Here is a 70,379-nt window from a genome sequence, read left to right on the forward strand (position 1 = left end):
GTGAAAATTAATGATACCCCAATGAGCCCTTGAGAACCCTGTGGGTGCCTGCAGGGCTGGAAGGGTTAATGCAGGGCAGGGGCCGGGCTGGTTTCTTTGTGGTCTTGCCGGTGAAGTGAAAAGGCTCAGGCAGAGACTGCAGGGGTGAAATCCCAGAAGGAGGAAAAACAAAAAAGTCAAAAGCAGGTTATATAGCACGTGGGCAAAATGGATATTTGCAATAAAATGGTGAGGGCTCAAGTGCTGCTGCAGGTGCCAGCAGAACGTTTGGCTGTGATGGATCTCGTGTCCTGCCCCTGCCACTGCTCCATCGTGGTATGAAAATCTCCTGAGATAAAGAAAAGGTGTAGGGAACAGGCTGCAATTTCTGCATGTCTGCATGCAATAAAAAAGTTTTTTATGGCTGGAGGTAATAAAAGAATATAACTGATAAGCTTGGGCAGCAGCAGGACAATGTGAGGGGAGGGAGCAAGGCTGGGAGTGCTCTATAGATCACACTCTTTGTGGGGAGATTTTCCTTCGCTGAAGACAAAGAGCTGAGGCTGCACTTTGACAGGGGCAGGTTGAGGAGTTGCTGGTGAGGGAGAAAATGTACCCCTTTGGCTGAGCCAAAGGGGTGATGGGGGATGTCCTGTGCCCCTGCTCACCTCTGAAGTCCTGTCAGGGGCACCAGCAGCCCCCTCACCTCCCTTGCTGCTCTGACTCCTGAATGAGGAGGTTCAATGCACCTTGGTAGAAATCTGCCCACTGTTTCTGCTGGACTAGGATTTTTTCATGGGACAGTGAGTGAAGTCAGCCCAGGGCAGGCTCCAACAGGCCCCAGGATGCAGGGAAAGAGGGAAGGCACCAGCTGCTGCCAGAGGGAAAACTGAGAGGCTGCCCAGAGCCAACGCTTCCCCCTGATTGCAACCCTGTGCTCAGCTTACGAAACCCATGCTTGTAGGGGTGCCTGGATCAACAAATGACTGTGGTTAGAGAGCTTTCCAATTTTGAAAGATACCTCTTGTGGGTTTCTACCCTGGTGGCAGGCTGTGCACTTTATCATAATGTGGATTTGGTATCAGGCACAATTCCTTCAGCCTTTGCTGCCACAGCTGCATTTCCAAGGTCGATGTGTGGCTACACACAACCCTTTCCCCTCTACCAACCTGTCATAACGCCAAGAAATTCCTGAGATCTCACTGAATTCCATGAGCCACTTCACTTATACACTTCAATTCAATGTTAAGTCCCTTGCAGGGTTTATTGATTTCGAACCCTGACCAAAGCTCACGAGGGCTGTGTGTGTGTGTGCTCAGTGTGTGAGAGCAGGATGACTCTGACCTTGCTCCTGGGCTGTGCTGGGGCACGCACCAGTCACCTGCCTGGGGTACAGACCTGTGATGGCTGTGGGAGCAGTGCCCTTTGGGGAAACGCTCTTGGGAAAGCAAAGGCACGAGCCAGGCAAGAGCACAAGCAAGGAAACTGCTTCCTCTTGCCACCTGTTTTCACTGTGCGAGGGAGAAAGAGTGGGAAAGAATTAACTGTAGAAAAAGGAAAAAAAAAAAGTGAGTAAGAGTTCCTGTGAGTGGGATGTGAACTCTTAGCAATGATTCTTTTTCTAAGACAAATCTCCCCTGGGTGGTGAGGGCAGAAGGGTGACTATCCAGACCAGAAGGAATTTCCTGGCTGGGATGATTCTCCTGTTTATCTCGTGGGTGATGTTCCGAGCTCCCCAGGGGCCTCCAACAGTGCAGTTCTGGGTTTATATCTCATCCTGAGAGCGGCCTGGCTTCAGCTCTGTTCCTCTCTGATAGCAGAGCAGTCCCCGCTTGGCCTTTTGTCACCAGGGGAGTTTTGTTCTGGACCCAGCCCCAGTTCCCTCTGAGCTGTGAGGGCTGATTCATGTATCTGGAGGGGGAGTTAGGAAAGATGTCAACTCCCTAATTCATGGGAGCATCTCCACGTCCTGCAGACAGTCCCCACCAGGGGCAATTTGCTGCCTCCCTGCCCCCTGTTCCTCTGACAGCTCCTTTGGACATGACCAGCCATCACACACAGCCTCACCTGCTCACAGACTTTCTCTCAAACTCTCCTTTCCTGCTCTCTCACCACTCTTGCCTCAGTACTTTGAGGAATGAATCAACAGAACCCTTCTTCTTGCTTTGCTGGGAGCAGAGTTAGGTGGGATTTGGGGTGCAGTGTAGTAAGCTTGGGGAGAAAACATGGGAATTGCTCTGGAAGTCGTGTTCCTCTCTCTGTCAGTCTGTCTAAATCCAGTAGGATGATATGGAATTATAAGAGTTGTTTACTAAATATGGCACAGCAATCCCTCACCCGCGTTTGCAAGCCTGACAAAAATTCATCACAAACAGAGAACCGAAAATCACAAAATCACAGAATGCAGTGAGTTGGAAGGGACTCACCGACCCTCAACGAGCATATGGGGAATGGGAATTTTAACAAATGGGGCGTTAGAGTTGATTGGGCTGATTCCAACGGGATGAGGTTCAACAAGGCCAAGTGCCGGGTCCTGCACTTTGGCCACAACAACCCCATGCAGAGGTTGGGGACCATACAGGCTGGGGACAGAGTGGCTGGAGAGCAGTCAGGCAGGATGGGAGCTGGGAGTGTGGGTTGACAGGAAGCTGAACATGAGCCAGAGTGTGCCCAGGTGGCCAAGAGGGCCAATGGATCCTGGCCTGGCTCAGGAACAGTGTGGCCAACAGGTCCAGGGAAGTGATTCTTGCCCTGGACTCAGCGCTGGTGAGGCCACCCCTGGAGTGCTGTGTCCAGTTCTGGGCCCTCAGCTCAGGAAGGACATTGAGGGGCTGGAGCAGGTCCAGAGGGGAGCAATGAGGCTGGGGAAGGGACTGGAGAACAGGTGCTGTGAGGAGAGGCTGAGGGAGCTGGGGCTGTTCAGCCTGGAGAAGAGGAGGCTCAGGGGAGACCTCCTCACTCTCTACAACTCCCTGACAGGAGGGGGGAGCCGGGCGGGGTTGGTCTCTTTTCCCAGGCAACCATCAGCAAGACAAGAGGGCTCGGTCTCAAGCTGTGCCAGGGGAGGTTTAGGTTGGATATTAGAAAGAATGCGGTGTCCCCGCCGGGCGGGGCGGCAGCGACGGGGAGCCGGGCACGGGCACGGCCGGGGACCCGGTCGTGCCCGTGCCCGGCTCCCCGTCGCTGCCGCCCCGCCCGGCTCTTGCCGCTCCGCCCCGCGGGTCCCGCCCGCCGTCACGCAGCAGCCGCGGCCGCCGCAGAGCCCGGGGAGGCGCCGGGCAGGGGCAGCGGGGCCGGAGGAGGCCGAGGCGGAGCGGGGAGCGCGGCGGGGCCGCGGCGGGGGCAGGTAGGGCCGGCCCGGGCTGAGGGGAGGGGGGGTGTCCCGGCCGCTCCCCGTGAGGGGGGTGTACGGGCGGAGAGAGGCGCCATGTCCCGGCTCGTGTGTGCGGGAGCCGGAGCGGGTCGAAGCTCCGGGTCGGTGAGGGTTGTCCCTTACATAAGGCCGGGCCTGGCGGTGCGGGGATGCCCCGCGGGGCCGGGCGGGACGGAGCGGGCGCGGGGCGCAGGGTGCGGGTCCTGCCCGGCGCTCCCTGAGGCGGGGATGGTTCTTCTCGTTCCCCGGCGAGCAAAGGTCGCCGGTGGCCGCATCTGACATCCCTCCCACCTCCTCCTGCGGGGTCCGCCGAGAGCATTCAGACTGATTTTTTTCTTTTTTTTTTTTTTTTTTTTTTTTTTTTTTTCCATCCGTTTTATTCCGCTCCTTCCCGGGCTGTAGCTCTTCAGCCTGAGGGGGGGGGGTGTATAACGCCAGTTTAAGGATCCCGAGGGTTCGGTTGTCCCCTCCCGCACGGAGGGGCCGCAGCAGCGGCTGCCTTCCATTCTGCCTCGTCACAGCCCTCGGCTGGGAACAACTCTTGCTGGAGGGGGGGGAAAAAAAAGGCTCGTTCAGGCTTCGGGTATTTGCAAAAAATTTAAAAAAAAAAAAAAAAGTAAAAAAATTTCCTGAAAATGAAGCGGGGCTGACTCATCTTGGTGGCCAAGGAGGCAGGGTTGTGTCTCTGGGGAATATTTATAGCGATTCCAGCAGAAACAGATCCCAGCTTGTTTGTCAGATGGTTTAGTGAGGATCAGAGGTGTGTTGCAGTTTGTTTTGTTGGATGCAGCGGATGGTTGAATAATCACCTGTCTCACGGCATTTCACCTATGAAATTTTGTTGAAATTCCTTCCAAAATGGGCTTTTGCACTATTAAAATGACATTCTGGAATAATCCTTCCCCCAGCACGCTCCATCAAAGGTTTGTGTTGATCCACAGCCTGCACCTCTTCTTCCTGCCCACATTTTGGGGTGAGTTTGGGGGTGTGAAGGTGTGGGGGACATCACTGGTGGTTGCTGTAGCAGCAGGAGGATGTCCCCAGCCGTGGCAGTGTTGGGATGCAGGCAGGACACACAGCTCAGGTGCTCCTGAGCTTGGCATGTGCTGCAGGATGGGAAAAACCCAACCAGTGGTGTGGCGGGTGCTCCTCTTCTGTGTGAGCTGTTACATTGTGCTGGAAGACAAAAATTCCATTTTAATTAGTCACCCCCATTGATCTGGCACTGGGTGTTTCTGCAGCAGGGCTGTGAGTGAGGGACATGTCCCTTCCTGAACGCAGGGGGTGGGACAGGGCTGGGACAGCAGCACTGCTCCTCTCCTCCTCTGCAGGCATTTCACAGAAACAGTTAACATGAATTAATTTAACATGTAGGATGTGTGGTCCTGTGTTCTTCCCTTGCAGTTCAGTAGCTACAGTAGCTACAACAGGCTGCAACATCCCCCAGCTTCATTTAATTGATACTTATATGTAACAGTTTAATAAGGGGTTGCCGTATACCATTGCAATTCTTAATTTACACCCAGACAATTAAGAGCAGGCTGTCTCTTTCTGTAATTCCATAATTAGTATAGCCTAAATAATAATATTTACATTTGCTTTTAAGGGTTTTATCTCCTTTATGCTCCTGTGTTTATTGGGCTACAGACATGGAGCATAAACCAAGCTTTAAATCTGCTCCTTCGTGCATGAAGTTCCAAAGCGAAGCTGCAGCAGGAAGGCTGGGATCCTGTGAGTGTCACAGGGAGGCTGCAGGGCTTTATAATGCTGGCATAAAAGAAATTGTGGGCTCCCAAGCCTTAAATTTTGAGTCATAATGGTGCATGGATTATATGATGTTGGCACAGTAGCAAGTTGGGGCAAAAAGTGTTGTTCAGTATTGAGTCTCATCACGCAGAGTATTTACAAACCACGTGCTTCTCAAAAGCCTCGTGAATGTGCCCAACTTGATGTTTGACCTCAGCATGACTGTGCATGCATTTATGGGTGAGTGTGTGCTTAAATCTCTGCCCTGTGAGGCTGCTGAACCTGATCTGGAGCAGACTGTGGGTATGACTTGAAGGGATTTTGGGATCTGGATGATAAAACCCAAACTGTGGAGCCCGTGCCGAGCTCTCCCGGCAGACTGGGATGTCGGATGGTGGGACAGGGACACCGGTGCCATGTGGAGCTGGTGACTCCAGCCTGCTGTGGGATGTGGGGAGAGCTGGGCCCTGTTCTGTCTGAGAGCAGAAAGCACCGTCCTTCATGGTCTGTTGATACAACAGGTTGGGAAATGACACTGCACAGGCTGCAGGGCCAGGAAGGCGCTTAGAAGTTGCTTCATTCCAAGGACAAATTTTTCCTTTAACGAAGGACATAACTGACTAATATTCTTTATTTTTAATCTTGAGGTAAGAGACCCTCATGAGCATTTTTCCCCCTGCAGACAGACTGTACCTGGTCTCTAACCCAATGCTGTCAGTCCCTCCCAGCTGTCCCCAGCAGCTGTTACGTGTCTTCTCTGCAGTTCACATCTTTCCAGGGATATTGCTCATGGAGACAGGGAGATGGACTGTTCAGAACTACTGTTACCATCGAGAAATGGAACATGAGTTCAAACTTACTGGGAAAAAATGTGGCTGCAGTAGGGTTAGATGCAACCTTTTTATTTTCTTAGCCTCGAATCTGACAGACTTCCATTGTCCTTGTGGGAATTTTATTCTTATAATGAATTTTATTCTTATCCTGAATTTTTAGATTGCTCCTTCCCCCATGTAAATATCACAAAGCTGATAAGTCTGTGCAGGGAAACTTTAACTTGGGCATGTGCAACAGTTACCAAGCAGAGCTGAGTTTTCCTTTGGTTGCAGCCAGTCCTTACGTTTGCCAAGGGCACCCTGGGGGTTTGCTGCTTGTTGGACTGAATTTGATTTAATTGCCCAGAACTGCATCACAGAGTGAAAACTTTGCCATCTGTGACACTGGAAAATATTCAAATTTGGCCTGCTGTAATGAAATCTTCCCTGGGCCTGGCTCTTGGGTCCTGCAGCTCCAAGGGGAGCTCCTGGTTTTCTCCCTGTGGCTGTTATAAATCTGGAGGTGTGCTTACAGCAGCACTTGAAGCTGACTCCTCACTTCGGGTTTTCTTCACTCATCACTTGCGCTGTGGTGTTTCTTACTCAAAAAAATCAAAATATTTTCCTACTTAGAGCATGTCACAGATCGTGTACTTGGTCTGCTCTGCGGGGGAGTCGAGGTACCTCGTCACGCTGAGCTATTTGCACAGTTGGACAAGGATAAAAGCAATGAATTCATTTCAGTCCCAACCTAATCTGAGTTAATGTGCAGGGATCGCACTGGTGAAAAGCAAGGGCACTCGGCCACGGCCATTCCTTGATCCTTTAAGAGTCTGAATCCCTGCTAAGCATGCTTGTCTTACAACCTGCACTCGCACAGGATGTAATCAGTTTTGTTTTCCATCTGTTAAACAAGAGGCTTCTGATTAGCCACTGCAAAGGGGAGTCATTATTTTTGTTTTGTTCTCGCTGACGGCAGCAAGGTTAAGCACCAGGTACAGAGCTCGGAGTGTGCCCCACACTCGGCAGCTTTAAACACCTTGCTCTGCGTGTGTTCCATGGTTTGCCTTACAAGCGGCAGGGATTTGGCTTTCAGCATTGTCCCCTAATTATAGTAATTGTCTAAGTGGAGCTCTCCATGTCTCCCACTGTTCTGGGCCCAGACTGCAGCAGTGGAGCAGCCTGGCACAGCTCATCCCCCCAGCCAGCCTGGCCACGTCCAGGAGGGACACACAGGCATCAGGGAACAAAGCTTGGCTTCACTGGCTTGGATATGGGAAAAACATACCTGAGAAGATCCAACCACACAGCCTTCATTTAGCAAGAAAATATTCTGATTTTACTAAACGACTCCGAGGGACTGTTGATGAAATTGGATCTGGGAGATTCCAAGGTGCAGCTGGCAGAGCAGTCCATTATCTTTTGAAGCAATGCTTATTTGACTTTTCAAGTGGAGGGATTTGTAACATTTTTAATTTTTCATGATGCTAAATGGCACTACCATCAGGGGGTTCTCACGGGGCTGGGCTGCTCTGGCAGGGCAGGAGCATTTCCTGCAGACGTACAGCCCTTAGTGACTCCTGCCAACCCTCTCCTGAGTGCTGCCTGACTTGGGGCTGTGATCTCCAAGCAGGGCATTGTATCTGCTTCTAGAGACTTGTATGAGGAGCAGAGGAATTGCTCACCAAAATCTGGTACTACTTACTTCGGGTTTTTTGGCGCCTGTGGGGTTTTTTTCCCTCCCCCTCCCTCCCCCCTCTTTTTGAAGGCTAGTTTTGTGTATAGACATTCAATTTCATGTTTTCACAAAAAGCCCAAAGTTTAGGTCCAATATAAGCAGCTAAAACTGCTTAGGAATAATATTTTTTTTAAATTACCTTCTAAAAAAAATTTGTTTTAACTCTTTAGCTGCTTATGTATTTGGGGCTGCACGTTACTACTGAACTATAACTGGAAGGAGGTGCCATGCACCCAAGTAGTCTGTGCAGCTGAAGCTACATCATAGTATTTGCCCTTGTATCCAATTTTATTTATTTTCTGAGAAGACTGCTTTTATTTAGCCATCAGATCTGTTTTGTTCCCTCCAGGATAGGGATTCCTCCTTTATGCAATAGCAATATCCTGCTTTAACAGGCAACAGCTTGTTGCCTGGAGTGCTTGAGGTGCTGAGTGGCTGCTCCAGGTCCCTCTCTGATCTTCCTGGGGTGATGTTCCCAAGAACTGCATCCCAGTCTGCAGGCAGGGAGGCTGTTAAAGCACCTCTGTGTTCTAGTGGCTTTGTTTGGGGTTTAAAGGACTAGTCTTCTGCTAACATTGAATAATCTGAAGTGAGAACTGTCAGGCAGTTTTTTAAGTATTAGCACGCATATGTAGTAAACTGCTTATTCTGCATAGCCAAAAAGTTTGGGAAAATGGAATTTTAGTGCAACATCTGGTGTGGAGAGGATTAGCTGCCTAAGTGTGATTTATCTCTTTTGCTTTTTAAAATTAGGAAATCCTGTCTGTGGAGACAGAAGGTGTACACCATTTCGGATTGCTTGACTTTTGTTTCCCTCGAAGAAAGGACTGTGCTTGAATGAGGGAGTAGAAATTACTGTGCTTGGATGAAAAAGGAGATTTGGTCGGTTGGTTTCTCTGAGGATCCTGTTTTCTCCTCTGTGTACTGTGCAACAGTTTTCCCATTGGCTGAGAAAATGGGACGCCTTCAGGGGAGCAGTGAACTAGGAATGTCAGGGCCTGCTGAAGGTGGGAAAGTGGATCCCCATGGCACTGTGGGCATCCCTAACAAACCAAACACAGTGCAGAAAGCTGCCCCTGCCATGTCCCCACCCCTGGGCTGGGCCTTGGCAGAGAGCTCCACTCTGCCTTTGGCTGCTGAAATGGGGTTGTGGTTGCCCTCCCAGCCCGACTTCACAGTGTGGCCTCCCTGCAGGCTCAGTTTTTCTCATTTTTTCTCAGATGATGCACAGAAAAACACTTAAAGGTCAATGTCTAAGGAGGCATCTTAACCCATTAACAGCGACAGCTGTTAAAGAAAGTCAAAGAAAACTGAAGGAGAAGAATGACCATTTATTGATTTTGCTGCCATAAATGTTCCCCATTTGCTGTTCTGCATTAGGGGGTGAGAGATGCTCCTGATGGGAGATACTCCTGGTTGTTACATTCTCTGAGTTAATGAGCTGGGGCCCTACTGCTTTCCATCAGAATGCACAGGTCCATTACGAGAAACAGGAGAAACGTTTCCAAGAAAAGGGTTTAAAAAAAACCCAGAAGTTGTTCATTCATGCAGTTACACTGATAAGAGAACAACAGTTAACTCTTTGGGAAGGCATAGACAGTTCCTTTTCTTGCAGTATATATTTCTTCTGCAGCCTGTTTCCCACCCTCAATGGCAAATCATTGCTGCTGCTGGCAAACTGAAATCACACTGTTTGCTGGAGCTGCTTTCCTCAGGCTGTGTTGAAGTGCTAAGTGGGGGATACAAAATAAATGTGGCTGAAATGGGCTAAAGTTTCTCGTTACTCAAACGGATTGAGTAAGTTTCTGTACACTGTAATTTCCTTTTTTTGATTTCTTCACTTTTCCCTTCCAGGAAATGGCCGTTCCACCTGTTTATGCCGATCTGGGCAAAGCCGCCAGAGATGTTTTCACCAAGGGATATGGTAAATAAAGCCAAAATGAGTTTGGTCTTTTGCTGTCTACCTGATTGAAGTATTCCAGTAATTTCCATTAGAATCCACAGAGTTTTCCATCACAGCTTCACATTGCCTTTGCTGTGTGGAAAGGGAGGGTAACTTACTTTCCTTTCGACAAAATTCTTCCTGTCCCCCATAGGACTGTTGTCTGTCTTGAGAGAAAATTGTGTGTTGTGTTTTGGCTGTTCCTTTGTATCGATGAGTAGGGTCACTGCTGTCAGAAGTTTCATTATGAACAGAATGCTGCTCACTATGAATAAATTCATTATTACCTAATTTGGTCCCACTTACATTGCTGAGGTCAGTAGGATTATGAGTCAAGTGCTATCTGAAGTGAGTACAAGCTGCTTCATCAAAACACATGGTTTGATAACTGTACCCTTGGTTTAACTCTTCAGTAGTCCACAGGTGATTTAGAAGGGATTTTTAAGAAATAAATAAGAAATGCTTTTCAAATCAACATATATATGATTCATATTTTTTTACTCACTTTCTAGGTTTTGGGTTAATAAAGCTTGACTTGAAAACGAGATCTGAAAATGGACTGGTGAGTTTGGAAACAGACTGAAATCCTAAACACTGCAACGGTGTTGTGGTTACTGTATATTTCTTTTTAAAATAAATATGCATCCCTTATCCTCTCCCTTTACCATTTGTCACATACAACTTTGCAAGTTACTTTGTATTTATCTGAACTAATATTTAACAAATTATAATGACTAATATGTTCTAGATGTATAAGTATTTACCTGAGTGTATTAGTGGCAAATACGTATTTTGTATATGTGGTCTTTTGTTTTTTTCCTTCTAGGAATTTACAAGCTCAGGTTCAGCAAACTCAGAAACAAGCAAAGTTAGTGGTAGTTTGGAAACAAAATACAAATGGGTGGAATATGGATTGATGTTCACAGAGAAGTGGAACACTGACAACACACTAGGCACTGAGATCACTCTGGAAGATCAGGTAAGCTTTGGCTCCAAAAATGCAGTTTGCAAATTCACTTCTGCCAATCTCTAATTAGAAATCCAACCAGTGAATTTCTTTTCTGTTCAGCTTGCACGGGGCCTGAAGCTGACCTTTGACTCCACCTTCTCTCCTAACACTGGGTAAGCAGTGAGTGAGCTGAAGTGACAAAAAGGCATTTTTAATTTCTCTGTCCTGAGATACTGAGACAGCTGATAATCAGCCTGTGTATAATGAAATGCTGCACATCTCTTAAATCTTAGCATTAACTTTTAATCCTTAGCTGTAGCAAGCAAACTTTTACATGCAGTAACTTGAAAATTATAGTCAGAATTGGGGAGTGAGGAAAAGGTTGTGTCTGTGCTCCCGTTGTGTGTTTGTGGCCGTGTCAGAGGATGAGCTGCTGCCTGAATAAAAGCACCCACCAAGTCAGCTGTGGTGCAAAGCTTAACAAGCTCTGGGAGCCAGTTGGCCAGGGCTCTAATAGGGTGGCACAGAACTGGGCTCTCCTCCCGGGCTGAATTTATCCTGGGAATTCTTACCAGGCCCCGTGTGCCATGGCAGTAGGTGGGTGTTCCTGGCACAGCGATTGGATGCCATGTTTTATGTGGGCCACAGGGATTAAGCAGCAGCTGTAGGGCTACATGTTGGTTTATTTTTTTCCCCTGATTATCTTGGTGCAAGCAGTGCTGCCAGTGAGTCAAAATACTCTGCACATCAGCCTCCCAGAGCTGCACTTCAGGCCACGGGGGGTTACAGTCCCGGGGGGGTTCACCCTGTCCTTTAGATTTAGTGTCCTGCATTGTCACCTGCTTCCACTCCACTCCTAATTCTAGATTAACGAGGTATTTTTGTTAACCAGAATAATCTTGTTTGTTTAGAGTTATTTAACTGTAGGATTCTTAAAGAAATAGGGAAAAAAAATGTTTATGGGAATGATGTTACAGCTCTATAACTTTCTTGGGCACTTCACAGACACTGTAGTATCTGAGTTAGGATTGCCTTAGAGGACTAAAATTTGAGTAAATGGAGTGAGATTGAGTCCTGGTGTGACCTGGTTTAGGTTGATAGGGATACCTCATGTCTGAATATGAGACCTCTTCTCCCCTTCCCACATTACTGACTGTGATGAGTCTTTTAACAGGGAAAGTCACTTTTAGGAGTGCTCTGTGTTCTTGCCTCTGTCCCTGCTGACACTGGTGGGAGAGGTGCCACTGACTTGTACTGAAGTTGCAGATGAGGGCTTTTGGCACTCCTGCCCTCTAGTTCTGATTCTGCAAAACACAAGAAATTCCTGAGCCTGAAATAATAATAAAAAAGAGAGCAGTCTCTGTGTGGGTCTGATACAGCACTGATACAGTGTCTGGAGATTGCTTTTGCTAGCTGGCATGAAAGCTTGATTTGAAATTTCAAATTAGTCTGATTTTTCCAGAAAGATTTCAGTAAAAATTTGGTCAAAGGCAGAAGACACTTGTAAAAAGAGAAGCCAAAAATCTTAAATAAGAGTAGCTGAATATATTAGATGTAATTCTCTTGCCTTGTGAGGGTCTGCACCCTTGATGTAAATCACCCTGAAGACACGTGAGAAAGCACTGTTCTGGCCAATAGTATAAAAAGAAACAGGTGACTCAGGAAAGTTTATTTCTGCATTAACCTGGCAGCTTTCTGGTGGCTTTAACCATTAAACTTCATAAAGCACCCTAAGGAGAAATTGGGGTGTCAGAGCCACTGAAACAGGAGGAAACCGCAGCCAAAGTAGTGATTCCTTGATGTCTATCACAGTAAATAAAATTATCAATTCACTAGGATTGCCTAAAAATTGTTTGTTTGGGACAGGCCAACTACTATGAACTTTGGGTGGCAAACCTGTAAACTGCTGCAGTTTCCCTTCCATCCCTGCATCTGCCAAACTTCCAAACCCATCAGATCAGCTGGAGGTGAGGATTTGTTTTTGTCACCTCCCAGCTGTGTGCTGCTGCTTTTCAGAACAGAGCCCAGGAGTGCTTTCTGGGGCACCACGCTGCATTTTATTGCTCAGTTGCAAATAATTCCCTGTAAGTGAATTAGGGTTTTGCAAAGGTGGAAGGTAGGAAGGCGACGTGCCGTGTGGCTCTCCAGGGGTGTACACCTTGTCCTCAGAAACTATTACACCGAGTTAAAGGAAGTGATTTGATGGGATTGCTGCCTACAAGCGTGCCTTTCCAAAAATAAGAGATTCTTTGTCTCCTCTTCAGGAAAAAGAGCGCTAAAATTAAGTCAGGATACAAAAGGGAGCACATCAACCTGGGCTGCGACATGGATTTCGATATCGCGGGTCCTTCGATACGCGGAGCCCTCGTGCTGGGCTACGAGGGGTGGCTGGCAGGCTACCAAATGACCTTTGAGACAGCCAAGTCGAGAGTAACCCAGAGCAACTTTGCTGTTGGCTATAAGACTGATGAGTTCCAGCTTCATACTAACGTGTAAGTACTGGCAGACAGGCATTAAAAAGGAATTTGGAGGGATTCTACTGCCAGGACAGTGACAGGGACAGAGGGTCAGCAATGGAGAACCAGAGGATGGTGGATTTGAAACTGGGTCTTCATTAAGGATGTCAAGCTGCATTTTTTTTTTAGCTGTATTAACTTTTCTTTTGAGTTATGTGGGTGAGGAAGTGCATGATGGAAGGAATTGGAACTCACAGAGCACCCTGGAGTCCAGTGTGTGGCTGTCTAACAGATAAGGATTATTAGAATCTGTTAGCAGAATAATAAAACAATATAATAAGATATATAGTAATAAAAACAATATAATAAAGATACTCTTTGTGAAAGCTGAAATAAAAGCAATGCTTTCCTTTTGCACCTGTCAACATCAAACAAAACAGTGGCTTGATCTGTAGCTGGAAGAGTTAATCAGAGGATGAACAAGAGCAAGCAAAAGGGAGTTACTGGAAGAGACATGGACTGGGTTTGTTTTAGTACTGGAAATGATATGGTGTAAAAGGTTTTTTGGTATTATTTGGTAATAATCTATTTACTCAGGCATTTGTGTTTTCTGAATGTATCAACAGTGGGAAATCAGAAACAAATTCCGTGAAAACCTTAATTTCTCTCTCTCCTGTTCCTCTTAAAAAAGCAATCTATGACTTTGGGGAAGACAGGTTTTTAAGATTAGGCAATCCCTAATCCATTCTCCCAGCCCCCCCTTTCCGTGCCCTTGGGTAATTGGATATTTTGCATGTAGCAGAGCTATTCCAGGCTGTTTCCATCTGGGGGCTGAACAACTGTTCTGCCTTCCTGGAGCTGCTGCTTCAAAGGCCTTCTGTTCTGTCTCCTGCTGGTTTGCAGAGATGTGGTTTAGGAAGCTCCTGCTGCCTTTCGGAACAATCGAACCCCCACAGCCCAGAAGGGGTGTTTGAAGGGTTGCCAAAGCACAAAAATGTGGGCAGAGAACTTTTCATCAAAACAATCTGTGGGGTCCCCTTCACTCAGGAGTTAGGAGTTATTCCTTCAAGCACAATGACTCTCTGTTATGCTGTAGCAGTTCAAAACATTGTATTATTGGTTTTTGCTATAAAATGCTGTGATTATTATTACTGTTAATTAGAGCAACAGCAGAAAATCACTTTATAACACCAGCAGGGGCTCGGATCTGACTGTTTCTTGAATTCCTGAGGGTCTGTTTCTCAGGTTGCTGTTACTGTACCAAACCACAAATGTGTAATATGAGTAGAAATCCCATTTATTGTTAATAGCAGGTTAGTTGGGTGTTTGATGTGTTCCTACTTTGAAATGTGTTGGAGCTTTTATATAATGGCAGAAAGAGTTGTGTGTGGGACTCCCCTCACTGCCCTGCTCAGTTATATCTGCACAGGTCAGTGTTTCACAGGGATGCTGTGGCAGAGCTGATAATTTAACGAGGTGGGGCTCGAAGCATTGTTTTTTGTTCCTGGCATTACACAGACCAGCTGGGGACTTCAGCAAGTTACTTTCCTTAAGGGTGCCTTAATATATTAATTTTCATAGGGGGCTAATGTTTTTTTTTAATCTACATCTGAAATGTGCTGTTGTTACTATCAGTGTTAAAAGGAGGTTTGACTTTATTATTATTAATAATAATAACTTAAAGGAGGTAGGGCTGGATAATTTCTAGTTTTAAAATGACTTTCCTCATCTTTTAAGCATAGCTCAGACCGCCCCCCCCTAATGTTGCAGGTCAAGACAGAGCTGTGTGGAAACCTTGCACAAAATCTGCCTGTATAACCAGCTCTCCTCAGTCCTTTTTAATCCTTCCTTTTCTTGAGAGCCAAGCACATGCAGTTAATGTGAGCTTCAGTCTTATCTGAAGTAAGTATTGTAGTGTTTTTCTGGAAGAATTGCTCTAACAACTTAAAAGGCTGCTGCTATTGCTTGAACTTTTAAATAGGTGTATCACTACTGCTTGGGCGACTGGTATGAGCTAAGGAACATCAGGCCAAAGGGGGAAAAGGGAAAAGATTCTAAATCTACCCTGTTTTTATCCCTAAAGGTCTGGTACACTGTAATAGTTGGAACCAGATGATTTCACACTTAATCATAATTGCTTTATTTGCAGAGATCTTCCTGGGGTTTAAAGCCCGTTCTCTGCAATATGTTTGTGTCCTCTCTTAAGAAAACGAGTGAAAATGGAAATTCAGATGCTCACTGGTTTACAAGGAGTGCAAGGCCTTTAGGAGTCTTTGGCTCTTGTTTTTATGCTCTGCATGCTCTGACGTTTTGCCTTTTATTTACCACACTCTATTCCCTGTATGACAGTGGTGGCAGTAGCAATTGGAAGTTATGCTGCTCATCATTCAGCTCTGGGCCAGTGCTCTCTGCAAAGCAAAATTAGTTCCATTTCCATTTCTAGTCCAGAGACTACAGCACAGATGTACCATCAGGAATGTTGCAAATGGAATTCATTTGCAAAAGCCAACAGAGTCGGATATTAAATTGGCATCTTCCCTTCTGATGCAGTTCCTCTGTGTCTGGTAAAAGTGCTGACACGGCAGTTTGGGGGTGACTCAGGCTCTGTGACTCCCTCTCAGGACACGAGGGAGACATTCATAGGGAAAGTAATTATTTCAGACACATGCAGGGAAAAATAAATCTCTTTACTACAAAGACTCCCATTGCAGGGAAGGGAAAATTGGAAGCTGTCATCACTGGTCTGATTTTTGATAGTTTGTTCTGTTTTTTTTTTTCAGTTTCAGAAGTTGCTGAAATGTAGTAATCTTCACTGAATTGAAGCATCTAAAAATAACTTCATAACCAATCTGGCCTAATGTCTCTATCTTAGCTGTTATGGGTCATACTTGATGAGGTGTGAGGGGATGTTGTGCAGATAGAGATCTTACTGGAGAAATAAAAGCGGATTGTTTTGCGTTGCTGTTCAAAACCACAGCCAGGCATTTTCCTTCCAGGAACGATGGGACGGAATTTGGCGGCTCCATTTACCAGAAGGTGAATGACAAACTGGAAACAGCCGTGAATCTGGCCTGGACAGCCGGGAATAGCAACACTCGCTTCGGAATAGCCGCCAAGTATCAGATTGACCCAGATGCCTCTTTTTCTGTGAGTCCTGTGCATGCACATTTAGAAGCTTTTGGAAGTAAGTGAAGCATCCATCAGCAGAGCACGCTCTGGATGCAGTCCTGTGCTGTGGAGGTGGCACGTGGATCTGTTTGCCTTGGCTTTGGCAGCCTGAGAGCACGGCGATTGGATTTTCCTTAAAGGCACACAGAATGTTTGGTCCTGTTATTGGGCACTATTTTGAGAATGTTTTTGTGTCAGTCTGGAAAAAATTGAAAGCTATGTCGATAAAACCCAGTGTTTTCTACAGTGACTGTAGATACTTTGAGATTGAGGGCTTAAGTTATGGCAAAATTATCTCTAGATTTTTAGGGATTTAAAACTTGAAATCCTTTACCTGCTTAATAGCTGTTGCTTAATTTTCAAGTGTGAAGGACTTTGAAGAAAGCTACTAAATTATTTACTGAATTTATTACTTATTACTAAATAATGCTGTATTTTTTTTTCCCTTGAAGGCTAAAGTGAACAACTCCAGTCTCATCGGGTTAGGATACACTCAGACTTTAAAGCCAGGTAGGTCTAGGCAGAAAAAAAATCAGAACCAATAAAGTGATATTTTAGTCTTGAAATACCAGAAGTTTTTTTGATGACAAAATGTGATGGGTTTTGTAAGATTGCTGTTGTGCTTGGCAAGCCAGGGATGAACCTTTCTAGGGACTGCTCTGTTAATTTTGGATGCCTGTTGGAAGCAGAATTATTAGAGACCGTGGTCCACTGCCCAGTCAGATACTCTTTTATGTTGACACAAAATATAAATAGTTGTGTCACAGATAAGTAAACACATTTTTAATACTTTCAGAGGCTTCTTATTACTGAGTTTATTTTGCTTGAAAATGTGACTTTCTCAAGGTCCCCTGGCCCAGGAAGAGGACAATCTTACTGCTGTGAAATTGGTTTTAATGTAGTCTAATAAATCTGCTGCCAGAATACTGAGCAGATTGACATGAGATATTACAGCAGACAGGGCTTGGGCTTTTTCATACCTAGATTTTAAAGTGGTTTAGAAAGGTGGATATGTATCAAGGTCCCAATTTTTCATAATACTAGACTCTCAAATTAGATTAATCAGTAGACCTGCAGCAGCGAATTGACTCAGAGCTTTAATTACCCGGAGTGATAAAAAGCAGAATCCATCATCATGGTTTATTATAAATTTCATAACTCAGAAAGATTTCTTATCTGCAAGTTGCTGTAAAATGCCCAGCCCTTACAAGGCCAGCTGCCAAATGCCATTAACCTGGCTACCCAATAAATTAAAGCAGTAGCACAGACACTGAACCTAAAGCTCAGTCCAAGTTTTAAGTTGACTTTTCTCTCACTTTTCTCTGTTTTGCAGGTATCAAACTGACATTGTCAGCTTTGTTAGATGGCAAGAACGTCAACGCAGGTGGTCACAAACTTGGTCTAGGACTGGAATTCGAAGCATAAGGAGTGATTCCACAATTGCTAATCTGAAAATACAGCACAGCTACCTTCAGAATATAGTGTTCCTTTCAATGTTTTGTCTGGGGTGCGAGTATTGCTACGTATCAGTCCTGCTAGTCCTGGTTAAAGACAGCTAAGCTTTAAAAATGATGTTGTTAAAGAAGTGGAGACAAAAGCGTAAAAAAAATCCTAATTCCAGGCTCTTTTTCTTTATGTAACTGCTCATCACATGTGTCAGCTGCCACGTGATAGGAAGGAGGAAGGCATTGATTACCTCTGCTAACATACTGATGGCACAAGGAATGTGTTAAAGTGGTGTAAACCCTGAGGATTTCCATGCAGACCACTCCGTTGTACTGTTAATTCCGTGAGCAAAACGTTCCGACACTTGAGGTTTCAACTGACGGGGGAATGTGCAAACTTGTCTGGAAAAGGGATTTTAAGATTTTATTTTTTTTTTTTTTAGCTCTGTATTCCATGAATGGTTTGTCTTATTTGGTGACCTCCCCCCCCACACCCCTCCAGCTGTCTCCAGAATGCTTTAGGGTGTCTGCCTTGTCCAAGTCCCGTCGCGGAGGAGGTTTGATGTGACTCAGCCAACGCTGCCTGTCCTGTGTTGTGGTTCCTTCCCCTTGCACTGACCAGAAAGCTTGTAAAAAACAGACAGAATCAGGGAAGAGTCTTTGCGACTGCAATCACACGGTTGCATCACTTAAATCTAAAATGGGAAGTTTTGTTTTATTACCACTTTTTTTTAGCAACTAAATGGGTACATTTTTAGAGAGTCTTCCATTTTGTGTGGAACTAGACCCCAAAATGCTGTACTTGACACTACTAAAAATGGATAAAAAACCCAAACTTGACTTGAATAAAATATTGAAATGTCACCTTTTACTTTGTCTTTATATTAATTGTGAAAACAGTTTCATCTTAATTTGTGGTCCAGGGGCAGACTGACAATGCCTTGGCGCATATTTTGTACCACATGAAACAAAAATACTTACTAGATTTACGTTCCAGACGTGGCACTGTTCTTACTGCTCACTGAGCTCTGGCAACTGCACATATGCATGTGTTTAGCTCATGGATAAAACAAGATAACATCACTTGTCTTCCATTGCAGAATCCAGTAAGCTGAATTACCTTTCTGTAAACAAGTAGGTGTGAACAATGGACAGCTATGAGCTGGGATCAACTTCAGTGGCTTTTCAGTAATATTTTGTATTTTTTCGTGGGTAAGCCGTTGCTGTGGGTGGCTGCAGATGGCAAGAGCTGCAGTACAGGAGGATGTGCCTGGTGAGGCAATGGCATTGCAACAATGTGAGGCTGCAGAGCCACAAACTGGGCAACACTGGCTGTTTCCCTCTTACCATGAGCCATTCCTGAGTGTTTCCTATCTAACATGCTTTTCCCAGCACTCCTGGGAGAAGTGGTCCTCTTCCAGACTTTACCCATCAAAATGAACCACGTGCAAACAGCTCACAGTGACATGGCAAATGCTCAATATTCATTTACATTCCCGTGTGCTGTGCATGTCCCCTGTTCTCTTGGCATCCCCATAAGCCTTTGGGCTCCTTCCTCTTGATTTTCTCATCCTTGAGGCATCTGCTTTGGTGGTTTTTTCTCCTGTGACCAGCTTCAAGCCTTCTCTCAGGGCATGGAATACCCGACCAGGGATTAGAACAGGAAAGCTTGATTTTCTGTAGATCTATCCAATTTTGCATAAAGCATTCCATGAGCGCCACAGCACAAAGCCTGGACAGGAGGCCGGTGGGCACTTCCCTGTGTGTGGGTGTGGGTGTCCAACCCCTCTTATCAACCTCCATCGGAAGGCAGGCAAAGGAGATTCCCTATTTTCTGCCATGGATTTGTCTTGCTCACCGCTTGGAGGGCCCTGGCAGCTCCAATACCGCCCGCCCTGCTGGGCCATCTGGGCGAACACCGGCCAGGAGGGTGCAAGGAGGTGGGACGGGGCTGTGCTGCCGTGAGAGCACCAGAGGAAACGGCCTTAAACTGAGACAGGGAGGTTCAGATTAAATATTAGAAAGTTTTCCCTGTTGGGGTGGTCAGACACTGAAGGGCGGCCCAGGAGGCGGTGGGGTCACCATCCCCTGGAGGTGTTTGAGATGTGGCGCTGGGCGATGCGGTTCAGTGGTTTCGGGGTGACAGTGGCGGTGCCGGGTGGACGGGTGGACTGGACGACCTCAGGAGTGTCTCCCACCGTCGGTGACCCCTCGATCCCAGGGCTCTGTGACCATTCCATACCCCCACCATTCCATAACCCCGCGGTTCGGTGACTCCCACCCCACGCCCCTCACACCCCGCCCTCCCGGCCTTCCCCTGTGCGCATGCGCGGCCCCCTCCCCGTGGGCGGTGCCTCCGCCACGTCCGCGGAGCGGCCCGAGATGGCGGCGGGCGGCGGCGAGCGGCGGGAGCGGGCGGGCCGCGCCCTCGGCCTGGCGCTGCTGCTCGGCTGGGCCCTGGCGGCCCGCGGGCAGGAACCCCACGGTGAGCGCCGGGGTGGGGGGCGGCTGGAGGGATGGCTGCGGGGGTGCCCTGCCCGGCTCTCACCGCGCTCTCCGGTGGGGCCCGTGCGGCCTCGGCCTGCGCGGGTCGTACCTTGGGGACACCGGCCCCGGAGCCGGCCTCGGTCGGGGCAGCGAGCGCTGGGGGGTGTGCTGGGGACGGGCATTGCCCGGGCGGGGATCGGGAGGCCCAGCCGGGTGCGCTCCGCTCGTGGTGCTGCGGGAGCGGTTTGGGTGGTTGGAGCGGTTCGGGTGGTGACTTCACTCATCGGACTTGGTACTTTGTTCTGAGTACTCTAGTTCTGTGCCTGGGTTTAGCCTCCCTCTTCCCGCAAAATTAAGCTTATGTTACTTTACAAGTTGGCTCCAAGTTCAGTCTGTTTCCGTCCTTCCTCTTCAGCCCAGCTGTGACCCAAGGCTGGTAAGAAATGCACATTTCACGTGCAGCGGGTTTCTCTTTGTTTTAGGTGGAGTATTGGCTGGCAGTGAGGAGAAAGGAATTACTGAAGAAAATGAAGGGAGCTGTTTGAGCCCTCAGTTCCCTCTGTGCCTGTCAGTGGGAATATCCACCCCAGCTCTTTGTGCTGCCCCTCACCTGGTCTGACGGGTTGGCAGGAAGAATTTGGGACAGAAACCTGTAGGAAAACGAGAATTTTCAATTTCAGAATTCATGATATAACTTGCTTTCTAAAAGCAGTTCTCCTGGAAGGGCATTTTAACCCTCACATGTTTTTTATGTGTGGTGTTTACTAAGAGGGCTGTGTTGCTAATTCTGTCACCAGGACTGAACATAAATATCTGTTTCTGAGGCATCTCTGGAGTCCAGGCACTGCTGTAACACCACCTGACTGTGTTGTGTAACTGTAAACAGTGCAACCACCATTTATAATGCCAAATAGTTTTGGGTAGATATCATAAATCAGCTGTGGTTGAGTTGCTAAACTTCCTGCTGCAATTAAAATAAAACCCCTCGTGTTTTAGGAACAATAGGAAAGTATTCTTTCCCAGTCTGAAGCCGCAGCATTATCTGGTGGGAGTCCCTTGCATTTAAGCATATATCCTTCTATAACTTTGATGTTGAAATGAGTTTAAGAATAATTTGAAGTGTAAGCAGCATAATTTTATAGGGAAAATATGCTTGTTTGTATTTCAAACAGTTTAGCTATTATTATTTAGCTCTCTAACACTTTTTGTCTGTCTGAGGGGAGCAGTAAGGTTGACCTGCCTCCCTCCCAACATGCCAACTAGCTATAAATAAAAATTAATATAACTCTTGCAGCTGCATTTCCTCATATTTATCTCCATGTATGCAATTAGCTGACTTGACTCCTGAGGGGAAATCAGAATTCCCTAAAGCTGTCCTGTACAAGATCTGAACAAGGTAATGTTAATATAATTCAGAGCAGTAGTTTTCTCAACAACAAGTGTGTTGACTGTAAAACAGTTGCCCTTGAACCTCAGCAGAGGCACCGTGATGTCCAGTTCACGTGGGATGAGTGGAGTCTGCTGTGTTTGAGTTGGTTAAAGAGTAATTCCCACTGCAAAGGTGTGCCCTGTAAACAAGAGCTCTGTTGTAACTGATCCTCAGTAAATATACATTTCATGAATAACATGATTCAGTGTCCCCTCTGTAATATTTTACTTGGGAGTAACCTGGCACAGGCAGTTGGTTGAATGCCTCATTTTTAGAGTCCCTAACTTCCCAGTGGGCCTTGGGAGTGCTTAAAGAAAGTATTGTTACTTTTTTAAAATGAAGAAATAGTTTGGCATGCCAAGATACAGGGCAGGTGTGGTTCCCCTGTTCCAGTGCTGATGTGTGCTGAAAGTCTAAAATGTGGTCTGCGTTTTTCCAGGTGCCTCTGGAAGTGACGTGCTGTAAACATGAATAGTTTGCTACTTTTTAGATTTAAAAAAAACACTGGCTCTTTATAAACTCCCTCTGCATCTGTTTTTACCTTCCTTTGGATAGAGAAGAGGGAGGATGGGCTCTGCATGTGGTTTTAATGCTCACCTTGTTTCTTAGGGAGTTCTGCAAAGCCATCCCAGCATTGGAGAGATGCTGAATTTGCCTGAGGGTGACTGTTACTCTTGCTGACTTATTTCATTAGAATAATTGCTGCCAACAAAAGCCTTTCCTCCAGGAGCATGGGCAGTCAGATTGTCCTTTCTTTGGCTTTGTTTTTAACCTGTGGTTCAGTGGTTCCATTTCAGTTAACAAAAGGTTGGAAATCTTTTTCAGTAGCTGTAAATTCAATAAAAATTAGTGCCTGGGAAGAGGTGCTGTGACCTTGTGTCCTGACTGAAGGGGACTTCACAGCATGGTCTCATTTTTGTTGGTAAAATATGCGCTGGTGAGAGATTAAAAACTTTTAACTGCAGGAAAAGCTTTGCTGAGGAAATCTTCCTCTGAAGAGCTCAGCTTCTTCTGTGGGAGAAGGAATTTGATGATGGAGAAAATACTAATCGTGTGTGAATCTACAAGACATCATAAATCCCCAGAGGGAGGGATGACATGTCTTTGAAGTTCTTATGCCTGGAAAACATGCATGCTGAATTTTTTAGGGACCCTTTGGCATACTAATCTATAAAGCATGTGCTTCCAAGCTTTAACTCCTCTCCTGCTCAAGACTTAGGAAGTTGCCAAAGTACAGGAAATGTGTTTCTGCATATGACTGTTAGCAAGTTTGCAATGTGACATATGATTTCTTGTCTGTAAAGGAAATCTGTGGCAATGGTGGGTACTGCAGAAGTTGCTGCCTGGTGCTTAATATTGACTGTTTCTCATCCTTTTCTCAGATCCTGTGAACGCGGAGACGCTTCTGAAAAATATTTCTTCTAAAAGTGAGAATGAAACACTGAGTAGATCCCAAAATTTGACAGACAGCTTGCAGAGCCTAACCTCAACAAAAAAGGCAATCCCAACAACAGCCAAAATCAGTTCAGTGACTGCAGGAAAGGCACCTACAGCAAAAGGTGACTCTTCCTCATCTGTTCTCCCTGCTAGTCCAGTATCTCCAATTGATGCTTCTGAAGATACTAAAATTGAGGACGAGGATCTTCTAACAGATTTGAAAGATACACTAAATAGTTCCCCACCCATCATAAAAGAAACTCTGGAGTCAGATGGAGATGATTATGGTCCTTACGAGATGACACCGATTTCCAGGTACAACCCAGACCTAGAGATGCCGGATGACGACGACTCCGACACCATCAGCAATTACAACGAGGAGATCAAGACCCTGGATGAGAAGATAAAAGGTGTTTCTGTCTCAGGGTTGGAAGAAGAAGAGGACAGCCATTTCTTTTTCCATCTGGTTGTAGTTGCCTTCTTAGTAGCCGTTGTTTATGTCACCTATCACAATAAGAGGAAGGTAGGTGTGCTCTGAAAGGTGGAGAGAAACAGCTGGAGTATTTAAAATGAGGTTGCATTGCCTGGTACACCTTTTTAATAAGAGGAACTTTTCTTTTTGGAGAATGAAATCTTTGTCCACTTAAGTCTTGTGGTGATACTAATATGCATATTGTTATTATCATTTTATATGCTCAATGAAAATGAGCTCAAATCGAACATTTTCAATTAGAAAATGAGTTAATTGATAACATCAGTAATCAATCAGTTCAGTAATGGACACTGGCAGTGCACAACATGAGTTCTATAAAGGAGACCTGAGCCAAGTCAAGTGAAGGTGAACAATTAACTCATTTTGTTTCTGCACAGGATTCTAAACAGCAAATTAAGGAAGGTTTAATCCTTAATGGTGTGGGAACGTTCATTTATGGCTGTGATAGTCCTTCTAATAATTGTTCACTTTAAGGTGGTCTTTATATCATAAATATTATGAGGGCTTAACTACAAACTTCTAGGAAATGTTTAACACTGCTTCCAGTTTTACATAGAGAAGATCAGAGATACTGTTTTCAGGTAACTGTTTCTTCAGTGCAAACTAATTCTCTGTATCTCAAAAGTAACCTGATTGGTGTTATTTCAAAATACATTGCTAGCATAAAAAATTAACTCCAGCCCAACCAGACCCAGTGCTGGTACATGCACAAATTTGCAATTAAACCACAGGTTAGTTTTTAGATATGAGGAAAATTTAGTGTTTATCCTTGTGGAGAACACTGATGTGGGTGAGGATGTGGGGGACTCTGAACAGAGCTAAAACCCCCAAACCTTCTGCTTTCCTGTGCAGTGGCATATCTGGAATGTGCATTGCCAAGGCTTTATAGGGAAAAATGTTGAAGACTGTGTTGCATATGCAAATTTAACTTTGAGAGAAGTTCAAATAAGTGATTAAAAATGCCTCGTCTTTGCTACGTAAGTGAAATAATGCTTGTAGTATAATTTGGGTAATTATTTTTAACACTTAGACATAGTTTTGGGAACAAAAAATTCACTAGTACTTAAAGTATGTAAATAATGGCATGTATTTGTGTGAAACAACAGTCAAGTTGATTCTTCTTTCTCTGTGCCCACTTCCACTGTCCTGTTTCCTCTTTTACCAGTGTAGTTGCTCTGTGTAAAGTGAATTCTTGGATGAGTTGGTAAGAAACAAGGCTAAATAGGGTGAAGATAATCGACATTTAAACATCTGATTACTGTCTGTCTTCTTTAACTGCTCAGCTGTGATGCAGAAACAGTTTATCACATCACACCAGTGCTACTTCTGTTGCCTCTGTTGCACCAGCAATACAATTATTTTTAACAAGGGTGAAATGCCAGGATAGATAAGATGGATAAAGTAACAAATGTCACCACCTGGGGATAGTTTAATAGTCTGTAGATGCAGTGCTTCTGGAGTACACATGTAGCTTTACTAAAAGATTTCCTGGTGGAATGCAAACTGCAGCCGAGGGTGGCAAGGACAGTGTGCAAGTGTCTGACTGCCAGTGCTGTGTTTATACCAACAGCAGTGCCATTGCCAGCACCAGGGGGGACAACTGGGATGTCAGTAGGACTGTGGAGCTCTCTATCAGACCCAGAATCACAGAATCAACGAGGTTGGAAAAGACCTCTGAGATCATGGAGTCCAGCCTTTGACCCAACACCACCTGGCCTACTGGACCATGGCACTGACACCACATCCAATCTCTTCTTAAACACCTCCAGGGATGGTGACTCCACCACCTCCCTGGGCAGCCCATTCCAATGCCCAGTTACTCTCTCTGTAAAGAATTTCTTCCTCATGTCCAACCTAAACCTCCTCTGGCACAGCTTGGGACTGTGCCCTCTTGTCCTACTGCTGGTTCCTGGGAGAAGAGCCTGACCCCCACCTGGCTACAACCTCCTGTCAGAGAGTGCAGAGAGTGAGAAGGTCTCCCTTGAGCCTCCTTTTCTTCAGGCTGAGCACCCCAGCTCCCTCAGCTGCTCCTCCTAGAATCAGCTCCAGACCCTTCCCCAGCCTCATTGCTCTTCTCTGGACCTGCTCCAGCCCCTCCATGTCCTTCCTTAGCTGAGGGAAAATCTTTTAGTAAAGCTACATGTGTAGCTCCAGAACTGGACACAGCACTCCAGGGGTGGCCTCACCAGCGCTGAGTCCAGGGGCAGAATCACTTCTCTGCTCCTGCTGCCACACTGTCCCTGATCCAGGCCAGGATCCACTGGCCTTCTTGCCCACCTGGGCACTCTCTGGCTCCTGCTCAGCTGCTGTCAGTCAGTCCTGCCAGCTCCCTTCCTGCCTGGCTGCTCTCCAGCCCCTCTGCGCCCAGCCCGGAGCTGCAGGGGGTTGTTGTGGCCAAAGTGCAGAACCCTGCCCTTGACCTTATCAAACCTGATGCCACTGATCCCCTCACTGTTCTGAGAGCAGATCTAACTGTGTGATTTGGGTTTCAGCTGTTCCTGCTGGTGCAGAGCCGGCGCTGGAGGGACGGGCTGTGCTCCCGGACGGTGGAGTATCATCGCTTGGACCAGAACGTCAACGAGGCGATGCCTTCCCTCAAAATAACCAACGACTACGTGTTCTGAGAGCACTGTGCTCTGGGTCTGCTGAACTTATCACTCTTTGCCTGCCCACTCATGTAATGATATTCAGGTATCCCAAATAAGCTGCTTGCACAGAAATGAGATGTACTCTCTGTGACCTGGATGTTTTGGAGATTAAATCTCATGGAAGATCAAGGGCACGACACATCTGTTTGCTACTTTGGTCGGGTTTTATATCAACTCTAAAGATGCAGAGTTTAATAAATTAGTGCTCTTTCCATTCATTAAGCATCATCCCTTCTGTCTGGAGCAGTCTTAATAGTCGTATTACAAAAAAATAAGCATAAAATATTTTAAGTCTAATAAATTAATGACTTTGGCCTCACTAAATCAAATTAATGATCTCTTTGCTCTTCACTTATATGGCTCATAAATCCCACTGTATTGAAAACTTAAAACATAATTACTTTTTTCTATGCTTAAATCCTTATGCTGCAAATCTTTTATCTTGTTTTTTTTTTTTTTTTCTGTTTCCTTGTTGCATAATTTGATCCTGTTTTAGGCAAAATAGCTAGAATGGCCATTTAATAATTTCCGTATGTGTTCATGCAGTAAATAATTTAAAAATAATGATGTATAACCTATTTTATTCAGAAGTTTTATACCATATATTTCCTTAAAATGCTCAAGGTGTTTGTGAAGGTATGAAGCTTCCTGACTGTCCAATTTTTTTCTCTAATGGTATTTATGACTGTTTCATTGTCTTTGTAATTAATGAGTGGAAAATAAGCCTTGTTGAATAATATTACTAAAATATAGATAGTTGACAGGCTTTCTATACATCAAAAGCTTTCTTTTGAATTTTAAGACAGTTGGGAAATGGTTATGTGCTTATATTATAATTGGGAGAGGCTTGAAACTGTAAGAATAATTTATTTGGTTGTTCTTCTGACCCAGGTAACAGACAGGTGAGAGTAAAGGTGTGTGGGCTGCCAGTGCACTCTCATTTTTGACAAACATTTATGCATTAGTGTAAATCAAGTTACTGGTACAGTAGTTTTTTTGATTTTTTTTTTTTTTACTTTGTCTTTTGTACTTCCATTATTTATGGTTTTATGGGTTGTAAAATATAAAATTTTAGTTTTCTGTACATTCTGTTTGTGATTTAGTTTTCAACCTGAGAAGTATGTAAATAACAGTGAATCAGAACCCCATAATTAATGACTTGGTATTCAAGTAGTTATGTAACATTTGGGAAAAAAATCACCTTCACAGCTGATGGCATGAGGAGTCTGAAGGCATGATACTGTCTTAGGAATGAAGTGCTAAAAGTTCTAAATCCTACTGTTAATGCATTCTTTTCATAACTACAGGAAGTAAAGCACAAACAAAATATCCCAAAACTCTTTTCTCGCAGTAATTTTTATCATATTTGGACTTGTATCACTTAATATTTTGAATAAGGTTTTTAAAATAAATGACAATAATGAGCTTGTGTTTTTTATCTTAACTATTTTGCTCCTTTTATACAGTACCTTGTGATAATGCTTGGAATTGGAAACCAGTTCAAAACCATCTTTTCTGTTACCCAAACTGGGTGTGTGCAGGTTTGTTTTATGCATCTGTTAAATGGTGTGTATCAAGGTTTAAATGAAATCTTTGAAGCTACAGGAGTTAATAAGTTCTTTAACATGCAATTTTTTAACCTAAGTTGTATAATTAATAATTCTTGTGGAAGATACTTGAAATTCTTGCCTGAACATCCCTGCTTTGAAGTAATCCTGCTGTGGTCAGGATCCAAAGGGAAAGGTTACTTTGCAAAGCTCCTTTAGGATGTTTAAATATTGGAATTTGAGGAGTTGACTAATGTTTTTTGCACCCAAGAAGTTCAGGAGCTTTCTCCTTGAATAACATTCATAAAATGTAGTGATTTTGACAGCAGAAAATGGTACATTCACACTTGGCAGAAGGTTGTGCTCCTTTCACCTGGTACCACAGGCCTTGCTCAGAACCTGGAAGGAGGTGCTGAAGGACCTGGCTGTGCAGAAGTGCAGGGATGAACAGTTTAATTTAAAGTGTTGTTTTCTCTCCAACCCATCCAGTGAATTGGGCCATCGAGACAGATATTTGGTCACACCAGAGTTTGTGGCTGAATTTAGATGGTGTTTGTGGGGTATCACTATTCCCAAAACCCGTGCCCTGCTGCTGTGCCCCAGCGTTCAGCTGACAGTGCCAGTGTGACACAGAGCCTGCAAGGCAGTGGTTACTTGTGTCCTAAAGGAGCCATTTCCTCCCAGTCCCTGCTGTGTGGCAAGAGAGAAGTGTCCCTTCAAGGTGGAGAAGTGATCTCAGAATCAAAGCTGTACAACAGTGAACCCTGAGCTCCACACTGGCTCAGGGCTGGGCCGAGCTGCTTCTCCAGTGACTTGGGTGTCACTGCCACGGAACAGGGACCTCACCCAGGGCAGGTGAAAGATCTGACATGCACACAACGACTTGGACTTTTTTTTTTTCCTCCCAAGGATATTTTTCCATTCTCAATAGCCCTTGGACTGTTGGCTGAGCAGGGGGAGTGTGGCTGAATTGGCCTGGGCAGTCAGGAGCTGTTCCCTAATAGCGCCAATAAAGAGGGAAAGGTTTTCCTGATCTGGTTTTACCAGGGCTCCAGCAGCTCCAGGAGAGTGCAGCATATGTCATCTACTGTGCAATAAAAGAGCCATTTGCTGATGAAGTAATCAGGGTTGAACTACTGGGTTTTAATTTCTTTAATTGAATTTGCTTGTGGAAAATTAAGAGCAGGCAATCAAAAATTCATAAAGTGCTGAGATCAAACAGAGGAAAAAGAAAGCAGATTTATGTCAGATCTTACCAACAAGAAATGTCTTGATGGATTTCTTTAGTGAAGAAAGGAAACTTTCTCACATTAAGGTGAATTATGACTTCCATCAATATTCTGATAAAAGGAATAAAATATTCCTGAAGAGTTTTCTGATTAAACTTCTCAAGATGAAAGTTGAAACTCTATTTATGTAGGTTCTCGTTAGTGGTTGGGTTTTATGAAATGAGGAAAGAAATAATGAATAGGATAGTTTAAACAAATGATACATTTCATTTTTACTATCCAGGAAATCAGGTATTTTAAAATATTTATGGTTTAATTTTCATTTAGCACCAGTGCGTATTATTCAGCTCTAAGTCAACTGTCCTTGGCTGCTGCTCAGTTGTGTACAGGGTGAACAGAGAAGGTTTTATCTGAGCAGGGAGCTTTGAGTTACGGGAAATTAATTTGCAAGGTGGAGATGAAAAATGGGATACCTTAAATAAATTTCAGTGCTACAAAAATAATAGGAAGGGAAAAGAGAGAGTTCTGTGGCTCTAACCCACAGACTGCAATGAACAAAAACATTGGTCAGGGATTTTCAGAGTCATGGCCAGTTTAGGAAACCTGTGATGAGCCACAGTGGGGGACACTTTATTTGTTTTTATTGTTGGTGGAAAGCTGGCACGGTGAGCAGAGAGAAACCTGGCTGGCAGCTGGTACTTGTTTGGGTCTCAATTATCTGCCTTAATTTGAGGCAGTGATGCCTCCTGGGGCTGGGGGGTAGGAGGGACTTGTGATGGGGCAGCTGTTCTTGCTCTGCAAGGGGAGGAGCGGGTTCTCCCAGCAGAGCTTCCCCCTGAGCTGCCCTGTGGAGGGGGAGGCTGCAGGTTGTGGTGGCACCAGGGGCTGGGTGACTGAGAGCCCCGCACCCCAGAGGAGGCTGCTCTGGAAGGTAAGTGGGTTCCTAACCCAGTAAAACCATTCCTCTTCCTTTTTAAATCTTATTCCTGGGCTGATTCTCAGTCATTTTAGGTGCTGAGCTGGTTCACTGGGCAGCCAGAGCAGTGCCAGGGCTGGCTCGAGGTGGGAGTGTTGGGGGCAGAGGTGGGGCTGCTCCCTGTGCAGGAGCAGCAAACTCTTAATTTGGTTTCTCAAAACATTGTGGAAGGTGGCCCTGCCCATGGCAGGGAGATTGGCACGAGATGATCCTTAAGGCCCCTTCCAACCCAAAGAAAACCATATTGGGATTCCGTGATTCTAAAGCTGGTTCTAAGTTGTCTCATAAAGCAAAGCCCAAAATCAGAAAGTTTTCACACTGCAGAGCCCAGGTGAGCAATGGCTGCTGCAGTCTCAGCACAATGACTTGTTGCTGAGAGGCCAAACCAGGCTGAGGATTTGGGGTCTCTTTTGCTTTGGGTTGTTTTGTGGTAATTTTCTTGCAGGGTGTGTGCATGGTCCCCACCACCACAGCACCTGCTTGGCTGTGCAGCTTCCCTCTCCTGTCCCAAATCCTAACCCAAAGCTGCATTTTGTGCTCCTACAAGGCTGAGTAGCTTTATGGGTGTGCTAAATCCTCCTGTAAGGCTGATAGAGCAGTAATCTTCGAGGCCATATATCCCAGCCACCACAAAGCAGCAGAACTAACACCATCATTCTTACACCCTTTACCATTGAGTGTCCTTTAAAGAGGAGTCCCTGTACTGGTTTTTGTTAAACTTTTCTGATCCAGAGCAGCTGAGTACCCGCAGTGTAATAAAAAATGGTTAATATGAGAACTTCCCAGCTTCACTGTTTCCAATAGATCTAATTAAAAGGGGAAGAATGACACCTCTTCTCTAATTGGTCCTTAAATCATTATCAAAATAATTTAGCAGCCTCCTAAAAGTTATTTTTAATTACAAGGTCTGTTGCTTTGTTATTAGCACTGAAAATTACCAATCTCGGCAATTTCCTATCTTTATTAAGAATAAAATACAAAGGTCATGTTATCCTTACTGAGGTGCATCCATAGAGGTTTTATTCAAGATTAAGTGAAGCTGGATTTAATCTCTTTCTAGTGTTCTGTAAACAGTGCTGAAATGTTGCTATTTAAGGAAGCTGGTGGGGTTAAGAACTGATGTTGAGGTTCACAGGTGTACTCAGGCTGCTGAAATATTTTAAATTCAGATTACATGAACTGGGAGACCCCTGTGTTTGTTGATCACAGCTGCCCCTCATTATCAGCTGGTTTTGTGAGGCAGTGGGACTATGTTGTGTATTTTTGTTGGCCCCCTCCTGCCTTTCATTTTGCAGTGAGGTCTGTGATGAGAGTTCAGTTTGCCCCTGGGGAACATGTTCATGTTCTCCACGTAACTATTCCTGCTCTGCAAGCGGGGGACAGTGAATAAAACATTCAGAAGTACCCACATGGCCCAGTTTTTGCACTACAGCAAGCCCTAATGACTCAGTTTAGGATGTATCTTTTAAGGTTAACTCATGCTTATTGTTAATAGTTAAATTTCCAAATTAAACTGTTGCAGGGTGATTGTTCTGGAGCAGCAGTCACTGAGGCAAGGAACAGCTGATTGTCCTTTATAAAGGTGCAAAGTGTTTTCAACATCTAAAAATAGCCCTTTTAGTGTTAGCTGACAAATTCTACCAGTTAATCTGGAATAGGTTTTAATTTCTAATGCCTGCTGACTCTGGATCCCAGCAGCTGGAATGCCAGATGTTCAGAAAAGGAGAATAATGTTCCGTGTTGTCTGGGGAGGGAAAGAAGGTGGGAGTGAAGGGCATAATGGCATCGTGCAGAAACAAAACCACAATCTTCCAAGCAGCAATGCCACATTTTCAGTATAATTCCTGGGAAAGATCCTCTGCATTCAAATAGATGATCCCTAGAGAAGGAAAGATATCCTTGATCCTGTGTAGTGCAGAGGGTTTGGCTGGGTTGTGCCACAAGCAGACAGAAGAGCCCTGTGCCACATGGTATCTGTGCAGTTTGGGGGCAGTTTGAGAGGCAGCTTGCTTTTGTGCAATCTTTTGTGGTTTTAGCTTAATATAAGGTGTGCAACCTGTAGAGGGGTGGCTGTGGTTGCTCACAGGGAGCAGTGCAGTGACCCTGGGGGAGGTGGTGGCATCTGCAGCCCTTTGATGTGCTGTGTGGTTTGTGAGGAGCTGTTGGGATGGGGTTGAGCTTTGACTGCCTTCAGCAGCAGGAAGGACCATCAGGCTTGCAGGGGTGTCTGCCTGGGATCAACTCTCCTACCTGGAACAGAATGAGGGTGGTCCTCATGCAAATGTAAATATTTGAGAGCCCAAATGTCACCGTGGCTCTGAGTAAGGGCTGGAAAGCCCCAGAGCAGCTCTGGGTACTTAACACACTGCTCATCCCAGGTGTTCATGGCTGGAGCCTGTGGGACAGGTTCTTCTGCACCATGAAACAGCTGGAAGTACAGTCCTCTTGGATGTGACATTACAGGAGCCCAGACTTGCTCCTTTTGTCACCTCCGTGCCTAATTTATCGCTCTGGAGGTTGCCTTCCTCTTTCCCCTTCCTTAGCCAGTGGGATGGCTTTGGGGGAGTTTGGTGAACTGGGAGGTTTCCTGCCCATCCAGAGGGTCCCAGGGGTCCAAGCCCTGTGTGTGGAGGCAAAGCTGGGAGTTGAGTTCCCCTTCAGTGACCTGTGGGTGCCCGTGTGGAACGTGGCCGGTCCCCCTGCGCCGTCCTCGCTCTGCTGGGACTGATTTCCAGAGAGAGCTTGTTTTTGAAAGAAAACCACGGCAAAGAACTGGCTGGGTTCTTTATCTCCCCACCCCAGAAAAGCCCTGTGCTTGCCCCTTCTCATTTCAGTGGGTATCACAGCACAAACAAGATGCCTTCTGCTGCTGGTGGGTGGTGGCTGTGAGGACAAAAAGGACCCTGCTGTCACCCCTGGCACTTGCCTGGAGTGCTGCCCGCTCCTACCTGGGCCTGGGCGAGCAGATAAAGCACTAAATAAAAGTTGTATTACAGAAAAAATTCCCTGGTGAGGCAGGGGAAGGTATTTTAAGTGGCAAGCAAACTTCCCTTGCTGGTGTTGTGAAACCATCGCTGCTGAGGACAACTTTTCTTTACACAATACCAGAAGAAAAATAATAATCAGTTTAGATTGTCCAATAATTTATTTTCCCCAGCTTTACCTGCTGTTGGCCAGCTCTTGGAGCAGCCAGCAGGGGGGAGTGTGGCTGCGCCATGGAAGGCACCTACCAGCCAGCAAAGAGCTGGGAAAGTGCAAAATAAATCCAAAAACGAGTGTAAGGAGGGATCCCTTTGGACAAAACCGACACGGTGAGACAGAATGAGCCTGTAAAGCAGCCGAGAGGTGGAGGGCTGTTAAGGGGTGTTTATCTACTTTAAAAAAAAAGAAATCATTTTATTAAAAAACACTTAAGAAATGGAGTTTTTTTACCTTGGAGTAATGACCTCGATGATCTTAAGGGTCTTTTCCAACCTAAATATAATTCTATCTCCTTCTTCCACTGCATCCCTAGGCCTTTATTTTTTATGTTTCTCCTGAAAAATGTCTGTCCCTAACTTCATGAACTCTTATGTATTAATCCATCTGAGCTGTAATATCAAGTTTATAAGAATAAAAATTGTCTTTACTCTTGAGGGGCTCAGCAAAATAACCTCCAGAGTTCTTCTCCAACCTTGAGGAAAATAAATCTGTTTCCTCAACCCAACATGTATTTCTATTATTCTGCAAGGGGAAAACATTGGAAAACAAAGACACCAATCTCCCTAAATGTTACTGCATGGGAAGAGAAATTAATACAATGAAAAAAATGGTGCTATTTATGGGATTGCTGTATGATGAATTTTACCTGACAGTGTCTAACCTTTTCCAGAGCAACACCCAAATGATTGCTACGTGCTTGAGTAAATACAGACTTAAAAATACATCACCAGAACAGCAGTTAATAGATTAATTACATGCACGCTGCTAATACCCGTTTCTTTGTTGAACTTGGCGCCTGAAAAGGGGTTATTTTATATCTGTAAATAGTTTCCCTGCCTAATTACTTGCTTAGCCATTTCTCCTCCCAGTTACACACGTGTGCAGTCGTTGTGGGGGAATTGCTAATGCTTGTGGAGCTGCAGTGTAGGGCTAAAATGTCTTAGAGACTCAGACAGGGAAGGAATTTCTCCATTTGGGAAAGATATAAAAAATTCCCTGCCTCTAAAACAGCTGCTTTATGTGGAGTGACCCTCACTTAGGGCCTCCTTCCTTCCCCAGGGCTGAAGGAAAAGCAGTGCCCAGGGCTGACAAAGACTCCAGACCAACAAGCAACTCTGGGAATTGTCCATCACCTTCAGGATCCGTTTGTCATCCTCCTTCTTTGAGTCTTCACAGTGTGGGTCCTCCAGTGGCTGTTGAGCCACCAAAGGCCAAGAGAACCCTTCTGAGGGCTGGAGGAGGTGCACAGGTGATTTATTCAGTGCACAGCAGCTGGGAGAGGAGAGGGTCTCTCACCCCTGTGCTCAGCCCTGGAGAGACTCGAGTCAGTCCTGTCTTGGTGATTCATTTTCATGTTCAAAGCAGCAATTAACTTCTCTTAAAATCGATTGTAGCTCCCAACAGGGAGTACTCAGAGCAGAACTCTGCTGATGTTCGGAGGGCTCTGATGTCCCTCCAAAGCCTTGCAGTCCTTTTATTCCTCTCTAGTCTCCATGCAAAAAATAAAAATTGAATATAAAAGTTAAAACAGTCACTTGATTGGTACAGTCATTAATTGTACCAATTTCTTTCCCCAAGATTAAGGTGATTGATTTCCTAGCAAATGTTAATCAGAATTACTAAAAGAAAAGGAAAACTACCCTCATTGGCACCCACCAGGCCTTCTGGTTGACTTCCTGCTTTATTTCTCTGTAACATGCCAGTCCTAGAACACAAAGCAGGATCCAGAGGTGGAAATACCATTAGCAGAGGTGGTTTCTTATAAAAAATAAGGCAATGAGACTTTGGGATAATTTGGACGTGATATGGCATTTAAGGAGTGATGGTTCAGCTGTACCAGAGAAATATTGGATGGTGACTCATGATTATTCTAGTGCTTGTTTTCAATATCTGAATTTGCTCTGCATATGCTGAATATCCTCAGACATTTTGGACTGAAGAAAATGAAAGTAATTCATTTATATTATTCATTTAATTAAAGCGCTGCAGGTCCTTTAGGCTTCACTGGTTCCCATCCAGTGATGGATGAAGGAGGGACGTGGTACCTCTTGCTCGTGGCAGGGCTGGGGATGCTTTTTGCAGTCCTGCAAGCAGCAGGGAGTTGGACTTGATGATTCTTATGGGTAACTTCCAGCTTGAGATATTCTGTGGTTGTAAGGTCGTGTGAAGCTTCTCAGGTCCTGATATTAACAGTGTTAATGAGGGGCCCTGCAAAGCTCCCTGGTGCCCACACCTCACCCCAGACAGGCTGTGTTCAAAAGTCAGGACAGGAGTGTGAGTGACTGTTGCAGGAAGGGTTTAGTGCCATGAACACAGACTGAGCAAATCTCTGTGTTTCTAACCAGTTTCTTGTTGCACTTGTTGTTTAATTCCCTCCCGACACTGAAATGCAAACAGATGCTTGGGTAATTGAGGGCTGAGGCTTTAGAGATGATGGTCCAGGCTCTGATGCTGTTACTCAGGCTGGATTACACTTCATAAGCAATCCCACCAGCTCTGGTGCAATAAACCAAACAATATTGAAGGGGGGGGAAGCCTGAGCTAAACTGAGCCCTGTGTGCAGCACTGCAGAGGAAACCTGTTCCCATTGAACCACCACTGACAGCTTGTGCTGAAGTTGCAGGAAGGACAAAGTGGGCTCTTAACAGGCTTTGCTTCTTTCTGCCAGATGGTCTCATTCTTCTTTGGGTTCACAGAGCTCTTTCCCCCTCTGTCTGAATTGCTTCTGGGATTAATGTCAGCGCTTTCTGCAGGAGGCTCCACTGAGGGCCAGGAGCAGGGGGAAAACGTTCTGTCTGAGTGAGAAAAGAAAAGCAAGTGCAGAAAATCAGGGGGAGGTTTGGCTGTTGGCCCTGGGCTGAGAGCAGGGGGAATGTGGTCTCCTCCCCTCTCTCTGCTGACACCTTGGCTCGAGGACCCTGCTGGGGGTGAGGGTGGGAGCTGTCGACTATGAAAGGAGGAAAAGATGCCTCTTCTCTAAAAGTAAACAATCTTTCTCTTCCATTCATGGCACTTCCTGCAGAGCTTGGCTCAAAATGCCCCACTGACCGAGGGAAGGGCTTGGCTGTGTTCCCCTTCTTGGGAAGGTGGAGCCACAGGAGTGTTCAGGGCAGGAGATGGGCAGGTGGCTCTTCCATAAACACTCACCCAGCCTCTGGGTCTGAGGGTTCCTGGGGAGAACCAGCAAACCCCCACACTGCCAACCCCTCCTCAGCCCCAGGAATGCTCAGCTTGGCCATGCTGAGCCTTAGTGTGCTGTGAGGAGCCCAACAGCCATGACAGCATCCAAACCAAGCAGCTTTTCTATTTTGGGACAAGATTATCTTGAAATATTTACTGTAGAGGTGCTGATGGAACCAGCGTGTTCATGTCAAAATGTCTGACTGACATGTTGCTTTTCAAATAGCCCTTTGCTCTTGAGATACTTAAAAGCTTTTCCAAACGTATTCTCCCATCTCTGGGGACATAATCTGCTTGTTCCACTTCTGGTCTGCTAAAGACTGTCTTTTTGCTTTTGGGTGAAACTATCCGAATATCACAATTTCTTCTGTTTACTGCATGAGGCATTTACACATTTCTACACAAGCATTTACCATTTGTAGTGGAAATGCTGTTTGAATAGAGGTCTTCACGACAGAAATGATCTACATAATGTATGTCCTATTAGCATCAAACCTCTTAAATAAAAAAAAAAAGAAAAAAAGCCAAGCCCTCAAATATTTTCCTCTATTGAAATCACACAAAAGCCTGTTGCTTCTAGCAGAGCCTTCTCCTCTTCTGCAGTGCTGCAGCTCAGGGCGTCGATCAGACCCCACGTGCTGAGTGTAAGTGCCACAAAACTCAGAATTTCAGGAACGTGTGGCATCTGAAACTTGCAAAATTACGGAGTTGAATCCCTTCCTCTCCACGTAGAGTTTCCATTATTTCACTGCATTTCGGGGCTTACATTTGAAATTTCACCTTTCCTTTTTTTTTTTTTTTTTTGTGAGGCAGATTAGCACTTTATAAATAAAGATATGAGAATTATGAAAACCCCGCAGAAAGACGGGTTTTGTGGCGATAAATTATGCAGCAGCTCTGCCAGTGCTGTGTGTTCATTACCAACAACGTGTTTTATTCGATGCCAAACTGCATGAGGAGCCTTCCCTTTGCCTGTGCAGCTGATCCAGGTCCTCATTAAGCAGCAGGATCCCAACCCTGCAGGTGGCACAGCCCGTTGAGATGCTGGCTGGGCAGGGGCTGGACCACAGCTCCATCCTGGCACCGCTGCCTTCAGGGGTTCTTTGTGATTGCCGGGCCCCAGCTGGGCTGTCATGTACCTCCATCTCCTTACAATAACACAGCAATAAAACTGCAAGATGCCTACAATCTGTTTGTAATCTCCAGAATATCACCACCTGCATCCTGTGACTAAAAGATGTAAATACTTCCTTCTGCGCAGAGCGGCAAAAACTTTCCCAAAGCTCGACTGCCAAGTGAACAGTTTTAGTTTTGCAAATGTTTTAAAGCTTTTTGTTTCCTGGAGAACGTAGCTTTTGCCCTCTTTGTTTTTTCCTTCTTTTTTTTTTTTTTTTTTCCTTTTGCTCACTTCTCTTTCCAGGCAGGCTGTTGTTCAAAGCTCAGCCCAAGGATTTGCAGAGCCCTGGGAGAGCCCTGGGTTATGGCTGACCTGGAGGCTCCAGAGCAGATGAGATGCTTTGCAACGAAATTGTGCACAACACCTGACTTACTCTGTATCATGAGGGGGGGGAGAGAGGCTGTTACATTAAGGTATGTGTTTTCCAGTCCACCCAGGTGTCTTCTCCAGCTGTAACGCTCTCCGAATCTGTGGTAGGGAGCTGGTATGAGCTATGAATACATTTATTACTGAACAGTAGCTGTGGGATATGTAGAATGTGCATGCAATAAAAGCATGGACACCTTCCAACTGCTGTTGGCGAAAGGCTTGATTTGGTTGAGATTTATCACAGCAAACCATCTCTGCTGGAGGTGGGCTTTCAAGCACACAGGTATGTGAGAGGCCTGACAAAGGTGTTTGCTGGGGCAGAGCAGTGTCACAGCAGTGGGGCTGAACCTGTGACAAACTGCAGCAGAGCTCGTCCTCTCTGGCCCCTGCAAAGTGGCCATTTGTGCCCTGCCTGGGCAGTTCTGTAATTTCCTGCAAACAATTTTATCACGGTGCTGTCTGAAGGTCCAGACTCTGCTCCGAGCTGTGATGTGCTGAACGTGCTGTCACACCACAAAAAAAAGTAAAGTTAAGCTGACACAACACAGCACATCCATGTGATTCATCTCATGAGCATTCCAAAGCTATTCAGGCTGTGCAAAATATTCAGCACTTCACTCTCCGGCTTCTGACTATGCTCTTGCAGAGCAATTGGTATTTTGGGGTGGTTGCAGCATCTGATTTATACCCAGGCAGCTTAATCTTCAAAGGGAATTAACACTTCAGTTGCAGCATCATTTACAAGGAACAGCACGTTGCTTGTCTAGAAGATCATCCTTGCTGTAACTAATTAACACAGCATGCTTAAGTGCTTTGTGCAATTGAGGGTGGAGTTCCATTTACCTCCAGTTAGGTGGAGGGAGCCTGGTGAGCTCCCCCCTTGGAAAGAGAGGGGAGAGCAGCTCCACAGCATCACTCCGGGGGCTGTGCCAGGGCTTTTGGAGATGGCAGAGCTGCCACGGGGAGCCTGGCACCTGGAATTATTTCCTTGGGAAAAAAAAATCTCCCACGGCTGAGTATTCAGAATATTTAATTAGCTGAAAGCCACGGTATCTGTCAATCACGTGTTGCCTCAGATTTTGGGTTTAAAGGGCAGACTTATTCCTGAAGACTTATTATTAAAGGAAATTACTGGTAGGGTTGGCTCAGATTCACTAAGAAACAAGATTATAGATGGGTAATGTTACCATGGAAAGCCAAACACTTTAATCATACCCCAGCATGTAATAATAGGGTTTCAAAAGCCACACTACCAAGAAAACTTAACAAAACCCAGGTGTTAGACAGATACTGGAATATCAGCGAGCACTCAAGGAACTTTTAAATGGTTGGATCCATCATGGGGCCTTTGCAGCTGCAGCAGCGAGTCCTCACATCTGTCTTGCATGTGTTTGACATGTATGTCAATTGCTGCACAGAGAGATACAGAATTAAATCCTAGAGGGGGAAAAAAACCCAGCAAAAAACAAGCTTTCAGATTTCCAAGCATTAGGAATCTCAGGAACATGTGTCCCATATCCCACAGAGGCTGCTGCGTTGGCTGCTGGTTCCAGTTCACAGCTCCGTGTGTTTTACTGGTTTGGTGCTCTTTGCTGAAGAGCAGGACTCAAGGGTGTGCACCTAACTAACCTCACTTGGATATTTGATTGCAGCCAATGGGAATAAAATGTAAATTATGTACTTAAAAAATGAAGCTGAGAAAAAAGCAAGGAGGTTTAAATAGGAAAGTGGCACGTGGCAGTCAGATTTAAAACCAGCTGAAGGTTATGTAGTGGCAATGAGATTAGGAAAGCCCAGGGATGTAACTGAGCTGATTTTTAATGGGTACATTGCTGAAATAATAATAATAATAACAACAATAACAATTATTATTATTATTGTTATGCCTGTTGCCATATGCTTCCCGTGATCTCACAGTGTTAATAAGATCATAATGAAATGCTGGAAAGTTTTTGTCTCAGTCATGAGACTAGAAGGGGATGCTCTGGTCTTCTCCAGAATGTCACAGGACAGAGGCTCTCAGTGCTGCAGACTGATCACAGTTTCATTTCATGCAAACAAGTTATGAATATTTTGAGGCATATTAGGCAGGATTTAGTGCCTGAACTGTGATCAGTGTGAGTAATGAGATAATACCATTCTTTCCCCTTCTCCTGTCTGTGCATACAGAACAAATATCAAATACAGCAAAGAGGGGGGTTTGCTGTGAGCCAGGAGAACTTTTTGACTGTCTGAAGGAAGCCTGGTGCTCAGACCTGTCTGTGGACAGGTGCTGATATCTTATAGATGTGTGCTGGTGATTTCCACGATGGAATAAGATAGTAATTTGCTCTTTGGGAAGACATTTTAGGTCCATTTGATTTGAATTACTCTGTTTCCTCGGCTCCAATTTCTGAACCTCGTGAATCTGGGAAACAAAATGCGAGCTGTGGCAAATGGATCAGTGCAGAGGCTGGTGTAAAGAAAATATGGACAAGTTCCTTTCAAAGAGTCAGTGTGGTCTGTGAAATTGGATTCACAGCTCAACAATGTGAGTGGCTGCATGGAGAGGCCGTGCCTAATCCCAAATGCTCTCAGAGTCGGGGAACAGTCGCTCATGGATTTCAGGCTCTGCAGTCAGCCCGTTACAGACCCACTGATGCTTATTAGTGGCCCAACTCAATCATCATCTCGTTCACTTTGGAGTAATCCCCATTAGCTCAGGGCATAACTCCTCAGCTTTTAGTTGCTCCTTTTAGTCCCAGCTTTGGAGGGATTCCTTCCTGCCTTCCCAAACCATCCTGCTGCCTCCTTTGTGGCACGTGCCTGCACAGACCCCACCCACAGCCAGTCTCATTTTCTCCTCTCTTCATTCTGCTTGCAATTGTAGAGATGTTCCTGTTGCTTAATGCCTTGTAAAAACAAGTAAGCATATTCTGTGCCTGGTGCAACCCAAGCTCATTGTTTGCCAGAATGACAAGAGGGGTTGTGTGCAAAACTTCCAGGTGTGTTCAAAGGGGAAGTCGTGTGGCTGTGGCAGTGGTGAGGGTTGCTGGTGTTTGTAATGCCTCCATCTGTAGCTCTGCTCCAGGAGAGCCTTTGTTAGACACCAGGATCTGATAGAAATTCCTGCCTTGCTGGCACCAACAATGTTTTTGTCAGATGCTTTTGCACCTCTCTCTGCCACACTGCCCTATCCAGGGTTGCTGTGGAAACTCCAGCTGTGCAAGATGATGCTCTTACACCTGTAGGAAGTTCCTAAGTTGGCAGCATGAGAGTTTCAGAGGCAGTTCAAACATTTCTCCTACTGTTCTTCTCTTCCTTTACTTTCTTTCTAACTTTCTGCACTTTTGCCTTTCCCTTCCTCCTCTGCCTTCCCTCTTCTCGCTTCTGTCTCTGAGTTATTGAACTGTGGAATTATTGTTAGGCAAACTATGTGTCCTTCCCAGGAAAAGGCCTCTGTCCCCTCCCCCTTTGCCTTAAAACCCAGGTTGTGGGTTGAATCAGCAGGTACAGAAATGGCCTCGTGTCCTCTGTGTGAGCAGGGAGCAGCTCAAGTGCTGGTTCAGGTCAGTCATTTGTTAGCAGGTAAATGAAGTAGGTAAGTTTTCTTTTTGACCCCTGAAGATGAGACTAAATAATCTCTCATTACTTAATTGGACACATGTCCAGTTTTAATGATTTATTATGCCTCAGGCATGGCAGAGGAAAAGACAAGATGTGACTGGGGAATACCCAAGCCAAGAGCTGGAGCTCAGCTAAGGAAAAGCTTCCTGGACGTAGCTTTTGAGTTTTAATTATATACATAATGGTATCTCAAGAAAATCTTCTTCTTTGGCTAGTTAGTTAATCCCTGTCTGGTGCTAATAGAAAACAGTGTTTCAGGGTGGTTTGTTGTTGCACAGCTGAGGAGTGAGGCAATTAGGAGCAACACACACTAAAGCTGAGTCTCCAAACTTACACAAAATGTTTAATGAGACAACTGGGATACACCTGATTGGGAGCCAAATGTGTTGCAAGTTGTTTGCTGTTATTAAGCTGAAAACACGTGGTTTGGAGCATCTCCCTTATAACTGCCCCGTTCCTGGGTCGTGCCTCCCGAGTCAGCAGCTGTTGGAATTGGGGTGCTGTGGGCAGAGCTCCCTGCCCAGATGTTTCACAGAGCTGTGGAGTGCTTTCTCCTGCAGCCAGATCTCCAGCAAGGTGAGCAGTGTTGCTGTAAGCGCTGGATTGCAACATCAATAATTGATTTTTTCCAAGTCCTACTGAGATCTGGGCAATCAAATCGCTGGCAGCCTGGAAAACCTCAGCAGGGAGGGAGAAGATCTTTGGTCTTGGAACCTTGTATTTTCTGAAGTTGTATGTTTAATTGATGTGGCTGTTATTTCACCTGAAAGAAGGTGTGTTAGCAAGTAAACACCCTTTAGTCAGGAGCCTTATGAATTCCTGTAGCTGCAGTCTTACATGAAGCAGAAGAAACTTGTACCATGTAGGATCTTGACCTACAGCCATCATCCATTTAGCTGAGCCCCAAAAACACAGTCTGGGGGCTGTTTCTCTGCAGAGCAGCCACCTGTCAGTGTGCAGGCTTTGGGTAGAGAAGAGCCAGGTTAGGCAGTGCCTTTGGCTTTAGGTCCAGCTTCATCAAACCTGAGTTTCTTCCGGTGCTGGAGGGAAGCTGTTCCCAAAGTCCTTGTGGTGGAGGACAGAGCTGGGTCTCCACCTGCTCATGGTGATGATGCTTAATTCATGTCCATCAGCCTCACAGGGGATAGGAACCATTTTTCCTGCACCATTATGGGCTAAGAGACTGATGGTTCACCCAGTGGTGCCTTGGATGGGAATCCAGATCTTTATTCCCTTGGGGACAGGATGAGGCTCAGGTGGCTGGTAGGGTGGAGAGTCATAGGGGTTTTATTGTATTTTTGGAGAAGCTGAACAGGCCTTGGAGTCACAGCGTGTTCCAGGTGTGTCCAGTGCAGCTCATGAGTGTTACAGGTGCTCAGCAGAAAGAAAACCTCCTTATTTTGGGTGTCTCCCTGACATGTGTCTCTGAGGTCAGGATTAGCCCTCAGTCTCTGGCTGCTGGTGTCCAAAATGACTTAAAATTGTTGCACTTTCATAGAATCACAGAAGGTTTAGGTTGGAAGTGACCTTAAATCTCACCCAGTTCCATTTCCAGCCATGGGCAGGGACACCTTCCACTAGCCCAGGTTGCTCCAAGCTCCATCCAACTTGGCCTTGAGCACTTCCAGGCACGAGGTATCCACAACTTCTCTGGGCAACAATTTCTCTCCGGTGTGAACTTTGACAGTGGAATAATCCCTTTTTATCTTAGTTATAGAGCTGGGATTAAGAAACAAAGCAGTTCTTACAGCCACTCTGCTCTTTCTGCCCAACTTACACCATCTCCAGCAGCATTATTCTAAAACTCAAACAACTCATTTTATTGACAAAAATAATGCTCCAGAATGAACTCCCAGGGTGTCTGTCTGGAAAAATGGTTGGCTCCTTAGCGGGAAAAGGCAGTGTAGTAAATTAGAAAGGCATTTCATAAGTTCAAAATGGATCATTTTTTTTAATAAATGTTAATATATTCAAAGGAAATTCTGTGATCCAACTGTGCCAACCAGTGCAAGCATTAAGGCGAAGAGTCAATCAAGACGTAATTTTGTGATCATATAATTCAGAATGGCTGTGTATTCTTCCTAACTCACTTATTTTTTATTGCTGTGGCTCTATTATGGGTAGCTGTAAAATTCCGTTTATGCCTATTCATTCTTTCTCTTGACCCTTATTTAAAATGTAGTTTTTTACAATTCATTTTAAACTGACAACATGTCCAACCCTGCAGGTAATAAGAGTGTTAATAGGAAAACACTCTGTAACCACAGGCTTTCTCAATGCACTACACATCAGCTGCTAATTGGACTTGGAGAAATTGCTGAAATATCTTGTGGAAGTTGGGTCTGATCCACGGAAGCATTCCTCTGGATCTGTGTCAGTGCAATCAATTGCCTGACATCTGGTCCCTTTCCAGTTCCTTAAGCCTGGAATAGCCTCTGCATAGTTTGGGTTTGCAGAGAGCAGAATTAAAAACTGGCTCAAAGTGACAGAAGTGATCGGGGTCACAGCGTGCACCACGTGAGGTTTGCAGCTTGGTTTCCTGAAGGAATGACACTTGTGGTACCAGCCTGCCAGGGGACATGCCTGTGTGGGGCTGCATCCTTCCTTCTTGCCACTTTGGGACCTATTAACACATTGTAACCCTATTTTCTGATAGCAGAGGCTTTGAAGAGATGATATTCCTACAACGGGAGTGAAAACAAAGAGGCAGCAGGGAAGGCCCTTTCCGGAGCTTTAGACTATGGGAAGGCTGAGGCATTGCCTCAAGTCCTTGCTGAGCAGTTGGGAATCAGCAGAGGAGGGGGACCCTCTCTCAGGGGTGCTGCAGGTGAGCAGAAAGCTGCCCCAAAGCTGCCTCAGCTTTGGAAGGCAGGCAGGGCCTGCACTGGCTCCTGCAGAACTGCCTGTTCTGATCAGTAGGGGAAGGGCTGGATTTGTTAAGCAAGTCACAAGCCCTGTTCTTCATTGCTATAAGACATCTTTCACATCCTCTGTTTTATCTTTGGATTCTTTGCCTTGGAGTCAATCCAGAGATAAAGCAATCTGAAACTTCCATGTGTGCACATTTTAATATTGCTGGTCTGATGTGCAAGGTTGTATTTCTGGCTGCAGCAGAGTGTGTTGGTAACATTTATTTTTTTCAACAATCCCCCTTGCAGGGGCTGTTCCAGGCAGTACTTGCCTTCCTGCTCCTCTGTTGGGTTTATTGTTACTTATAACACACTCCCAAGGCTGCTGCTTGCTTTCATCTTGCCTTTTTACTGCCTTGCTTGTTTTTCTCTTCATCCCGTTGTTCTCTAAAGAGGTTTTTATGAAACAGTGTCTATCTGCTATGCATGTCTCTATGTTATTAATAATTCATTAATCAATTTAGACCAGAGACCAAAAAAAAAAAAAAAGGCACCAAAACCAACAGCTAGAGGTGATCACAGCTTGGGAATGGTGCTGTGCATATTTTGCACCTCAGGCTGCATCATTCACTAGTACTACCTGCAATACTCCTGCCAGAGAGAACTGGAGCTCTGTCTTTGTAGATCTGCTTAAAAATACCCCAAAAGTTCTTTCATGCTACATGGAAAAATGCTCCCTGGGAAATCAATTGATGTTGAGTAAAAATGGAACCATGTTTCTGGAGCTGGTGTTTGATTTTTGCAGGGATGCAGAGGTTGGTGTGTGCTTACCCCAGTCTGCTGAGCAAAGCAATTACAGGTTCATCAAGAATTAAAATTCACCTCTGACTGCACAGCCATTTCACTGAAGCTTCTGGTAATAAAGTCAAAATTGTTTCGGTGACATGTAGATATTAATGCCTAATTCTGAGTAGGCAGCTTGTTTTTTAAGCCAATATCATAGAATCACAGAATCATCCAGGTTGGAAAGGACCTCTGACATCATAAAGTCCAACCCTTCATTTTTTTTTTTTTTTGAAATCTACTCTGGATTTTCCTCCATTCCGTACTCTGGAAAAATCCAGTCCTGGTTTTCCTCCATTCCACACTCTGGAAAATATTCCGGAAAAATCCGGAGGACCCCAAACAGTTCTTCCAGTTACTTAAATCCATGTTGGAGAGGGAGGTTTTGGCTCTGCCTGTGTGTGGCCCTGAGGGCTGCCTTGGTCTGACTTGCTCTGAAGAATCATGGGATGGTTTGGGTTGGAAGGGACCTTAAAAATCGTCCAATTCCAACCCCCTGCCATGGGCAGGGACACCTTTCACCAGCCCAGGTTGCTCCAAGCCCTATCCAGCCTGGCCTTGGACACTTCCAGGGGTGGGATATTCCCAGCTTCTCCAGAAGCTCTGCCCATGCTGGGGCAGGAGCAGGGCACTGGTCTGTGGAGCAGCTGATGGAGAACAGCAGGATGGCAGCTGGAGAAGGGAGTGGCACCACTGCTGTGCTAGTATTTGCTAATTGCTAATATTAATTGCTATCCAAATATCTAAGAGCTGTCTGAGCACCAGTGCTGCCTCCAGTGCTCCTCCAGCTCGTGCTGGGCAGTTTGATGATGATGCTTCTCCCCAGCTTCAGCCATGCTCAGCACTGAATTATTTTGGTTATTTTACCATAACCAGCTTTGCTCTACGTTCCTCAAAGCTTCATGCAAAGGTTCACCTTTCCTGCTGTCCTCCAGACAGAAAATACAAAGATTTGCTCAGTTTTTTTCCATACCCTTCAGCGGGTTCCACACTAATCCTGCAGTGTTAAGGCAGTTTAATGCTCTATTAATTATTTTGGAGGCAATCTGGGAACTGTACATGGCAACGACTGTGCTGCTTATTCAATGGGAAGTGAGTTCTCAGCACAATGTGTCTGGTCATCAAGGAGCGACTTTTCCCTCTAAGGAAAGTTAAAGCCTTTTCTTAGTCTGCTTCTGACCCGGAGTTTGCCCCTTCTAATCCTCCTTTCAGCAGGCACAAAGCAGCACACTGTGAATTAACAGAGCTCCAGCAACCCTCTGGAGGCAGATGAATCCCCAAATACGTAAGATGTTTAAAAAAGTTCCCCTACTTCATCCAAGCTTCTGCCACTAAGTCACAGGAAGGGATAACATTATGAGTTTGTAATTTATTTCCATATTCTTTAATCATATTTCAGTGGCTGTTTGGTTTATGACCTTTAAAGCCACCTTAGATTTAGATTGATAAATGGGTAGCAAATAAATTTGGCCAAATAAGCAATTTCAGCCTATGGAAGGTCAGCAGAGGGGCTGTGCAATCACAGCTCCCATTAATATGTTATATTTCAGTCAAAAGCTTTTAAATGCTGAAGGTTTTCGGTGGGAACACCTATAGCTTTGATGAATGGGTTTCTTCCAATGGGTGAATGGGAAATGAAAATCAAAGTGAGGGGATAAACTGCTTTGTTTCTGCAGAAGAGATGGAGTTCAGCAGCAGTTTTCCTCTGGCACAGGGGCAGGACAGTTGAGTGGGCTTGGTAATGAGCAAATTACATTTCAGCTTGTAAGACCATTTGAGTAGTCTTGTAAATTAGTTAATTGACAGAGATTATTCATAATAGCCATTATTATTATTGACATGAGGCTCGAGCAGAGGAGAACCACACAGGACAGGTAAACTAAATAGGCATCTCTCTTAGCAGAGAGGGAGAGGAGAGAGCTCAGTGATGTCAGCCCTCTGTTTCCCACTGGCAGCTCTTCCAGCAGATTCAGTCATGAGGGGCTGGCTGGGAGGGGGATAAGTTTGTTAAATTAATTGCTGCACAGTAGCTCACCTACATTCATAACCATGTGCAGGGATCCCCTTCTTGCTGTGGTACGAGAAGTCAAATTAAAGGAGAAAGCAACACAAAGTCTTCTTATGGGAGCGAGATGAACTTTCCTTTGTGTCTAAAGCCATGGAGCTTTTGTGTGGAGTAGGAACTCAGATCTCAAGGCCACGTTGGAGGGGGCCCTGAGCAACTTGACCTAGTGGGTGCCATCCCTGCCCATGGCACGAATTGGAACTGACCTCCCAACCCCAATCATTCTATGATTCTATATGATCTATATTCCACGTGATCTGTATGATTCAATGTGATCTGTCAAAAGTAGCACTGAGAGAGAATCGGTACAGGAGAGATCCAGGAGATGCTTGAAAGCAGCTCATTAAAATCTGAGTTAGAACTTGTTTCTGCTTCTCACGAAAGTATTTTCACCACACGTGAGATTACAAGTCCATTGTAAAATCTCTATTTAATTTTTAAAAAAAAAATCCAAAAAGTCAGTTGTTACTTCTAAGAGCTGTGGGTCGGATCAGCCTGGATAAAAATCTCTTGGATGGCTCCCACAAGTCAAAGTGGCCTTAGAGGTGATGTGACTTGCTGTGGTGGAAGGTGTCCCTGTCCATGGCAGGGAGGTTGGAGCTCGATGAGCTTCGAGGTGCCAATCCAAACCATTCTGTGGTTCAATGACTCTCAGGGCTGGGGTTGCCCAGGAGCTGGGCTGGCTCTGTGCCCCATGGGAGATGGTTTTTTTTGGGGGGGCTGTGCTTTGCCTGTATGAAATGATGGGTCAGGGTGGCTTCAGTCTGCTCAGCCCTGGGACTGCCAGGAGGAGGTCTCCCAGCCCCAGGGAAGGGTAATCAGGGATGTGCCACTGCCCCACTGCCCTGGTCCCACAGGAGGCTCAGCTGCAGCCGTTCCCCTGCACCCAGAATTAAAATGCACGACAGCAGAAGTAAAGAACCCTCCGTGGGACCAGTGCACACTGCAGGGGTGTGGGGACAGGGTGGCAGGAGCAGGGTTGGGTCTGGCTCCCTGGGAAGCTGGGAGGGTTGTGCTGGCAGAGGACCTGTTGTCTTTGGAGCGGGGAGCTGGTTATTAATGCTCGGATTGCCGGCGGTGTTTGCGTCTGATTTAGTATCACTTAAGTAAGTGATGTATGATTTCAATTAGGAAGCAAAGATGCTTACTGCATCTCCATGATATGTTTGGATGGAGAAAAGTGCTTTGCACAGTCTTTCTGTTTCGGGGGAGGTAAATGGAGCACGGGGTGTCTGTGAGTTGCTTGCTGCAAAGTTATTTCAATGTCGGCTGGGAAAGCAAACGGCATCAAAGTGCCAAAGTCGATGTAAAGTCGCTGGGGTGGCTCCAGGGCTCTGCCTGGCACTGGAGACAGGCTGGGCAGTGCCATCAGGGGGTGCTTTCTCTTGGGGCTGTTGCTTTCTGCCAGCTGGAAGAAAAGCAGTGCTGTTGGCCCTGCGCTGCTGATGCCCAGCAGATCTTCTTTTAGGGTTGTAAGATGCTGTGGTCCTGTAGGAAAATGAAAGGTTTATCCTTGGCCCTAATGCAAAATTCACCAAGGCCTGTATTTCACAGATTGCTGTGGTCTGAGGTGCCTCTGGATTTATTAAAATGCTAAAGCTTTGTCCTGAAACACGGGGCCAGAACAAAACGTGAGGCTGATTGGGAGCAGCAGTGCAGTGAGGGAAAGCAGCAGCAAAAGAGTTTTAGCCAAGCCCAGCCCTGTGATGCTTCAGTCATTAAGACCTGAAAGGACTTTGTGTAGAGGGACACACACACTTCTGCCTGAATTTAGCACATGGAACACAAAGAGAACTCTATTGATGTCTACCGAGGAGGCAACACCTCCTGCTCCAGCTGTACCTTTGCACCCAGCTCTGTCTCTGAGCCTCAAACCCAGATGTCAGTGCCACCATCACCTCAAAAACACCTCCTGGGCCCTGAGTTTGTGTTGGTGGTGTTTACCTTCATCTCCTCGTGTGTGTTTTAGCAGGAAGCAGCTGGAGATGAGCTGAGGGTTGTGCAGCCCAGCAGCTGCACAGGCAGGGAATGGCTTCAAACTGACAGCGTGGGGTTAGAGGAGATGTTGGGAAGCTCTTCATTGTGACTGAAGGCCCTGGCACAGATTGCCCAGAGAAGCTGTGGCTGCCCCATGCCTGGAAGTGTCCAAGGCCAGGTTGGACGGTGCTTGGAGCAACCTGGGCTGGTGGAAGGTGTCCCTGCCCATGGCAGGGGGGTTGGAATGAGATGAACTTTAAGGTCCCTTCCAACCCAAACCATTCCATGATTCTGTGATCCTGTGATTCTGAGCTCAGCAACTGAGAACAGAGAGGGGGAAGAATCAGATTGTATTTAGGAATAAGTGTCAGAGTATCCCTAATACAATGCATTTTAAAATTAAAGGTGAGAAAATGTACAGTGCCAAGAACAGCCAAAGCCAGGATCTGTACACTGGTGTTTTTCACACTGCCCAGCATTCCTGCTGGGATCAGCTGGAGCCCAGCACTCTCCAGGTGGTCAGAGAGTAAATCACACAAGGTACAGAGTGTGTGCAGGTGTGGGTTTGGGTACCAGAGGGATGCTGGAGTTGGTGGAAAAGTGAGGTTCAGTGGGTGACACACAGATCCCCTCACGCTCTCCATGTGAATGTTGCAATAACCCTGTGTTTCACAGCAGATGAGTTGATAACAGTACTATTATCCTTATAAAATAAATGCCAGTGGTGATTTAAAATGTTGTTTCCAGAACCCTGTTGCTGCTCTCTCTCCTGGTGAGAGATGTTCCCATGTTTCAGCCAAATGAACTTTCAGACTGCTGAGCTAAACAGGAGAGAGATAATTTTCCTCTAAAACAACATGGGGAAGTGCTTATAAATGAATGAGAGTTACCTTGTGCTGATTAGAGGAGTATCTGGGAAGCCCCTGTAAAGCAATAACAGAGATGAGTTAATTGCTCAGAGTGTGATGCATCTCGGGTTGTGCTGGTGTTGTTTTCCTGCCAGATTCCATCTGATCTGTAGGCAGAGCAGATTTCCTAGAAGAGGCAAACCCCAGCCTCAGGGCTTTCCTGGGGTGGCTGGAAGCCTTGTCTTTCTCAGTGAGAAGATAGGAGAAATCTTTTATGGAGCTGGAGTGACTGGAGGTGCTGAGCAGTGGCTGCTGTGCTGACTTCTGGAGTAGCCTCTTGGAGATCTTTTCCAACTGTAATAGTTCCATGATTCTATGATCTTCTAAAACCCAGCATCCTTCCTCTCCTGCCACCGCCTTGTCTGTGACTGTTCCTGCTTTACCTGCACATTCCATCCCTTTCCTGCTCCACTCCAGCATCCTCACCCCAACTTCAGGACAGGTTTCCCCCTTAATTAAATGTTATTTATTTACATCGTGCTGAACTTCAAAAGGCTTGATTGTTGAGCCCCATCCCAACAGCCAGGATCAGCTCCTGAGCATGTTTTCCATCCTCAGCCCAGGGATCCTTCAGGTCTGGATTCCCACAAGCCACGTTTTCCAGCTGAAGGTGAGGATGACAGCCAAGCTCTTCAGATTCATGCACTATTCATGCAGTCCTCTAGGCTCCAGTGAAGCCCTTATAAGATAATAAGAAATTAATGAAACGTGGCAGTCTACACCTCCACTCCAGTTTTCATCCAGGGATCTCTGCATTTCACTAATATTTATTAACTGAGTATTGTGAGAGTCCAGCAGGGTCTGGATTCATTTTAGATCTGAGGGACTCTCTCTGTGCAGTGAGTCTGTGGCAGGGTTGGCCTAAAACCTAAACTCCTGCTTCCACAATTGCTGTGTGAGGACCCTGTTCTGGATCCTCACCCCCATTTCTCTCCCTAGGGTGCTATGGGATTTGCTGACAGAGCTCCCAGTACCTTTGGGTGCCTTCAGCACTGTGGGAATGAAAGGAAAGCTTTGGATCCAGTACCTAAGGAGGAGGAAAACAAAGGAGCTCAGCAATATTAAAACACTTTTGTGAGTGGAGATCAGTGCAGTGGAAGGATAAAATGGGAGCTGAAGCGGAGGGCAGGGTCAAAAATAATGTCCCACCTCTCAGCTCCCCGGGGCAGATGGAGGGAACTGAAGTGTCTTGGTGCAGAAATGAGAAAGGGCAGGAGATGCAGCAGGAGAGTTTAGGGAAGGAGAGACCTGAGTGAGAAGGGAATGGTAAAAGCAGAAGCTGGAAGGTGACAAGAAACAGGGGAGAGAAAAAGGCCTTTGAAGATTGACAGAAATAATGGTCTGGGAGAAGGAGAGTTCCCAGAAAGGGACAGAAGGTGTCTGCAAACCCCCCTGTGCCTCTCTGTCTGGAGGAGGGTTAGGGCTGAGCCAATCCCTCTGTCTTTCCTGTTTTTAAGGAGGTGTAGGGGATTTTTCCACCTAGGTTAAGTGGGGTGTTGGCTCCCAAATTCCTTGGAAGCTGTTGGAGACCACCCAGCACCGGGCACTGCTCTGTCCTGCTTTGGCATTTGGAGCTCCAGGCAGGACAAGAGGCTGACCCAAGCAATGCCCTTGCTGAGGAAGCAGAGCCCTCCCTGTCCTCCTGAGAAGTTATGGGAAAGAACATCCCTGCCATGACTGATGGGGGTGTGTTGCTGCCACGTCCTGGATGTAGCAATGAATGGGAAGGAAAAGGTCCATAATTTTTCAGGTTGTTGAATCTGTCTGTGCAGCCCACAGATATGAGGCACTTGACATTCTGTGTTTGCTTTAGAAATGACAATAATCCAAACCCACAGGCTGACTCGCTTTCACAGAGATTTCATATTATTTGTTGCTTTCTTCTTTTTCTTCAAATAAATTGAACAATTAGACTGAAAATTACCTTTTTTACTCCTTCTCCTTCTTTACTTGTACTCTTTACACCCTCTGTACTTGTACCAATTTAATTTAAAACTGTTTCTTTAGATCTGTGATATTAAGGAGCTAAACATCTTTCACATGTAGGAAGTGGCATCCGTGCAGAGGCAAAGATGTTAAAAACTGCCTGATTGACTCCACTCCAGCCTGTGTTGACTCTCTCTCATCTGGTGGTGGATACCACTTGCTGAAAGAGCCTCATCATAGGCAGGTGTGAGATAATCTGCCTCTGCCTCTCAATATCTGATGCTAACCCCTGATAACCAACCAGTGTCTTAGTCCCAGAAACCCCTAAGTTTGATATTCTTTGTAACATTTCCTCCTGTTTTTAATTATGAATCTCAGTCAGTTCTGTTGATTGTCTGAACCTTCAGCTAAAATCCTTGGGAAAAAAACCTCATGCCAGCAATTTCAGCTAAGGCTGCTGTAATTTCTTCCCTCTGCCTACTAAAATTAGATTCCCCATATATTATATACGGTTGTTTACTGTCATCCTGCTGCAAGAAAGACAACAAGTTTGTGGATTTTCTGCAGGAATCAGTTGCTTGCTTGTGGTGGCCTCCCCTCTCAGGACTCTGTGTGGCAGCACAGGGGTGCCCCTCACTCGGGGTAGTGACAGCCAGCACTGATTTACATCTGCAGAGTGTCACTGAGGTCCCTTTCATGGAAACCAGTGCTCAGAACATGGGTCGTTTGTGCAGTTTTTTGAGTTGCTTTGCAGCACCTCGTCCTCTTCTGTTGGTTTCTTCTGGGGGAATTTAGGGTCACATTGAGCTATTCCTCTTTTCCAGAGCAAGGTGAGTCCCCATGATCAAAGCAAGTGGTGACAGTGACAGACACTACCTGGCTGTGCCTCTCCCTTCGTAGCCCCGGGGCTCTGGCACGGATACACCTTGTTTGACAAACATGCAGGAGAAAGGAGGACTTTCAAAGACCGAGTGGGATCCTGCAATGCAAAGCCTGAGGGGGGATGTACACCTGAAACCTTGAGTTACTGTAAAAATCACTCTTTCAAAGGAGAGCAGAAAGTGAGGGAAGAGGGTGTTTGGCTTCTGTAAATGAAATAAGGTGTCTGAGCGAAAACCAAGAGCTCCTGAGGGGTAGGAGCCAGCCAAACTTCTCCCTCTTTGGGGTGTGTCCGTCACTGAATTCGGGATGTTTGTGACACTGGGATCTCACAGCTGAGGGGCTCCTGGTGACCCAAGGCTGGTGGCCAGGGCTGGCTCCCCCATTCCCTGCTGCAGAGCAGAGAGGGGCTTTTTAGGGCACACCTCCAGGCAGATTTGAGTCACCCAGTACCAAATGTGTCCCCAAAGATGCAGAGAGGGATATCTCACCTGACAGGGTGCTCTGCCTCTGCACCTCCACGGCTGACAAAAGGATAATTTATTTAAATTTATGATGGCTAACGGGCTTATCTAACTACAGTTGAAATAACTTGATGAATTACTGGTGTGATATTTGGAATCATGATTGTGAGAACAAATTAGCTGGCTGAAAACTGGAGTGTGATACTGCTCATTAGTAATGCATAGAGGGGTGCTGGGTGAGCAGGTGGGCTGGCTCTGAGCATACAGATGGGGGGTTTCCATGTTGGAAATGTTCCTCCTGGGCAGGGATTGTGTGGAAGAGGCCCAGGGCTGAGTGGTCAGGAGCAGGAGCCTGTGTTGTATCCATGGATTCTGTGCCTGGTGCTCAGGGTACTCGTGAGCTGTCCCAGGAATGTGCATGTCCATCCCATTCCCACGGAGAATTTCATGAGCCGAGGACCATGAAGAGGAGGACTGAGGAGCTGGAGGACCATGTCCCAGGCAAAATCATGGCCATCCCATGGAGAATTTCTGCTTTTAAAATGCCTCCAAAACCACTTCCAGCTGCTGCCAGCTTCACTTGTGCAAGTAATTCCCTCAAAGACCTTTTGAGTCTAGAGAGTTTCCTTTTAAAGTGATACCCTGGGTCACTGGTATTTAGCAGGGTGATACTTTCCCTTTTTTAAAAAGTCAGATAATGAGGTGGACTTGTAAAGAAAACCCTCTTATCACCTGGATATCATCTCATAGGCATTGCTTTACATATAAATCAGTTCTTGCAGCACCAAGGAACTGGAAAATGTTTAAGGGCTCAGGATCACATTAGCCCTGAGGATTTGCCAGATGGTTTGGTGTGCCATCAGATAAGGATGATATAATACAAACAGGGCACGACTTGGATAATTAGGGGCTATATGTGAAGTGACATGATTGCTTGATTGAAATAATAGTTGGGGCATGTGGAGAAGGAAATTATAATTTATATATTGCTGATTGTCAGGTTTATTTTAAGGACATAATTTGAAGATTTCAAAATCAGAGAGATCCCGAGCAAAAGAAAGTCACTGGAAGAAAAAAAGAGAAAGTGCTGCTGAACAATAAACGTCTGAGGCTGAGCAGGAGATGGGCAGCAAAGGTGAGAGAATACAAAGGCAGGAGCTCCTGTTCTTGGAAGAGAACAGAACCAGGAGCCAAACACCTGTTGGGGTCAGGAGGGGCATTGGATGTACCAAACTCATCCTTGAGTTGGATGCAGGGAGTTCCTGTGCTGGCTCTTCCAGCCACCCACAGCCCTGTGCTGGGCATGGCAGGGCATGGCCTGAGCCAGCCAGTCCCTCTGCAGGGCTTCAACCACCTGACAGTGCCACCCTCTCCAGCTGTGGGCAGCTGGCTGGGAAGATGAGTTGCTGTATCATCTGGGGGGAACGGTGGCCTTTTCAAACTGGGGCAACACATCCTGAGTGGGTGTAACTGCTCCAACCTCCAGCACCTGGGGGATGCTTTGGTGGTTGGGAATGGTGTTGGTGGGCACTGAGGAAGGGGACTGGCATGGTGGCTGAGCTGCTGGCACAGCTCACAGCCACCTGCAGTGGCAATTTGGGCGTCCCTGTGTCCCCAGGGGCACGTGAGGACTTTCTTCAAGGCAGCCAGTTTTCTGCCTGCATTGCTGATTTGTTCATCTGCAGTGTCTTTAATATGATTAATGTGGAGGGGTTTGCAAACTGATCAAGACAGACCTGGTCTGCCTGTAATTTCAGCTAAATTACAGTGATGTTCATTTTCAAGCATCCCTTTGATATGGTAATAGAAAAAGCTAATTTAGCATATTGCACAGACTTGGGCAAAGTGGAGGCCATACTGAATATTGATCAGATCCATACACAGGTAGCTATATTGGGGGATAGTGATAAATATTTTTGTAGAGGCTGAGTAGATTTATGTTGTTATCCTTCTACAAGCTTGTACCTTAACTCCTAATACCTTTAATTGAAGCTGTTCAGGGCAGGCTTTCAGCTTGCTTCCATTGTGTTCCCATTATTAATCAAAAGTTTATTTACTTCCCTGGTTGATGTGTGGGAAATAATGATATGGCCTGTAAGCTCCTGACTTGCACAGCCCCCATCAAAATGCCACGGTGAGTGAAGCTGCCCATGTGTTATGACCTTGATGCACAATTTAAATAGATGATTTTTCGAGCCAAATAAAACCTTTCACATTAGGCAGCAGATGAGCCACTCGTATATGCTACAAACACAGCTCCCCCCTTTCCTAATTAATAATACAAAATAGTGGTGGGATAGATTTATGCTTGTCAGCAGAGCAGTTAACTGTCATGCTGCTGATGACTCAATGGCTTGTTGTATCATAAGTGCCAATAATACCCAGGTCTGGGCTGGGCACTAAGCTGTGATATGGCAATTTAGTTTTCACACACCATTTAGTTATGCTTTTATTTCAGATTAATCTCTGCTTTTTTCCTTTTTTGTTTCAGCTCTAGTGCAACAGGCTCAAAAGTGACCCAGGTCACAGTGTGAGAACTTGCTGTCACGGGCTGAACTTCAGCTGGGACTGGTCCTGCAGGTTTGGGGGAGAAGGATGCCTGGGGGAGCCAGGGAAACAACCAGCTCTTGGTGATAACTAAGAACCTAAGTCAGAGCTCTCAGGGGTCCTACAAGCAGGAGGGGAACACCACCACAGGAAACTGAGGTTGCATTTGCCTTTCCACAGCTTCAAGAATTCAAATGGATTGCAGAAGGAGGAGGTGTCCTGTTCCCAGCTGTGTGTTTTTTAGAGGAAGGGCAATGTGAGGACTCTTAGGCTGATACTGCACCACTGCAGGGCTCTTGCTGCTCCACGTGATGCAAGGTGGGTTTAAGATGAGTTTAAGGAGTGCAGGAAGGTCAGAGCTTGGAGAACTTAAGCCCAAAAAGCAGAGGAAGATGGAGATGCCTTCAGCAGCTCTCTGTCCAAGAGCTCTGCTCTGTATTTTATCTCTCATGGTGTTATGATGGAGAATTCACAAGGAGTCTTTATTTCTGCTGTGCCAAACCTCAAAGTTTTTTTTTTTTTTTTAAGTCACTCTGGATCTTTGTGCTTGTGAAAGGGAAAATTATAGTCCATCTGAAGCAGGGGCTGGAAATTCATTGAGAAATGCAACAGATCTTTTAGAACTAACTGTGTTTGGATGGAGAGGGATGCTGGAAAAACAAGCACTGAAAGAGGAAGTCTTGTGTATGTGCAGATAACTGCTTATGCTGTGATACCCAGACTGCTCTCTGAATATTAATGATTTATTCTATGTATTGTGGCCCTGAGCTTGATCTGGGCAGAATGGCAGCAATATTGTCAGCCTGGAGAAGAGAAGGTTCCAAGGAGACCTTCCAGCAGCCTTCCAGGACTTAAGGGGGCAGACAGGAAATCTGGAGAGGAACTTTTTCCAAGGGCATGAAGTGATAGGAATATAGGAATGGCTTTAAGCTGAAGAGGGGAGATTTAAATGGGATATCAGGAAGAAATTGTTCCCTGTGAGGATGAGGAGGCCCTGGCACAGGTTGGGCAGAGAAGCTGTGGCTGCCCCATCCCTGGAAGTGTCCAAGGTCAGGTTGGATGGGGCTTGGAGCAACCTGGGCTAGTGGAAGGTTCCCCTGCCACGGGCAGGGACAAGGGTGGGACAAGATGGTCTGTAAGATCCCTTCCAACCAAAGCATTCCAGGATTCTGTGACTGCCCTTGTTCACTGGGTGGAGAACTGAGCTGCTGGAAAAAGCATGTAGGTGTCTGAAAGTACCCACAAATTGGTAAGGCAAGGCAGATCTGCTTTGTTTGAAAGTATCAGGTTGTCCTTCCCTGGGGCACTGAGCTAAAATTGTGTCGTGTACCCACCACACCTTATGCTGAGTCTGTTCTACTTGAGCTCAGTGAAACTGAGCTTGACTTGCCTGTGGCCAGTTAGGTCTGGTTTATATTTCCACTACCCATCACCTTTTTATATTCTTTGTTCATATACATAAGATAATAAGGCTGAAAGAGGGAAATGGGTATGCTGATAGAGAATATATAAAAAGAGGAGATGATGCTAAGTAACGACCATTAAACTACGTAATAAATCCTTGGTGATAGTGCAAAACCTTTGCATCTGCTCACAGGGTAGAATTATTTCATGGCTTGCAGGCCCCATACATGGAGATATAAGTCAGTGCATCAGCATCTTCAGGGACACATCCATAATAAAGATAATACTAATTTTCATAGCAATGTTTTTTCCTGACAGGCAAAGGTAATTAAGTGGTTAAAGAAGAACTCAGTCTGCTACCTAATGTAAAAAATAACTCATGCATTTTATGTCTCAGAGTCTTCTAACTTTCACCAGTGTCAGGCCACATTGGTTTTGCATTTACTGTAACAACCTTTCAGAAGATATGAGACAGAGCACGCTAAGTATGGGGTTTCTAATCACTTTTCTTTTGTCTCTGATGTCCTGGCTATCTATGGACCTTAAGCATGATCAGATCGTGGCTCTGAACTAAATAGATTTAATGCTGAAATAAAAGAATGGATCCAAAATGAGGTGGAACTAACAAATGAAAATAATAAGGAAATTAAATGCCAGTAATTGAAAAGGTTTCTAATGTCTTAGATGCAGTACAATAATTCTCCTTTATGATTTATCCAGCCTTGACACCAGTTATTTGCTTTTGAAAAGTTTTGTAAAGGTATATGGACTGATATAAGTGCTGTATTTTCTGCACCTACTCTACCTAAACTAATTGAAAAGCTATTGCAGAGAGGAAATAGGGTTGGTGTTGGGAGCTTGTGCTTGTGCTCTGATCTTCAGGAAGCTGTAGAAAATCTCCAGAAAATTAATTGTTTAGACTTGAAAGCGCTCCATTAAGCTGAGGTAATGGGCAAATCCAGCATTCCTCAACAGTGAGCTCGGGTTTCTTCCAAATCTTCCTCCACTAATCATGATTTCTGCACCCTTCTAAGTTTCATAGCACATATTGCCAAATTACCTCTGCAGATGATGAGGCACCATGACAGAGGCAGGTACGTTTTAAATCGCAGTAAGTTTTGCACTGCCTGGTTTAAAAGAGATTATTGTCCCAGGGCACCAGAGTTCCCACCCTCCAGCACTGGTGTTCTTAAAAATCCCCAGAAGAATGAACACACGTGGTGAATCTTAATTTTTAACGTTGTTTATGTTTGTGTGTGCAAAAGGGAAGCTTTTTTTCCTGGCCAGTCCCCTGTGAAATCCCTCCCTGTGAGCACCACAACCCTCCTGTGCTGCAGGAGCAGTCCCTGTGTTCCTCTCAGCTCTGCAGCCCTGGTGACGTGTCATCATAGGATCATCACAGAATATTTTGGCTTGGAAGGGACCTTAAAGTTCATCCCTTCCTGTTCCAACCCCCCTACCATGGGCAGGGACACCTTCCACTCTCCCAGGTTGCTCCAAGCCCCGTCCAACCTGGCCTTGGACACTCCCAGGGATGGGGCAGCCACAGCTTCTCTGGGCAACCTGTGCCAGGGCCTCCCCACCCTCCCAGCCAAGAATTCCTTCCCACTATCCCATCTCTCCCTGCCCTCTGGCAGTGGGAAGCCATTCCCTGTGTCCTGTCCCTCCATCCCTTGTCCCAAGTCCCTTTCTAGCTCCCCTGGAGCCCCTTTAGGCCCTGGAAGGAGCTCTCAGGTCTCTCTGGAGCCTTCTCTTCTCCAGGTGAACCCCCCCAGCTCTCCCAGCCTGTCCCACATTTCCATATTCCTGCCAACCTGCAGTGCCTTCCAAGTGCAGAAAATTGAATCCTTCCCTTTCCCACTTTTCCATTAATGCTTTTCCTTTTCACTGTGTATTAGTGGCAGAGAAGCCCGTAGGAATAAAAGCTTTCCACAAAAAAGGCTACAACAAAATACTTGATACGAGGGAGGGATAAATGAGCCCTTGAAATTACAGCCTGCAATATATGACTCAGTCCTGCTCATGGGTACTAAAGGCATTAATTTCTGAATACTGTCTGCTTTAGTAGGTAATTTTTGTGAAACGCCTGGAGAAGCTGGTGCATTTCCCCATATATTATAATGAAGTATGGCAGGTTTTAGAGAGATGAAGGACTTTGCAAAGGTGCAGCAGCCTGACACCAGGATTCATTTTGAGCATGAGCTGGTTCCTATTTTATCTAAGCCTGATTCCGTCATCCTTGGAAAGGAGGGTGCTTGCTTTTGATGGTGAATCTTGTTATAAGTACTTATTTGGCACGCCAGTGAATAAGAAAAGCTATCATGATTTGACATGTGAAATGTGAAGTCTCAATTACTTTTATGTTGTTTTTTCCTTCTGTGGATCGGGAGTGAAAAATATATTTTAATTAAAAAGCGAAATGTGATATCCAGATCTCAGCACGCCTCGTGGAGAACAATCCCAATGTTGGAGTGCTTCCTAAGGCTTGGAGCAGAGCTTATGCTGCACTTCCCAGGCATGGGCAGCACCGTGGCTGATAACACTGACTGATGGGTTTGGCCATTACCTGACAGCTTCTTCACTTGCTTTAAGGGAAAAGGAGGCTGCAGAGCCGTCCTGCATGTTATTGTAACCTTCCTCTGTGTATTTTATAGTTTGATACCTTTTTCCTGCTTTTCTAAACAAATGAGGTTTAGGACAGTGTGTCTTTTCCCTTCCTTCATCACCTCCTGCCCAACCTCTTTTGAAACTTTTTGCTGGGGGCTGTTATGCAGATCTGGTGTGTGTAGAACCTGCTTTTAATTGGGTTAAGGGGTCCGTGAGTGAATAAACAGGGTCTTCCTACATTAGCCCTTTTGACATTCAAAGTCAGGGTAGAACTCATAATAATTGTTTATTTAATATTTAATTTATGTCACTAATCATCTTTACTTGCAAGGAACTGATTATATTTAAGCCCTGGGAAGTCAATGAGTATTTTATTACCAATTTCATTAAGGCCAGCATTTTATTCCTCGCCATCTAAATCTCCACGTTTGAGTAGGAGAGCTCATTACTCTAAATATGAGAGCAATGGGTGAACCTTCCCAGTCACACCATCCATTATTATATTTAGTACTGGGGTAGCTGCAATGCTGGAAGGACTCTTCAAATAAACAGTCATTAAGTATGACAGTGATAATGGAATGTGCACTGTGAAATTATCTAATTATTGGCACTTTGAGTCTGTATCAACAATTTGTTTTGAAATAGAATATAATTAACTTCTTTTGCTCCAAGTACATCCCAAAGAGCAATAAACTTCCAGACTTTCACAACAAGGAGTGAACAAAAGATGCCACGTAAGGATGGTTCTGAACATTTGGAGGATAATATTCCTTCAGAAAAGATATGTCATGGTTACCATTCTTGGACCTGTTTGCTGGGTTCTATTAAAACCTGTCGATGGTTATGGAAATGAAAAGGATGTTCCCAAAGGAAAGGGAGAAGATGAGAACAGGAACAGATGCTACAGCACCCCAGAATGCTTTGGTGTTGGCTGGGGAAGGTACCCAGAGCCTGATTTGAACAGTAATTGCTTTATTTGGTCATAGCTCTGAAAAGTAATGTAGCAACATGAACAGATGCATCTAATCTGTTATTTGGAATAGGAATGATCATGGTGCTTCTCAGGGTGGAAGGGCATCACTGCAGTTTGTCCATACAGGCTGTGAGACAGAAAATGAGTCAGGGTGTGAAGTGATAATAAGAGTTCACTGGTGTCCTGATCTGGGCTGGGAGAGAGTTCATTCTCCTCCAGCTGGAACCAGGACAACAGGACACTTGGAAAGATGTTTGATCCAAATCTGATGGTTTTCCATAAACCTGAGAGGATGAGTGTTGCAGGTTGTGTTTTACAGGGGTGGAAGCCCAGAGGAGGCGGCAGGAGGTGGGATGGAGATGGAGAGCAGTGTAGAGAGAAGGGGGCACCCAAAGGAGAGCTGGGAACCCATCCCTTGTGCTCTGGGTGCTGCTGCAGGGGACACCCACCCTGGCAGGTACAAGGTGCTGTGACCTTTTCTGTCTCCTGGCAAAGCGTGGCATTAGCTTTGCCACGAGTCCCCAGTGGGGAGGGAGACTACAAATACTTCAAGGGAGGCTTTTCAGGCCCTAGCACGTGCACCCTTGTCAAGAGTAAGAGTAAAATTTGGGAGTGAAAAGATGTCAAAGGAAAGAAAAAATGTGTTCCAGATTACCCTGCTTGTAGCTTGCTGGAGCTCCTCCCTGTTAACAAGAAATCTGGGTTGCATGCATTTCATTTGGGTTGCTTTTCATCTACTGGCAAAAAAACCTTGGGAGTAGCGTTGTCTTCTCACCATTCTTTGGAATTAATTAAAAGACATATAACCCAGCAGTACAACCCAGCCAGGAAGGTCATCTCTCAAGTATCACAGCCTTTAATAAAAGGCAGTGGCACCGTTTGTGACCATCTGATGTTTACGGCCACTGCCTCTGGAGTTCATTGTGTGTCCATGCCCACCTTGGCTCCTCTCCATTCCTGCTTTACCCTCAATGACTTTGGCAGAGTTATTCCAGTGCTGAACTTGGCCCGTTGTGCCTCCCACAGAATATGAAGGCTGCTGCTTGCTTATCAAATATGAAACTGTGCACAACTGGGCAACCTCATGCTAATGGAATCGATACAGCGAGGGAGAGCTCACAACCTCACTGGGCCTTTTACAATTTACTTTCTTCGTCACCCATTAATTCTTACATTGATTTTGCTATAAAGCACAAACTGCATCCCTATCACGGCCCGAGAAAAAAGCGCATTGATTATATTGGAACAAGGTACGTTGTAAAAATGAAATGCCTAAAACATTTAAATGTAGTAAGCTCTGCTAAAGTCCATAAATCACGTTGTTTAATGCTGTGAATGAGTGCTGCTGCCTTAAACAAGGGAAAAAATACGGCGCCGTAAAACAATTTTGACACAAAATAACAGTCTGTGTTTCTCTGTACCTGCCATTCCAGAAATGCCATCAATAATGGTTACGGCTGTTTGCAGGTGGGAGGGGGGGAAACGTTCTCAATATCCCCTTTAAAAAGTTCCCTCAAAGTCACTTTGTAAAATTGACAGCGGCCATGGTTTACCTGGCTATAAATAAAGCCTGATTATTACCACGTCCTGTTTACTTTTATCGTTCACTCATCAAAAACTTTGGGATGCATCATTACTGACGATCGTTTCGGGAGCCAAACCCGAGCCAGGTGCTTGGCTGTTATTGATGGGAGCTGCTCTCACCACCACCTCAGTGACCACAGTGTCTGCTGGAGATCGTGGACATCATTCCACCAGCTTAGAGGGAAGGTGGTTCAAAGGGAATTCATCTTTCCGCACCACTCAGTTTAACCCTGAGTAGAGAAAACTGCTGCTGAGGTGTAATTCTGCACGGTGAGAGTGTCGTGGCAGTGAAGAGGGAAAAAGGAGAGTTTCGTTATGATTACAAAATAGGTGCTTTTTATCACCAAAATTATGATTGAAGAAATCTCTTCTGGTTGAGATTCCCATAGTGTTTCGAGCCCTGGACTTCACTAAGCCCAGTACAAGCCCAGGAAAGCAATTTTGGAGAGCCTGTAGTGAAAAACAGGTCAAGTGACAACAGCCAGGCAGGGATGGATTTGAGTCCAGCAGGAAACAAAGGGAGGACAGGGGTAAGAAGGATCAGGAGTGGTCTGAACAGCTTAAAAACCCAGACCGTTTCTAAGGTTTTCAGGATCCATGGAAATAGATTTGATAGGGAGGAAAAAAGAGAGGAAAGCAGGAAGAAAGAAAAAAGGATGGTGATTAAGAAGGGTATTGTGCATTTGCTTAGAATTTAAGCTGGTCAGAGGGGGGGCCTTGGCTTCCTGCTCAGTGCTGTGTCTGTGTAGGCACTGCCACATCATCCCTTGTGCCAGATTTCCTTCAGGGAGCTTGGGAAGAGGGAGAAGAGGAATTAACACATCTCGGATTAGAGATCATAAAGCAGGGATGGGACTGTTTGCTGCCTAAACTCCTTGGATGTGTGCTTTTGTTTAGTTCTTGTTTCATCTTGTTTGATGCATTTACCTTTTTGATTCAACTTCTCGTGTGTGTTTTTCTCACACGTGAATCAGAGCAGCTGCTGCAGAATCTGGGATGGCTCTGCCAAACTTCATCTGTCAGCCAAAGCCTCCCTGCTTCCAGCTACACTCTAAAACCCAGCAAAACTCCAATGACTGTAAAGAGGATGCTGTAGACTTTACCCAGCCAGAGGAGAGTTTGTCCAGTTCCTCTGGAAAGGAGGGAAGCAGAGGATTTGTTTTAGGGGATGTGAAAATTCATTAAGGCTGCTGAGATTCTTCCACACAGGGGCTCCCCCAGGACAAAGCTGGTGGCAGTGAAGCTGGGGACAGGCTGTAGCACCAAACAAGCTCTGGGGGAAGTCAGATCACCCAGAAGATGTGCTGGGTGTAGATCCTTTTCTGGAGGAAGGGAATATGAACTGTGGGAAGGTGGCAGATGTGAGACTGACTTTGCTCAGCAGGAAACCTGCAGCTGCAAAATTCCAGTTAATTCCTGGGTGCCCCATGATTTGAATTCATTAACACCAGTTTTTCCTGCATGGCTGTCAATCACCCCTCCTTTAAAGCTATAATGTGTTTTTCTGACGGGAGGTTCCTCTTGTTGCTGTTGGGTCAACCCTGGTTTTTCCAGTTCTTTGGGAAGTTGCACCATTGGCAGAGCACAGCAGACCTGTTGTTCTCCATGGGTTTGTAGGACAGCAGGACTTCTTCCTTTCCCACCTCCACGCTCTCTTTTCCTCCCAGTTGTGAGGGGAAAAATTAACAGGAGGAGTTTTATGCTGAAAACCCTGCGAAATGGTTTCCTATTCCTGCAGGAGGGAACTCTGTGAGGACCACACTTATCTGAAAGGTCACCTCCAAGGCTTTCCTAAATTGATGATTAAAGTAAATTATCCCAGATCTCTCATCAAGGAAAGCTCTATTTTTCCAGTCTGAAGCTCTTAATTTTTTATGGCAATGATCAGTCCTGTCAGATCTTCAGACTTTAGTTGGGGCATTTTGTCCTGGTGGTAACTCCTTTGGTCCACATCTGCAGAGCCCCCCTGGCCTGTGTGGGTGGGCAGGGGCTGGTCCCACCAAAACAGTTGTGGAAACACAGAAAAGCTGAGGAACTGGGGAGGAAAACAATAAAGGAAAGAGCCTCATTTCCTTTTTCTGAGTGTCAAGCCCATCTATCTGCCGTGCTCTGCCTGCAGGCAGCCTGGATGGGAGGGCAGGTTGCTGTGGCAGATGGACAGGAGCTGGAGCTGCTCAGAGAAGTGGCTTTAGATGGGCAATTTGGTGTGAGTTGCTGGAGCTTTTACGAAGTCACAAGTGTAAGGAATTAGAGGCAATCCTCCTGCAAACACCAGGGAGCTGAAAGCCTGGACCAGGCTTTTCTAAGGCTCTGCTCAAAACCCAGCTGTTGTCACTCCAGGGTGACTGTTTCCTCCCTGGTGCCATCGCCGTGTGCAGAAGCTGAAGCCATCACATACTAAAGAGGATATAAAAGAGTACTAAAGATGCACTGAATCATGATTTCACAAGATCCAAGAACACTTAAACCAAAGAAACCAAAACACAGCCAACATTTACACCAATGCAAATTAGCTCAGGGTCAGCTCCAAGTTCAGATATCCCAACACAGCCATCTAATCCAGGAGGGTTTTTCCTCACAAAGCAACACCTTTGCCCAGATTTTTGCCTCCAGTCCCTGGTTATAAAAAAAAAAAGGAATGATCTTAAAGCCAAACCAAAGTGAGAGGAACCAAGCCAGGGAATGTGGTTTGTGGGGGTCTCTGTGGGATGAAACAGGGGCTTTGTCTGAGGCCAACAAGCAGAGCCACAAAGGGGCAAGTTCAAAACACCAGTCCCCAAGCTTTGCTTTTCTCTTGGGTGGAGGTTTTGTAACGAGCTGCTCCTGCTGCCCTTCCCTTCTCCCTCATCTGCAGCACGAGGAGCACCTGCAGGAGGGTCATGATGGGGCCAGCCAGAGCTGGGGCTCTGCTCCCACATCTGAAGGCACTTACCTGCTTTCTCCTGTTGTAAACTAAGGGGTATTTACACACCTGGCTTGTATTTATCTGATGAGGTTAATTAGCCACCTCCAAAACCACGTGATCCATTGGTGCTCAGCCTTCTCCTCTGGAAACAGGGAAGATTTTTGCTGCTGGGTTCTTCTGGACTGTCCCTGGAGAGCAAAAGCAAAGCTCAAAGCCTGCAGATCGATGGTCCAGCTCTGAGTAAGTCAAATGGTTTCTTTTTGTTTTGAGCTGAGTGTGTGTCTCCCAAACTGAGAGCTGAAGTTGCTGTAGTGCAGAGCCAGGAGCCAGTGGAGGAGGTGGTGTGTGGAAGGGGAAGCCTGGCCTGCCTGCTTTGTTGGTTTTTCTGGTCTAGGATTTTTTGGGGCTTGGTGTGCTGTTGTCCAAGTCCTTGTAGGTCGGTGTCAGGGCTGTGGAATTAAGCAGTTGCTTGCACTTAAGAGATGCTGTGGAGAGGATAATGTGACCCAACTTCTGATGTCCTTTGGCCACCTGGTTACTGAACAGGTCTTGGTTTTGCTCCAGGCAGTTTCTCTTTTAAGCGAGTTGTTGTTAATTGTAAGTGCTGGTCTCTCATGGCCTGGTCTCCACCTCTAAGAAGGTGCTGAGCCCTTAACTTGAAATGCTTTGTCTCTGGAGCTACTTGAATTGCTGCTTTTTGCCTCAGACACAGGTAATTGCTAATGCTGCAAAATGCTTTCTTGGCTGATTATCAGTTGACTTGTATTAATATTTACAATAACTTTTTTGTTAGTGATTTTTTTTTTTGCTGCAACAGGAAATGAAATGCAAATTAACAACTGTAAAGATTAAAGCATAATGAAATAGGACATGAACTCCAGAGAACTAATGAGTAAAGTGGCTGGAAGGCACAAAAAGACGTTCTTCAAAAATAAACATAGAGATAAATAATAAGATAAATAATTTTGAGGCATTAAACCAACAAAGAGAAAGAAGTACCAAGTATGGGATGAATTGTTTCATGTCAAAGTTATAATTGCATTCCTTTTTCTTAATAAAAAGATGAAGTTTCTCCCTAAAGTTAACCAGCTGTGTAATTGCTACACGGTAGATTCTTTCCTACCTTACAAATCAGCACATCAAAATCTCTGTTTGTTTACCTTTGCAGTCCTCATCTGACTGTTTAACAAATACATTGGTTTGATGCAGAGAAACAATTTTTTTTTAAATGGTATTTGTCTCCAGTAGTTTCTGTTTTCTAAAGCACAAATGTGTCCCTGAAGCTGTTGGCTGCTTTTGTGAGGTGTTTAAAGCTTGTCCAAGCTGACAGGTATTAGTCCCTGCTTCTGTAAAGCTCCCAAGCCCCAGTAACTCTTTTCCTTCATGAGACTCACTTTGGTTTGGCTTTAAGATAGTACATCATTCCTTTTTTATATAACCAGGGGCTGGAGGCAAAAATCTGGGCAAAGGTGTTGCTTTGTGGGGAAAAACCCTCCTGGATTAGATGACTGTGTTGGGATATCTGATCTTGGAGCTGAGCTAATTTGCATTGGTGTAAATGTTGGCTGTGTTTTGGTTTCTTTGGTTTAAGCGGTCTTGGATCTTGTAAAATCATGATTCAGTGCATCTTTAATACTCTTTTATATCCTATTTAGTATGTGATGGCTTCAGCTTCTGCACACCTCAAGTCTTTAGGTACGAGACTGAAATATTCACCTACAGAATGCAGCCTTGGCTTTAGAAAATATGCATTTTACCTCTCCATAAATGAGAGGAATGGGTCAATTTTCATATTTGCAAGGGACCCCTTGTACCTCTTTGGGGGCAGACCCTGAGCTGGGGGAGTTGGGTTGTCTCACACTCACCAATGGCTTGTTCTTGGGTGTCTCATGGCTCTGTAGAGAAAATGCACATTTACACCCCCTCATCACGCAGGGCCTGAGCCAGGATGAGAAACAGGCCTAATTAAGTTTGGTAACTGAAATCATTATTAAGGTCTTGCTCATTTTCACTGTACAAATACTCCAGCTGAAAGGATTATATTTACAAGTGCTATTTATAATTAAGCATTTCACTTGGTTCGCCCGCAAACGGAATGTAAATCGTGGTTTGCTCCTCTGGAAGGCAGGGAAAAGGGGAAAGTGTCTCCCAGTAATTCAGATTGCATTTCGTGGTTAGCAAAAACACGGGTTTATGCAAATATGGACTTGCTGAAGTCTGTGTGTTTTACTTGTGAGGGCCCTCCATTTCAACTGGGCAGAGGAGAAGGGAAAAAAGACGGACTTGCTCATCCCTGCAGTGCAGCTGAGCAGCTCTGGGGCTCTGAGCACCTGGCTGGGGGCTGGACATGTCCCACCAGTGGCTGGGAGAGCCCAGCCCGTGCTCCCAGCAAGTGTCAGGACTGGGAAAGGTGTTGTAGCCTGCCTGGAGATTCGACTTCATCTTAAAGATCTTTTCCACCCTCAACAACTCCATGATTCTCTCCGGTGGTTTGGGCTGCTGGGAGGTGCTGTAGCTGACACATGGGATGTTTCTGTCCTACCCTTGGCTGTAGTGAGTGTTTCCTCTTGGAGCAAGGCAGGGGATCCCATCCAAAAATGTTCCTAAAGAACCAGGGAAAAGGGAAACAAAAGGAAATGTTTTCAGTTGGAGCCGTGAGCTTGAGCCTTTCCGTGGGCGTGTGGTCAATAAAGCTGCCACAACAAAGGAGTGTGGCTCCACTCAATAATTTGATTTTATACATAAGCTATAAAAGCATATTGTGTTCAGCTTAAATTACGTGCCTTTTTAACTCGATTTTTGCCATACTTGGGGTATTTGTCCTTTGGTTATCCCAGGTACTTGAGAACTGAGTCTTCAATTTACATCTGAAAATGAAATATTTTCATTACTGTGGTGATTAGGAGCTCCAGCCAAGGGTTAGCCTCTGCCTGTGTTAGATACTGTACAATCATAGCTCAAAAAGATGATACCTGCCTTTAAATACCTCATAATCCAATAGGAATACAAAGAAAATATATGTACCTAATTACAAGGGAAGGGTCTGATGAGAGGAGGCCCAGGAAGGCAATAACCAAGTGATGGTCTGCACAGGGCTGTCATCAAACCCTTCCCTGTGGGGGGGATGTGACTCGTGCTGCTGCTTCTGCCTGAGCAGATCTCCAAAACTAGGAAAATTTAAAATTAAAGGCCATCTGCTGGTAGATTAGGTAAATAAAAATACACTGTAATTGGATGGGGTGCTCATTTCAGCCCCCTGGGTTCTAAACGACAGGGAAAAGGTCACCCTGCTCTGGGCTCCGTGGAGTGGATTTATTGCCTCGGCTTTTCATAACCCCTGGGTTAAGATGTAATATCAGTGTCACTGTTATCTTTTCTTCTTTTTAGCCATGGCAAATCTCCCCTGTGGTGCTGCCTGGCCCCGTGCCAGGGGCTTGTGTGGGTTTTTTCTCTCCTGACTGTGTCTGGAAACAAGGAGATTTTTAAATGACAGCACAAATCAGTGGGGCTGGAAGTTTCCAGCTCGAGTAATTAGGGGTCTGTAATCTCCTGCTTCGAGTGTGGTGTTACAGACACCAGGGTGGGGAAAAGGGGGGGAACAGTGGGAGGACTTCCTAGGCAGGAGGTGCATCAGGCTGAGTGACCAGAGGATGAGATGCAAGAAAAACACAACTGTGTTTAACCTTATTTTGACTGTCCTTCAATTAATTGTTGCCCAGAGGAGCTGTGGCTGCCCCTGGATCCCTGGGAGTGTCCAAGGCCAGGTTGGACTGTGCTTGGAGCAACCTGGGATAGTGGAAGGTGTCCCTGCCTGTGGCAGGGGTGGGACTGGATGTCTTTAGGGTCCCCTCCAACCCATACTCTGATAACTGGGAGGCCCTGAAGACACATGGTGTGACTGAGGAAGTGATGGGGGATACGTAAACTATTTTCAGATGTGGGGGACCCAACCTGGAATATTTGTATCTACCTGTCAGTGACACAAGGATTATACCTGGATTAAGAAAACACAAGTCAGGGGAACATGACTGGTGTTTAAGTCATACACATTCAGTTTAAAGCAAGAATTAGATGTGGAAAGTGAAATAACTGATCATATGCTGGCGTCTGTATTTTTAGGCAGAGTTCAGCAGCCAAAAGACCATCCCAAGGAGGAGAGGGAGGTTGCATAACTGTATCTACAAAATTCATTCAAATGAAAACATGACTATGTGGAGAACAAAGGGCACTGAGGATGGACTTTTAGTTCTTTAAGTAATTTCTTTAGAGCTTTGCTCTAGAAGCGTCTATTTTATTTTACATTTGAAATAATAACACTTTACATTTTTGCAGAATAATTGATTTTAATTACAGAAACTAACTTAATGTTTCAGTGGGAAGCTACACTGGTTGTAGAACTTTCAAATTGATTTATCCCGGGTGGTCTTTCTGAGCTCATCTTGCTGGTGGGATACACATGCCTGCTTGAACACAGTGGGGTTTTTGGGTGCCCGAGGTACCCAGCTTGAGCCAACATAAACGTGGCCCCGGGCTGGGGGAAGCAAAGCCAAGGGTTTTCCTGGAGCACTGAAACAAATCCGTGTGAATTGAGTCTGTGTTCAAGGAAACAAAGCCCATGAAGATAAATAGGGCTAATCCCCCCACAGCCTGCAAACAAACACTACTGTTCAAACCCCAGACAGATAACACAAACAACCCTGGGAAAGCACTTTGGAGAGTGTCAAATCACATGACAAAGCCAATATATTGCTCTGTGACTTCCAATTAGAGACTTGCTGCTGTATAATTAAGTTTCTGACGACACTGTATTTAAAGTCATGTCAGTGCTTTCATTTATAAACACTGCTCTGCAGGTGCCTGAGTTCCCAGCTGGAATTTGGTTTTTGAGATCTAATCCTAGAAGTGGGTTTTTTTTTTCCTCCCCTTCATTTCAATTTTGAATGGAAAAAAAAAATCCCCTCTGAGCAGTAAAGGCACACAGGAGGGAAAAGAATTGTGTGTTTTCAGTATGTTGTAGTTCTGCTTTAGGTCCCAGCTGTGGATGTGTATGTTTTATTATCA

General features: G+C 45.5%; 2 protein-coding genes across 3 annotated transcripts; both read left to right on the forward strand.

Annotated features, from left to right (window-relative positions):
• Positions 1 to 3,256: 3,256 nt before the first annotated feature.
• On the forward strand, positions 3,257 to 18,479 carry VDAC1 (voltage dependent anion channel 1). Its single transcript, XM_032702762.1, has 9 exons — positions 3,257 to 3,325; positions 9,503 to 9,572; positions 10,103 to 10,152; positions 10,417 to 10,569; positions 10,660 to 10,712; positions 12,804 to 13,031; positions 15,992 to 16,142; positions 16,616 to 16,673; positions 17,497 to 18,479. Exons 2-9 carry the CDS (start codon positions 9,506 to 9,508, stop codon positions 17,586 to 17,588), a joined length of 852 nt encoding a protein of 283 aa, XP_032558653.1. The 5' UTR covers positions 3,257 to 3,325; positions 9,503 to 9,505; the 3' UTR covers positions 17,589 to 18,479.
• A 1,439-nt stretch (positions 18,480 to 19,918) lies between these two features.
• C15H5orf15 (chromosome 15 C5orf15 homolog) lies at positions 19,919 to 27,526 on the forward strand. Of its 2 annotated transcripts, none has more exons than XM_032702760.1 (3): positions 19,919 to 20,105; positions 22,907 to 23,484; positions 25,947 to 27,526. In XM_032702760.1, the coding sequence occupies exons 1-3, from the start codon at positions 19,934 to 19,936 to the stop codon at positions 26,076 to 26,078; spliced, it is 882 nt and encodes a 293-aa protein (XP_032558651.1). In that variant the 5' UTR covers positions 19,919 to 19,933; the 3' UTR covers positions 26,079 to 27,526. The 2 variants fall into 2 exon arrangements, with proteins under 2 accessions (XP_032558651.1, XP_032558652.1); XM_032702761.1 differs by having other exon boundaries at positions 19,919 to 20,093.
• Positions 27,527 to 70,379: the final 42,853 nt, after the last annotated feature.

The sequence above is a fragment of the Chiroxiphia lanceolata genome, chromosome 15 (genome assembly GCF_009829145.1).
Source record: "Chiroxiphia lanceolata isolate bChiLan1 chromosome 15, bChiLan1.pri, whole genome shotgun sequence".
In the NCBI taxonomy this organism is placed as follows: Eukaryota; Metazoa; Chordata; class Aves; order Passeriformes; family Pipridae; genus Chiroxiphia; species Chiroxiphia lanceolata.

Coding starts and splice junctions, on each gene's coding strand:
- VDAC1 (XM_032702762.1), top strand. CDS start 9,506: ATGGCCGTTCCACCTGTTTATGCCGATCTGGGCAAAGCCGCCAGAGAT. Junction 10,570..10,659: donor AGATCACTCTGGAAGATCAG/GTAAGCTTTGGC, acceptor TTTTCTGTTCAG/CTTGCACGGGGCCTGAAGCT. Junction 13,032..15,991: donor TTCCAGCTTCATACTAACGT/GTAAGTACTGGC, acceptor TTTTCCTTCCAG/GAACGATGGGACGGAATTTG.
- C15H5orf15 (XM_032702760.1), top strand. CDS start 19,934: ATGCGCGGCCCCCTCCCCGTGGGCGGTGCCTCCGCCACGTCCGCGGAG. Junction 20,106..22,906: donor ACCCCACGGTGAGCGCCGGG/GTGGGGGGCGGC, acceptor TCCTTTTCTCAG/ATCCTGTGAACGCGGAGACG. Junction 23,485..25,946: donor CCTATCACAATAAGAGGAAG/GTAGGTGTGCTC, acceptor TTTGGGTTTCAG/CTGTTCCTGCTGGTGCAGAG.